At 36.8% G+C, this 70,335-nt stretch overlaps 8 protein-coding genes and 1 long non-coding RNA gene across 10 annotated transcripts in view; 4 read left to right on the top strand and 5 right to left on the bottom strand.

Annotated features, from left to right (window-relative positions):
- Nucleotides 1-846, bottom strand: part of LOC143617102 (eukaryotic translation initiation factor 5A) — a 2,069-nt gene extending 1,223 nt beyond the window's left edge. Inside the window, exon 1 of the mRNA XM_077089757.1 lies at nt 662-846. Within this exon, the coding sequence (XP_076945872.1) occupies nt 662-784 (123 nt within the window). The 5' untranslated portion in view covers nt 785-846. The remainder of the gene's footprint in view (nt 1-661) is intronic.
- Nucleotides 847-11,737: 10,891 nt separating this feature from the next.
- On the bottom strand, nt 11,738-14,138 carry LOC143617101 (flavin-containing monooxygenase FMO GS-OX-like 9). Its single transcript, XM_077089756.1, has 7 exons — nt 13,472-14,138; nt 13,303-13,373; nt 13,066-13,224; nt 12,894-12,976; nt 12,604-12,739; nt 12,321-12,494; nt 11,738-12,242 (listed from the first exon to the last, which is right to left on the bottom strand). The coding sequence occupies exons 1-7, from the start codon at nt 14,016-14,018 to the stop codon at nt 12,039-12,041; spliced, it is 1,374 nt and encodes a 457-aa protein (XP_076945871.1). The 5' UTR covers nt 14,019-14,138; the 3' UTR covers nt 11,738-12,038.
- A 4,312-nt stretch (nt 14,139-18,450) lies between these two features.
- On the top strand, nt 18,451-20,603 carry LOC143617097 (uncharacterized). 2 transcript variants are annotated; one of them, XM_077089753.1, is made up of 2 exons: nt 18,451-18,571; nt 19,583-20,603. In XM_077089753.1, the coding sequence occupies exon 2, from the start codon at nt 19,657-19,659 to the stop codon at nt 20,431-20,433; it is 777 nt and encodes a 258-aa protein (XP_076945868.1). In that variant the 5' UTR covers nt 18,451-18,571; nt 19,583-19,656; the 3' UTR covers nt 20,434-20,603. The 2 variants fall into 2 exon arrangements, with proteins under 2 accessions (XP_076945868.1, XP_076945867.1); XM_077089752.1 differs by having other exon boundaries at nt 18,462-18,571; nt 19,574-20,603.
- Nucleotides 20,604-23,822: 3,219 nt separating this feature from the next.
- On the bottom strand, nt 23,823-25,114 carry LOC143617105 (transcription factor PIF7-like). Its single transcript, XM_077089759.1, has 4 exons — nt 24,990-25,114; nt 24,243-24,666; nt 24,052-24,150; nt 23,823-23,950 (listed from the first exon to the last, which is right to left on the bottom strand). The coding sequence occupies exons 1-4, from the start codon at nt 25,034-25,036 to the stop codon at nt 23,873-23,875; spliced, it is 648 nt and encodes a 215-aa protein (XP_076945874.1). The 5' UTR covers nt 25,037-25,114; the 3' UTR covers nt 23,823-23,872.
- A 6,014-nt stretch (nt 25,115-31,128) lies between these two features.
- On the bottom strand, nt 31,129-33,012 carry LOC143617107 (uncharacterized). The gene is made up of 4 exons (XM_077089761.1): nt 32,768-33,012; nt 32,259-32,427; nt 32,077-32,158; nt 31,129-31,396 (listed from the first exon to the last, which is right to left on the bottom strand). The coding sequence occupies exons 1-4, from the start codon at nt 32,910-32,912 to the stop codon at nt 31,202-31,204; spliced, it is 591 nt and encodes a 196-aa protein (XP_076945876.1). The 5' UTR covers nt 32,913-33,012; the 3' UTR covers nt 31,129-31,201.
- Nucleotides 33,013-36,754: 3,742 nt separating this feature from the next.
- On the top strand, nt 36,755-39,896 carry LOC143617099 (heparanase-like protein 1). The gene is made up of 10 exons (XM_077089754.1): nt 36,755-36,801; nt 37,306-37,527; nt 37,698-37,734; nt 37,813-37,996; nt 38,083-38,231; nt 38,299-38,532; nt 38,757-38,946; nt 39,039-39,157; nt 39,249-39,352; nt 39,427-39,896. The coding sequence occupies exons 2-10, from the start codon at nt 37,315-37,317 to the stop codon at nt 39,814-39,816; spliced, it is 1,620 nt and encodes a 539-aa protein (XP_076945869.1). The 5' UTR covers nt 36,755-36,801; nt 37,306-37,314; the 3' UTR covers nt 39,817-39,896.
- A 213-nt stretch (nt 39,897-40,109) lies between these two features.
- LOC143617106 (uncharacterized) lies at nt 40,110-44,367 on the bottom strand. The gene is made up of 6 exons (XM_077089760.1): nt 44,348-44,367; nt 43,409-43,484; nt 43,070-43,312; nt 41,544-41,689; nt 41,376-41,465; nt 40,110-40,318 (listed from the first exon to the last, which is right to left on the bottom strand). Exons 2-4 carry the CDS (start codon nt 43,473-43,475, stop codon nt 41,601-41,603), a joined length of 399 nt encoding a protein of 132 aa, XP_076945875.1. The 5' UTR covers nt 43,476-43,484; nt 44,348-44,367; the 3' UTR covers nt 40,110-40,318; nt 41,376-41,465; nt 41,544-41,600.
- An 18,545-nt stretch (nt 44,368-62,912) lies between these two features.
- On the top strand, nt 62,913-65,783 carry LOC143617100 (plant intracellular Ras-group-related LRR protein 7-like). The gene is made up of 9 exons (XM_077089755.1): nt 62,913-63,123; nt 63,832-63,901; nt 63,986-64,032; nt 64,148-64,256; nt 64,843-64,928; nt 65,053-65,143; nt 65,222-65,307; nt 65,387-65,473; nt 65,548-65,783. The coding sequence occupies exons 1-9, from the start codon at nt 62,998-63,000 to the stop codon at nt 65,656-65,658; spliced, it is 813 nt and encodes a 270-aa protein (XP_076945870.1). The 5' UTR covers nt 62,913-62,997; the 3' UTR covers nt 65,659-65,783.
- Nucleotides 65,784-67,679: 1,896 nt separating this feature from the next.
- The window catches only part of LOC143617103 (uncharacterized), a 2,811-nt gene continuing 155 nt past the window's right edge, over nt 67,680-70,335 (top strand). The window contains exons 1-3 of the long non-coding RNA XR_013150774.1: nt 67,680-68,391; nt 68,872-69,005; nt 69,140-70,335. The exon at nt 69,140-70,335 is cut by the window's right edge and continues 155 nt beyond it. This is a non-coding gene — a long non-coding RNA (uncharacterized LOC143617103). The remainder of the gene's footprint in view (nt 68,392-68,871; nt 69,006-69,139) is intronic.

Here is a 70,335-nt window from a genome sequence, read left to right as displayed (position 1 = left end):
GCATGTTTGGGATTGAGTTTGAAAACTGCTTACTGGCTTATTGCGTTTTCGAAAAGCCAATAAGTTAAAATGTGTTTGACAAATCATAAAAATCTTTTTTATTTTAGCTTTTTGAAAGAGAAAAAGCAGTTTTTCAAAAGCCCCAAATCCTGGCTTTTTAAAATGGCTTTTTGAAAAAGCCAATAAGCATTTTTCAAACTCAATCCCCAACATGCTCTAAGAATCAGAGTAAAACTATAATAGTACAAACAAGGTTTATTAATTAAGATCTTTGAATCAATCAACTCTACACAAAAACCAACTACGAATTAGATAGGTACCGTATCAATACCGAACCAGCACTACCCTACCGGTACCAAATTTATTAAAAAGGGTGTAGCGAATACCGTACCGAATTTACCAGTAATCGAGTAATCGGTACGGTACCATATACTGATCCCTAAAACCAACTAGATGTTAACAGATCTAGAGTAAACTCTATGCAACAGTTTAATACTATTTAACTCATAAACAGCATCCAGTAATTACAAACCCTAATCTAAACAAAAACCCCCAAAATCCAGTACCAAAAAATAACCTAACCTAATCAATTACACACATACAAAGTTTTACAACCCGATGAAATGAACAAATAGACAATCAATTAGAGATTCAAACAAACCTTGCAAGCACGGTTCTTGATAACAATGTGACCGCCTTTGCGGATAGTACCGGCTTGCTGAGGATAAGTCTTGGAGGCTCCGGCATCGGCCTTGGATTCGAACTGGTGCTCTTCGTCCGACATGATGATTGAAACAAAAACAAATGTGTTGAATGGATCGGAAGAGTAGTGGTGAAGGTGGATGGTAGTGGTTATAAGTAGGGTTTTGGTCTGTGATGGGTAGGCTCAGCCGTTGATCTCGTTAGATGTTAGCGTTGAAACCACGCCCAGAATGTGCCTTTCCCTCTTTGACTTTTCTATCTTATCTTGATCTAGTATCTTTGATCTCGGGTTTGGATCAAATAAAAATAAAATTAACGTGTTAAGTGAGAATTTCAAGTGGTCATTCTTATGATTAACACGTTAATTTCATTTATATGTTAACTTTCTCATTATCATCTAAATCTTAGTTGTAGTATAGTGGTAGCAGGTTTAGGTTGTGTTACTTTGAATGTATACCGGTAATTTATTATACAAAGGTTGTTAGTTCGAACCCCGAGTCTGCTGGGTTTTCGTCTCATCGACTATCAAGTGGCCGCTGGCGGTATAATTTTCCAGGGGAAGACCTAAGGCAAACTCTGAAATACAGCGTGTGTCCGGTTAAGGAAACATAGTCTGGCTAGAGTATGGCAATGAGTTCTCCAATTTAAAAAGTGTGATGGCCTAACAAACAATAAAATTTATGTTTAAAAAAAAAGTTATATCGTCTATCTTATTATGTTGTTATCTCATTACTTTGCTACCCTTCATTAGATTATTAACATTTCTGTATGTATACTAAGTCAATCGCTAAGGGCGTAAACGAGCTGAGCTGTTCGCAAGGCACTTGAACTCGATCGATAAAAGCTCAAAACGAGTTGAGTTTTTCAAGCTCGAGCCGTACTTGAGTCTTAAATAAAGCTTGTTTAATTATCAAGCTTGAGGTTAAGCCTTGAGTATTAATAAGTTTTATCTATTTTAGATATCTATATATGAATTTAGCACTCTACATCCGAGCTCGAGCCGAGGTTAGGCTCGTTTATGGTTTTATCAAGTTATATAAAAATAATTTAAAGCGTATATAAGTTAACTAATTAATGTTAACCGAGTCGAGCCGACATCAAGCCTAAAAAGACAATTTACTAGCCGAGCTCGAGCATTAAAAAAAAGCTCAAAATATTCCGAGTTCAAGCTATTGTAAGTCAAAATGATCAAGCTCAAGCTAGTGGAGTTTAGACTCAGCTCAGCTCGTTTACACCCTTGGTTATCACTTACATAAAGACCATATTTATGGTCTTGTTTCAATCCTTTGTCTTTTCGGTTCTATCAAATATTAGTTTTAACATTTAAATGAAATGTAATTAAAACAAGTGAAAGTCAATTTTATGTTATTCTATGTTTAGTTTATAACTTATGTTTGCTTTATAATATGTATTTCTTGTAACGTTGTATTTATTGATACGTTTGTTGTCATAAATTCATGATGTTTCTCTATGTTATGGATAGAGATGTGATTTGTTTTATCTATGGTTTGGATAGATGTGATTTGTAAATTGTAATACTTATGTACACGTATGTCTTTTGATGTTGATTTTTACCATCTTCTTATCGAAATTGAACATCTCAAATCAACAAACGTGTTAGTGATGTTGGCTTATAGTCTGAACATTATTCTCTTTTGACTTAATTTTAGTGTTAGAATTTTATTTTAATGTCACCTTGAAGGAATAACTTTATTTTTTAGATTCTAAATTCAAACATTAAATATGAAAATAACAATAATATATAGCTAGAATATAATCAGTGATGCAAGAATTGACAACTGCTAAACAAAACCTCATGATTTAAGTTGTTTATTTGTTAAATTTAACAATGACCTATATTAGAAAAAAGCAAAAATCATAAATATGCTTGTGTTATGGGTGTATATATAATTATATATAAGTTAAGCGTCAAACCCATCTTTCTCAGTTTATACTTAAAAATTAAAAAAAAATGTAATAAAAAAATTAAAAAGGTGCTTCAACTTCACAGATTCTTAGAACTAACGTAAAAATCTCAAACAATTGTGTAACAAGTTACAGGATAGAATTGTTGCCATGGATGGAAAAATTGATTTTTCATCATCATGAACTTGGGTATGAAAAAAAAATAGTCGGGTCCGTTCTACAGGGGCTATGTTTATGGATTCCAGAGAGATACTCTAACGAATTATAAAAATAGAGTATCTCCATAGTCCGTAGTATTCAATTTTATTTTTCGCCATTGTTAAGTCACGTTTGTTCAATACATTCAAAGAAATTATGTTGATTATTTAGCATTTTTGTTTATTATTTAGCTACATATGTACCAGTTTTGCCAAAAATAATATGAAAACAAGAATATACTCAAGTAGATTCGTGTGACTTCTTGTTTAGTCTACTACTTCTAGACTTCTTGTTTGGGCCTTTTGTTCTCTCAGGCTTAAGTAATCAACAAATAACTGGGCCTTGTTACCGTGACAAGTTGAGGTGAAGTGAAAAAAAACCTGAACCCGGAACCGGACCCGAAATAAAAATCCGGAACCGGTTTTTTTAATACCCGGGTTTTTAATACCCGAACCCGTACCCGACCATACCCGTAGGGTACAGATAAGGTATGCATTTTGGCACTAAAACCCGAACCGGACCCGATTCGTACCCGGTAATACCTGAAAACCCGAACCGGTTCCATACCCGGAACCGGGTTTTTCCAATACCCGAAACCGGGTACTTCAAATACCCGATGTATACCCGAAAAATACTTTAAAAATACCCGAAAAATACCCCTAACAAGTGCAAACTTTCAAAAAAATCCAATCTATACCCGAAAAATACCCGTAAATAGGGTTTTTTCAATACCCGATAATAGGGTATTCAAATACCCGGTTTAGAACACCCGGTTCTATACCCGAACCAAACCCGATGCATAGGGTATGGTTTTTAGAGGCAATACCCGACCCGAACCTGACCCGATTATTACCAATACCCGGTCATACCCTGAAGAAACACCAGTCGAACCCCGACAGATTACGAGTAACCTGAGGGTCCAAGAGACGTTTCCCACGAGGGGTTAATTCCGGCAAGATGGTTCTTCCGATAACCTGCAAAACAGACACCGTGAGCTCGTCACTAAGAAGGGGGGGGGGTTCCTCCTTGTGACCACCCTCCGGCGTGAGAATCAGTCTATATTACTCTTTGAATATAAAAGTATATTAATAATACTAGAGCAGTTATCAGGTAAATTATACAAGATATTAGATGATGAAATGATATTACCATTTGATGTCTTTTATAGCCGAAGGTGGGTTTCCAAGGAGGTTTAGCCGGCCTAGTACTCTGCCAACTGTGGCCTACGCACGTGCTCTGCTGGTAATTGGTGGATAGGTAGCGGCTGATAGTGACCAGGCGTGCTGTTCACTTTTCCTTTTCCACCAACTACAGGCTAGGCACGTGGTATGGCAGGAGTTGGTGAGCAGGCGGCGGATATAGGTCACAGTGCTGTGGCGTGTTGTCTGCCATGCTGCTGTCAGTGAGCTGTCGTATCGTTGGTCAGATCTTTTGTCCATACCTCGTCAGGTATCACACAAAAGATCCTCCATTATTATACGGACTGGCTCATTTAGGCGGGAGTTTTCCCCCTCCCGCCTTTATGCGGGAATGTTCCCGGCTTTGCTCATTCCTTCTTCAGGTGACTACTGAATTATTACGAGTCTGAGCCTTATGCGTGTAGCCATGCTGCGCGGGTGGCCAGTCCCTAATGGCGGGTATCCGCACCTGCGGGAACAGGCGGATACTTGGAAACCATAGGGAGGCATTTCCTGCGGGACCAGCTTGCGTACCGCATGTGAGGTCGTCACAACTCTGAGCGTGGTGGGTCCTGCGGGTTTGGTAGGTCGCGGCGCAGACGTCCCTATGGTGAAGTCTGCGTGTTCAACTGCGCAGACGTCCGTTTAAGGAGTCTTGCGTGTTCAACTGCGCAGACGTCTCCTTTTAAGGAGTCTTGCGGGTCCTAACCACCTCTGCTAGGACCTACCTCTTCAAGTCCCCCCAGTCCAATGTTCTTCTCATGAATGTTTAATAAAGTGAGGTGAACTTTTGGACTTAAGCAAGGGGTTTTTGAAAAGGGTTTAGTTTTATGGGTTTTCCGCGGGAAGTCTTACCCACGGGTTTCCCAATGTCACGCAGAATTTCCCAATGTTCTGCTTGATCTCTGGGATGATGCGGATAGGTCTGTAACCTCCCCACAAGTCAGGAGCGTTTAGAACCTTTTGTGTAGATTCTCCATGAGGTCTTGGTGGTTTTGAACATAGTGATCAATCATGTTATAACCACCAATTCCATCCTGAAGTTTCAAACAATCTAGTTCTTGACGTTCCCGCTATGCGAGGATGTTAATCCCGTTTCTGCAAGCATGGCCCAGAAGATCCTTCTTGGTTTCAATTCCCATGGAGTGCTCGGTATGCGAAGGGTTTTGCCTTGACGCTGTACCCGCACTTCGTCTTATTAGTTACTTTACTCCCAAGGTATCCCTGGCGTTAAATCCCTGCAGGGCTAGGTGCGTGAAGGGTTTTGCCTTAACACCGTACCCGCACCTGACTTATGGTTGCCGAGGTGTTCCTGGCGTTTAATCCCCTGCGGGCGCTAGGTATGTGAAGGGTTTTGCCTTAACACTGTACCCGCGCCCGACTTACAATTGGATGCCGAGGTATGACTTTTTACGGGTGTTAGATATGTGGAGGGTTTTGCCTTAACACTGTACCTGTGCCCGTTTTGTAGTTGGGTGGAATGCCAAGATTTTCTCGGCTTCACTTCCCTGCGGGTGCTAGGTATGTGAAGGGTTTTGCCTTAACACTGTACCCGCACCCGGCTTTATAATTGGGTTTTTCCGGTTTCCGTTCCCTGCGGGTGCTAGGTATGTGAAGGGTTTTGCCTTAACACTGTACCCGCACCCGACTTCATAGTTGGGTTTTTCCGGTTTCCGTTCCCTGCGGGTGCTAGGTATGTGAAGGGTTTTGCCTTAACACTGTACCCGCACCCGGCTTTATAGTTGGGTATTCTTGGCTTCTGTTCCCTGCGGGTGCTAGGTATGTGAAGGGTTTTGCCTTAACACTGTACCCGCAGCCGACTTACGGTCAACTGGATAGCCGGGGTAAAGGGTTTTTCCCGCTTACTTTTCGAATCTTTTTGAATTTTTGAAATTTGAAGAGTTGGTGAAAGGATAAGAACAGTCGTCGTGCGACGGTTTCTTCTGACTGTGTCAGGACGTGTCAGGATGTGCTGGAAGTTATGGCGACGTGACATTATATGGTCATTCCAGACGCTTTTTACGGCGCGTCGGCGCGATTTTTCGGGCGCGTGGCCGCGAAATTAATGGCACTCGTCCTGTCAACAGCTGTTGCCAGCTTGCCCGGTGCCACATGTCACGGTTTCATTGCACCTTCAATTTCTCTCTCCTTCGCATTAAATTCACCGCATTAATTGCGATCACTATATATAAAGGGGAAGAGGGTCCTGAAGCTTGATTCTGAAGATCCCTTCCCGCCGCTAGGATAGACTATAGTTTTTTTTTTGTAGGCGGGTAGTTACCCGGCCATTCTTGTAATATATATTGTGAAATACAAATCTTTTTGCGGATAAGACTGTTATTTCCTTTGGGTTCATTGCTTTATAAACCTTATATGACTTGCATACTTAGTTTAAATTAGCGATTTCCCAAGTGTTTAGAATAAGTTAACCTTGAATGTGGTTGACAGTAGTTTGAAGTTTTGCTTCCCCCTTTGTAAGTGTGCGGATAGGACCGGCACTTGCACTTGGTAGGATGGGTAAACTTTACCTATGTCTGACCTGCGCGTAGGTTTTTCCTTATCCTTTCAGAATGACTTTTATCCGTTCGACGCGCGGTTGTTAATGATCTAGTGTTCAGCTTCCGCTACCAGGATTCATGCGGGTATACCGGCACTTTCACATAGTGGGATGGCTGAACTCTTCCCCTTTAACTGTCCTGCGTGAAGGTCTTGTCATTTTCTGGGTTTGTGCGGGTTTTGCCGCCTTCCCGACGCAACGATTCTTCACTTGATGCGGTGAACACTGGCATTAGTGTTCGAAACGACCGTTCAACGCATGGTTGTTAATAGGTTAGTGTTCAGCTTCCTCTACCAGGATTCATGCGGATATACCGGCACTTTCACATAGTGGGATGGCTGAACCTTTCCCCTTTAACTGACCTGCGTGAAGGTTTGATGCTTTTGGGTTTGTGCGATGACTACCGGCATTAGTGTTCGAATCGACCGTTCAACGCGTGGTTGTTAATAGGTTAGTGTTCAGCTTCCTCTACCAGGATTCATGCGGATATACCGGCACTTTCACATAGTGGGATGGCTGAACCTTTCCCCTCTAACTGACCTGCGTGAAGGTTTGATGCTTTTGGGTTTGTGCGGGTTTTGCCGCCTTCCCTGCGCAACGATTCTTCACTTGATGTGGCGGATACTGGCATCTCCATGTGCAAAGTTCATAAAATATAAATGTAAAATCATCAGCTTCAATTTGAAGGAGAATCGTTTCCATTAGAAGTGGCTCTAGGCCTTTTCGTTACAAATTTGGAATTGATCTACATACAAACTGTGTAATTGAGCTCCCATTAGACGTGGCTTGGATGGGAGCACCATCGAGCCGACATGTATCTTGTTCGGGATCTCGTTGTTTACGCAGTATGTAGTCTCCGTTGAAGCTGCGATTTTATTCGTGCGCTTCCCCAGCTGGGGTTCGCGCATCAGCCTTCTCGACGCTCACTTCGCCACAAGGTGCGCGAGTGTCCCATCCTTGACAAATGCTTCGACCAAGTCCTTTACGTCTAAGCATTCTTCAGTGTTGTGACCTTTGGTTTTGTGAAAATCACAATACTTTCTCCGGTCAGCATTGTGGCGATGTCGGATGTATGGAGCCTTCGGCCACGGGAGCTCCTCCGTGGCGAATATCTCGGACACACTCTTTGTGAGTGGCGTCCACCTGGAGTTCTTCTCCGGTTTCATGTTATCTCTTCCGCCTAACCGATGTTGGAAGCCGGACGGGGTGTCAAAGTTTACCCTTGACTGCCAAATGCCCAGCTTCCGTTTTTTGTTCAATCGGGCGGTAAGGACGTTGTTTTCCCTCGTCTTCTGGGTGTAGAGGTTCGTGCTCTGCGGAAGATCTCTGCCCAGTTGCCTCTCAGTTTCCGCAAAGCGTTTAGCTGCGGTCATGATGGCATCCCATGTGGATGGCATGCCATCTTTGCCCGTTAGGGTGCGGATGAGCTCCGGATCGTTTGCGCCCTGGATGAAAGCGGCGCGAACGAGATCTTCGCTAACGTTGCCCAGGCTTAGCTTCTTCGAGTTGAAGCGAGTGATGAAGTCAGGCAAAGATTCTTCCTCCTCTCGGACACACTTGAGGATTGTCCACTGCTCCTCAGTGTACTTTCTTTGCTGACTAAAGTGTTGGCTGAACTTCTGTTGGAAGTCTGCCCAATCGTAGATGTGGTGGACCGGCAGACGGTCGAACCACGCTCTAGCTGCCCCGACCAACGTCATTTGGAACATATAACACCACGTGGGTTCCGTCCAGTTACTGACGGTCGCCCCCGCGATGAATCTGTTCAAGTGATCGTCAGGGTCAGAAATACCATCATACGTGCCTATGTTGGACATTTGTTTGGCACTTCTTGGGGCGATTGCTTCAGCAATGTCCCTTGCGAATTTGGACGTTCCCGCCCTTGCCGCAGTAGGCGTGAATGTTCTGGAGAAGTCCCGTGGGCTGTTGCCCACGTTTATTGGACTGAATGCTTCTCCAAAACGCCTTCTCGGTTGGGAATCCGTTTCTTTACGCTTCCCTTTCGCCCTATGGCGAGGGTTCGCGTCTTCCTCGGATTCCTCCGAATCATCGTCGTATTCGAATTCTTCCACTTGTTGGAGTGAACGTAAACGTTCATCCAACTCAGCTTGGAACTCTCCTTGACGTGCTTCGGCCCACGCTTTAACCTCATCGAGTGTTTGGCAGGGGAGCTTCGTCTGTTGATTTTCTAACTGGGTATCGGTGAATCCCAGTGTCTGATTATTTACTTCACTTGCCCCGGCTTGGGTAGCTGGGGTAGTGTTCGTAAAGTTTGTGTACTCGGTATTCCCCCTTATAGCTGGGGTCGTACTTACCGGAGTCTCTTGGTTACTCGGTTTTGGGACCGGAGTATCCTTAACCATCTTTCCAGAAGTTTTGAAAAAACTGGAGAAAAATAAAGTTCTAGCTTTATGCACGGATGGCGCCAATGAAGAAACACCAGTCGAACCCCGACAGATTACGAGTAACCTGAGGGTCCAAGAGACGTTTCCCACGAGGGGTTAATTCCGGCAAGATGGTTCTTCCGATAACCTGCAAAACAGACACCGTGAGCTCGTCACTAAGAAAGGGGGGGGGTTCCTCCTTGTGACCACCCTCCGGCGTGAGAATCAGTCTATATTACTCTTTGAATATAAAAGTATATTAATAATACTAGAGCAGTTATCAGGTAAATTATACAAGATATTAGATGATGAAATGATATTACCATTTGATGTCTTTTATAGCCGAAGGTGGGTTTCCAAGGAGGTTTAGCCGGCCTAGTACTCTGCCAACTGTGGCCTACGCACGTGCTCTGCTGGTAATTGGTGGATAGGTAGCGGCTGATAGTGACCAGGCGTGCTGTTCACTTTTCCTTTTCCACCAACTACAGGCTAGGCACGTGGTATGGCAGGAGTTGGTGAGCAGGCGGCGGATATAGGTCACAGTGCTGTGGCGTGTTGTCTGCCATGCTGCTGTCAGTGAGCTGTCGTATCGTTGGTCAGATCTTTTGTCCATACCTCGTCAGGTATCACACAAAAGATCCTCCATTATTATACGGACTGGCTCATTTAGGCGGGAGTTTTCCCCCTCCCGCCTTTATGCGGGAATGTTCCCGGCTTTGCTCATTCCTTCTTCAGGTGACTACTGAATTATTACGAGTCTGAGCCTTATGCGTGTAGCCATGCTGCGCGGGTGGCCAGTCCCTAATGGCGGGTATCCGCACCTGCGGGAACAGGCGGATACTTGGAAACCATAGGGAGGCATTTCCTGCGGGACCAGCTTGCGTACCGCATGTGAGGTCGTCACAACTCTGAGCGTGGTGGGTCCTGCGGGTTTGGTAGGTCGCGGCGCAGACGTCCCTATGGTGAAGTCTGCGTGTTCAACTGCGCAGACGTCCGTTTAAGGAGTCTTGCGTGTTCAACTGCGCAAACGTCTCCTTTTAAGGAGTCTTGCGGGTCCTAACCACCTCTGCTGGGACCTACCTCTTCATACCCGTACCCGGTTCCATACCCAAACCCGGGTATTAAAAAAACCCGATTTGTGCACCTCTAGTGACAAGTGGCAACAAAAGCAAGGCAAGAAGTAAAATGATTGCATTAAATACCAATAATGAAGTATGAAGTTTGAACTCTCACCACTTGATTAAAGAAAATTCACAAATTCCATTGTGCCGATTGGCCGAAAGCCTCTAAGCACTTTCTCAATGAACTAGAGTGCATCCTAGTCAACCCATTCAATTTGACCTTATCTGCGTCTGGGGTTGGAAAAAAAACATGAATCCGACTGAGAAGCTTAAAAAACATTTGTGCCTGTATTGGGACGAGTATTCGGTAAGAAGATTGTGTTTTGGGGTGTTTATAAAATAGTTAACGGGTTTGGCACGTTATATCTGTAATAATCTAAAAGAGAATTTTTTTAAATATTGAAAGTTTTGTTAGTCAGTTAAAAAATCATGTTTAATACCAGCGTTAAGTGCTTTCAGTCTGATAATAATACTTTAGTTTATGAACAATAGAGTACAAGAGATTTTTTTAAGATTACTAGAATTATTCAATAAACATTTTGTGGTTATACACCTAGTGGAATGGTGGTGTTAAATGAAAAACAGGCGTTTACTTGATGTGGCTAGATCCTTAATGTTCAACGAGGTACTGTTCCTTTGTTTTTGTGGTCTGATTATGTTTTAAGTATTTGATTAACACAACAACATAGTCTATTTTAACCGGAAGATCTCCATATGAAATGGTGTTAGGATCTAAACCTTATCTGTTACATTTAAGATCATTTGGTTGTTTGTGTGTTTTTCAACCTTGCTTAATCCTAATATTTCATCTAGAGCTCGAAAAAGTGTGCTAATTGGATATTCTTTAATAAAGATAGGTTACAAGTGTAGGTCCCAAAACGACCACCGAACGGTTTTGCTCTCGATAAACAATCAAACGACCGAACAAAAATATAAAGATAATATGGATAGTGAACGATCTCGTTATCGATAAAAGATTAATATATTAATAAAGAACCGACCCACCCAAGGTGAGCTCCCATTGGGTGGCGATTTACATATTTCAAACACACACTAAAATGAAATACATAATGCATATATATAGCTAAATACAAACATTCTAGAAGCCTAATCCCGTTGAAGCTAAACGCGCGTCCCGAAGCTCTCGTTTCGTGTCTGGTTTCCTCGTCGGTTTTAATTATTCACTTGACCATAAAATATATAAGTAGTTTTGTAATTTAATATCGCAAGTCACAAATATTGGCCTTACAACAAGCTCTGGATAAAAAACGGAGTATTTTCTGAGAGATGTTAAGTTTTATGAGATTTTGAATGTTGGATGTTACCACTTTGAATATTTTGAATGTCACTTTAAATGCTTATTTGTTTTAAAGATGTTTAAAAAGTTTAACTTTATAGTTCTTTTAGTAATAGAATTAAAAAGAATTATCACTGAATTTGAATCAAATCGATTCGAACTCGGATTGAATTCAAATCGAATTTATTTGAATCGATTTTCTTGAACCTATTTCTAGATTGACATTGAATCCAACTTTAAAATTTTAAAGTTCGACTCATTCAATTTGATTAATTCGAGTATTCTAAAATTGATTTTTTTGAACGCCCCTAGTCCCTAGTATCTTGTACGTACGTACGTGCGCGTGTGTAGATTATATAAAAACTATAATTGCCATCCCCAATTTATGACCATTTTAGGCAGGAAAGGCACCAAAAAATCTGAAAACAAAAGTACTGACATTGCAATCATGTAAAGAAGCTGGACAACATTAAAAATTCAACAAGGTACACTTGCAAGTCCAAACTATGCCCTTGTTGGGTTGTTGTCTAAGTAAAACTATTTTTTTGGCCGTGCTATCTTGCTTTTGAAAGCAAAAGAATGCCATTGATCTTTGCTTTCAAAAACAACAAAAGCCCTTTTGTGGAAAACTAATCATAATATATAATTTTATATGATTTCAAACCCATAATTTATTTAAAGCGAATTCGAAAACGCTTCAGCTTCAAGTTGAGTAAAATGAGGACTTCGATGAGCAACTTGAAGCAATTCTTCGTCGTCATATGCATCGCGATATGTCTCCAAATTCACATCCGAATTTATCAAAGCCGAAAGACAAAGATCTTTCCTCCATTCTTCTAAGTGAGGGAATCCAACATAATCTCCATACTTATCACAATACTACATCACACTGCTCCCTATTAGTATGTACATTATATATATTATTGAGCCATTAGTTAATTAAACGAATTTGGTTACCTCAAAATCGGCTATATCGTGAGTATTATGCTTAGGAATACCCGCGGCTTCTCTAGATTTATAAAACTCTTGAATAGATTTCATCATTTCATCTCTAGATGGCAAACTTCTCTTGCCAGAAAGCAACTGAGCTATCCATTTTGCTTGTGATTCAAAGAAAGGAAACCCTATAAGCTACATCAATTAATGGCCACCAAAATAAGTTAAAGAAACAAGCTTTTAAAATATAAATTAGTTGTATTTTGTAACAAGTAAAGAAAAGCAAAATGGCTTTTAAGTTTACCTTTCTAGGAATGCCTATAAAGGAGAGAGATGGGGCAAGGTTTGGAGGAAAGGTGTGTTCATATAACGGTCCCACTCGGTCGTCGTCAATAGCTACCGCTCCTTTAGTGTCAAGAAATGGGAACGAGTATGAATACCTGCGTGTTACAATACGTGTCAATACGTTTCATAGAGATATCTTAAGTTCTAAGCCTTACAAGTTTTAAAATTTATACATGTATTTATATATTTAAAGCATGAAGCTTGTGTAAGACTAAAGTTAATATTCTTATTTGTTTAACTGTAATTTACCCTGTACAGTATATGATTGTGTCTGCATTGAGCCATGAACCGTCGACAAAAACAACTCGTCCATCCTCTTGTAGACATTCTATCTATTACACGAAAACCTCGTTAAAATGGCTGGTTGGTACACTTTTTTTTTAATAAACAAATGGTCATGAAATGAATATATCAATCTTACAATGGGATGAAGATGTAGATTATCATGTTTAGAGATCACTTTTGATAAACCCTCCGAAACATCAAGTGATTTGGAACTAAGATGGATCTCCTTAGCTACATTCACAAGCTCCATTGATATATCCTGCCCACTCAATGAGTTTCCCACTACCACCACCACCTGCGAGTATTGCAAGTATTCGACTTATTATAAACGTGTGCACGTGAACACACACATTAAAAACAATCGTTTGGTTACCTGGTCACGAAACGGCTCAGGAACCCTGTAAAGGTGGCTATGCATTTGCTTCCTTCTCCATGTATCCATTCCTTTATAGTTTAAAAGTAAAAACATATATCAATATATATATATATAATGTACATAGTACATACATTAATGTATGTGTGTGAAGGAAGATAATTATGACCTTTGATAGAAGGCAATCTAGGATGGGAATAATGTCCGGTGGCGACAACAACTGCATCAAACACCTCTGAGACCGCCTCATCGGAATCTTTAACTTTGCTTTTAACAATCCATTTCAAATCTTCTCCAAATGCACCATAATCAAGTATCCCAACATATTCAACTTTTGTATTAAACCGAATCATCTCCCTTAAACCGAACCAATCACAAAAATCTTTAAGGTACAAAAAGAGTTCTTTATGACCAGGAAACCTTCTTGTATCCCTACCTTTCTTGATCAAGAATGGGAAATCAGTAAACCCCATAATCTCTCTAGGCGATGTAAGCCTTAACGAATCATAGATACTACTATGAACGGTTAAACCCGCGCCTAACGGATCTTGACCTTCAACTTTGGGATCATATAACCATTGCCCTCCAACTTCATGTTTTTGCTCCAAAACCACCACTTTTTGTCCTTCTTTCTTGAGCTCCCGAGCGGCAACCAAACCCGAGGGGCCAGCACCAATGACACACACGCACCGAGGCGGATTCCTAACCGAAACCATAGTGTGTGCAAATGGGATTGAAGTAGTTTAAAGATGAGTGAGTTGGGTGCATATTGTGTGAAGGTTGTGTGGTGTTTTATACTAAAGTTATTATGTGAAAAAGATTGCTTCTAAAGAGGTAAACAAAGAGGAAGATTGATTCTTCCAACATTGTCTATCTAAAAGTAGGTTGTAACTTGTATTATTAGTTTATTTTAATTCTTTTTTAAGATATGATTATTGTACATGAACTGTTAACATATTATTAATAGTGTGACATGCAATCATAGGCTATAAGGGTACCAACGTAGGGGTCGTAATCATAATGTAGGAGTAGATTTTGTTAAGTAAAGTGTATATGGCTATTAGCTACCGACACAACTTGATCATAAGTTAGATTTGGGGCCAAGAATCATCAATGTAGTTTGTCTTGCAAGCCTTCTTACGTGGTTGGTTCTAAATCTAGTTTTTGCCTCTACTAGGTTATAAATATTTTCATTTTTAATGTTAGAATGGTAATTATTTAAACTCTTAATTTTATGGAAAATCATTTATACGGAGCATGAAGTTGCGCAGGGTAGTTTTCTTTAATTATATTATCCTATTATTTTTCTTTTTGGCAAAAACCTCGATTTTTTCATGTGCTAGGCCGCTAGGTGACGCAAGAACAGAAAACAAGATATGTCTTTGTATTATAGAATAAAACGTTGACGTTTCGTTTCTTGAATGGTTCGGGTCCAATGGTCATGTTTTTCTCATTCCTTTTAACTATCTTTTGTTATAAATCAAACAAGCATTTTTATTAATTTTTAAATTGAAATTAAAACAAAGGGAAATTGTGTGTATATATTAACTATTTCTTGTTATGTATTATAATAGTTATGCATAATTGGTAATTGGTTAAGGGAAATAATGAAAAAACATATAAGTGAACATTGTGTTGTTGAAAAGGGGGTTGGTGAGTCCAAGTATGTTCCCTTGGCTTCAAGTAGGGGCAATCTCTGTGGGGTCTAGTCCATCTTTAACTAACAATGTGTTTTTTTCACTTATTTGTTACTTATCTTTACATTTTCAGAATGCTTATATTATCATAGTTTTAATGTATTAAAGGATTAATGTGTAAAATATACACTTTCTAGTTTTTGTGATGACTACGCTTCTTAATGTATGACTCTCAGGCCAAACGTATTGGGCGAATAAACAGCGCGATTTCGGGCGAGTTGGGGGCGCAAACACCGCCCCCACCCGGTGATTTGTGAGGCGATAGGGGAGGAGAGGGAGGGGGGTATTTCTCGTCTGATTGTGTTTGGGATATATTATAATTATAATATGGTGTGTGTGTGTGAGAGAAAGAGAGACATATATATATATATATATATGTGTGTGTGTATATGAGACAACACCATTACACTCCAAAAACAAAAATCTACCATTTACTAACCGGGACTCATATGATACAAATCACCCTCTTTTGTAGTCCTTCCACTACACAAAAGATTTTATTCAAATTCTTGTAAAATTTATTATAATTTAATTTCTGGGAACATGTTAAGATTCAATCTAGAGGGCTGCGAGAATCGGATCAGGAAGTTAGTCGATTTGTAAATGAATTTTTTAACTATATACATCAGAGGTGTAGGTGATGTACAAGTTGGATTGGTAAAGAATCCTAATAAATGGAATAGAAGTTACAATTTATGGGTTTTCATTATTTGATCATGACTCCGGTCATACAACCTTCTAACCCATCTTGGTATGTACGACCTAGATCATGATCTAATATTCATATTTTTCAAAAATAAAGGTTAAATATTGTTAGGATAAGTTATGGTTTGATTCAGAATTTGCAAATGCATAGGGTCGTCTTATGGGATACAACCGTCGATCTTCAAAATAAAAACCAGTTATCAAAATCAAACTATTGTTGGTAATAAGGCTGCAGGTCTCTAATATGATCTTGTGATAGTTAACGTATATTCACAAACTTGTATTAACTTTTATGGACTAAGCTTCATTTGTTGATTAATTACAATTACAAACATTACTAGCCCTACCTAAGGAGGTTTTTGAATCAATGCCCTCTTTCTTGTGCTATCTTTCATGACCGTTGATTTTGGATCATCGCCATTTAGGTTCTTTAATTCTTAATAGGGGTGTGTGTGGTGCGGTTTTTGGTTAAAACCAAAACTTGATTTTTGGAGTTTTTGAAACCGTTCGGTTTCAGTTTTGTTGGTTTCGGTTTTTCGGATTTCGTTTTGGTTTCAGTTTTTTCGGTTTTTGTCATTTGAGCTTAAGAATTTTAGGACGAAAAAAAATTGATTAAAAATAATGAATTTAGGTATACATAATTTTGTTAATTGTAAAATAATAGAATATTATACATTTGATCAAAAATATTGAAGTTACATATTTATTAAATTCTTATAAATTACTTAATATAAAATATAAAAAAACAAAAAATTTAGCAATTCGGTTCGGTTCTTTTTTTTCGGTTTTTTTACATGCAAAACTAAAACCGAACCGTTAGTGCGGTTTTTACAAAAATATAAAACCAAACCATCAAATTTTGTTTTGGTTTGATTTTTTTGATTTTTTCAGTTTCGAATTGGTCTTTTCAGTTTCTTGCTCATCCCTAATTCTTAGCCTAAGAAAGAAGATTAGATTCTCAGATACACTCAATCAGGCAATGGAGGAAACTTAGGTCAGAAGTGTGATAATCCACAAAACTCATTATAAATATACTGAAACATTAAGATTTTAGATCGTAAATCTTACACGACTCGATCAACTGATATCTATAAGAAAATGGTGAGTTAAAGAACTTCCATCACACCTCAGCTATGCCTTTAATTAGCAATAATTTAATGTTGGTAATGAGGTTGGTTGTGGAAGGTGATAAACTAATAAACATATTGAGTGAAAAAAAAATGAGTTGCAAAAATAGAGCATCGGTCAAATATATGAATGGTTATGACCAGAAAAAGATAAAAAAAAAAAGGTGAAAACTGAAAATGATATGAGAATAAAGAAACTTTAATATTGGAAAAGTGTAGGGGTGCTTTTGAAAAGGATGTTCACCCAAAACATGTTCTAGTCTGTCCACGCATGCACGTTAAAACCAATAAAAAATGATTATTTAACTATTTAAGGATTAAGGTTTGATTTGGTATATGTTTAGAATCTAATATAGCAACACAACTCGTATCAAAGGATTATTTGTTTGTATATGTTCAAGAACTAGACTCCATAAAATATTTAAAAAATATAAACAAAAAAAGAAAAATAAATCTTGAGTATAAAAATAACTAGTTTGGCTTTAACTAGTTTTATAACGCTTACAAACCGAACCGAATACCCTCAATTCACTTTGATACTTCTTTATATTGGTGATGTATCCACACTGACGTTTTATCATCTATATGCTTTACGATATATACAACATCATGTGCGAGTGTCTTCTTATTTTTCTTTTCGCAATCACATACTTCCTATCCAACTTTTGTGTGTGACACAACCACTCGAATCTTGCTTTTAGAAAAGAATAGGGGGTTCAAAATGGGACCGTTATGAAACTTTTTTTTTTTTAGTGATAATTGAATTTTAATAATGAAAATTAGCATAGAAGCAAAAATGATTGAACATTGTTGGGTATGGCAAAATTATGTCTTTCGTTCTTACACTAGTTAAGTTGACTACTAATACATAGAAGTTGGCAAAAAACCATGTTCCGGATCCGACCTGGTGTGCCTAATCCGGAATTGGACCTAGTATTACCCGACCTGCGAGTACAAATAAAGTTTTGGTTCCTCTGGAAAATCGTACCTAGATCCCGTGGAACCAGTTCCACCCCTACCCTGTCAAAACCCGAACCTGACTCGGCCAAAACCTGATAAAAACCCAGCAAACCCAATCAAAACTCTGACCATACCCATAAAGGGTTCTTACCCGACCCGATTCTTGACTTTTGTTGATCATTTCAGGAGCTGGTTCATAAAAAAAAACCATTATGACCACCTCTACTTAAAAGGTGCACAAGCCGGGTACCACCCGGTTATGGGTATGATCAACAAAAGTGAAAACCGGGTCGGGTAGAAACCAGTTCCGAGTATAGTCGGGTATTTAACTAGGTTTTCCGGGTTTCAGGTAGGGTCGGGTTTTTACCGAGTAAATGTGGAACCGGTTTTGGCATACAGGTCTGAGGAGAAACCCAATACCAGGTCGTACTCGCGATTCAGGTACGGTAAGAACCGGTACCGGGTATTTTATGCACCTATGTCTCTACTAATAAAATAAAGTATAGTTGACCTTTTTGGTCTTTATAATTGGACTGTTATACTTAGGCTCATCAGGCCCATGGATTATAACTCAGCCCAAATTACTGACACACACAGTAACTAGCGTACGGCCGCGACGTAGCAGATCCATTTCATGATCCTTGAGAGTTCACACTTAAGTGGTGTTGAAGTGGTCGTTGTCTGTCATATCTCTTTGCCGACGTCCTCTGTTCATATACACATATATATCTAATTCATCGTTTAATCATTACAGCCATTGCGTATATCCAACGGATTTAGGTAAACGATTTTATATTTTTTAAGTCTAATTAGATTGCTTTTAGCTTTTAATTGTTTATTATGTGATAGGAATTGGTTAGGTTTTTAATTTTTATTAGTAACGCTGAATATTATTTCAATTTTGTTTCGATGCACGTTTATATGATTTGGATTAGATAGATTGCTTGCTGAATATGTTCTGATTCTCTGGATATGATTTGTTTTTTTCTTTTATTATATTTAGGGTTTTTTTTTTGCCTATTGAAAACATTATTATTACACGGTTTCAGTTTCGTGCTCTACTGAAGTTACATTTCATTGTTTTAACTGATAATTGGTTCGGTTTTGGACTTCACATGTAAATAGTGTTAATATCTCTTTATTAGGGATGTAAATGAACTGAATGTTCAATGAACTGTTTGGCGGGAAGTTTGTTTGTTTAATAACTGAACGAACATGAACAGAGCCCATGTTCGTTCAATTGTGTTTGTGAATGCTTGATAATGTGTTTGTCTACGTCGAATAATGTTTGTCAATGTTTGGTTGTTTATGTTTGTTAAATTAACGGTTTTTAATACCTTTAATGACTTTTGTATTCTTATCATATAGATTTAAGCAAATTTATTATCTATAAAACAAAGATATATATGAGTATTATGTGATTAGTTTATATGTAAATTTAGCATATAAATATGAATGTTAAGAAAACACCACCACAAAGTTGGTTGTTTGACCGAATCGTTGACACTGACCATTCTCGGTTAGCCAAATCAAATAAAACATAGTTTGTGTTTATTTGTGTTCGTGAACTGTTCACCAACAAGTTCGTTTTCTTAATGAACGAACACAAACACGAACACAAAGTTTCATTCGTTTAGCTGTTTTTGAACTGTTCATTGGTTCGATAAAGCTTAACCGACGAACATGAACAAGGTCTTGTTTGGTTCGTTTACAGCCCTACTTTTAATTTGTTTGATAACAGCATATGAATCTGAAACAAAATGGAATTGTTAACATTTCTAGATGTTGCAGGCGTGGATATGAACAACTATTGCTAATAATTCTGTAGAAGGTGAAGAAGATATAGTGTTTATACTTTATATAATATGTGGGGTTTTGGGTCGAAAGCTATAACGGGGGCATCTGGACCGAGAATTGACTCCGCAAGGGTTGGGCAAACTTCTTCAGACTGCTCTGATGATGAGATCTCTGTAAATAACAGCAGGGAAGAAGGTTTAGAGTGTCCAATTTGCTGGGAATCTTTCAATATTGTGGAAAATGTGCCTTATGTTTTATGGTGTGGGCACACACTCTGTAAAAACTGTGTTTTCGGGCTGCAATGGGCTGTTGTCAAGCTACCCACTCTTCCAATCCAACTCCCTTTTTTCATATCTTGCCCATGGTGCAACTTGTTATCGTTTCGTCTCGTTTATAAAGGTAATCTAAAGTTTCCGAGAAAGAATTACTTTCTTCTTTGGATGGTTGAGAGCTTGAATGGTGATCGGGTCAAATCTCATCTGTCTTCTTGTAATGACCATGTACCGGGCCCTGGTTGGTCTTGGACTCGAGGTTTAGTTACCGGTCATGGCCATGGTAATGGTTTGGCGAGGCCACGTGTTGGTGAGTCTAACCGTCAAGGTGGGTCCCATGGTGAGAGGCTGCAGACGACCATTCGTAAGTCGTTAATCTATTTTGTTCACTTAATGGCTAAGCTTCCGCTGGTGTTGATATTTCTACTGATTGTTCTGTATGCAATACCCGCAAGTGCAATCATCTTGGTTGTGTATATACTCATCACAATTTTGTTTGCTCTTCCGTCTTTTCTTGTTCTTTATTTCGCGTACCCGAGTCTTGATTGGCTGGTAAGAGAAATCATCACTTGAGGTGGCTTCTGGTTCTTGATTTTGGACCTCTTTTTAGTATTTGTGCTTAAAGTTTTAAACTTGTTCAAACTTTGGGATGTAAACATAAAGTATCTGGTGTTATGTTACTGCTCAATGCTTGTAAAAAGAAGACTCTACTCTTTATTTACTTTATGATATTGGATTTTTTTATGGTAATGTTTTAGTGAAGGCAATATAGTTGGGGTGTTACCAAATTTGAATAGTAGGTATGCTGGTTGAGAGTTAGACTATGGACCCAAACCCTTTCAAATGAGTCAATTTGAGTTGTTTTAAAAGTTAAATGAGTTGGTTTGGGTAAAAGGTTTTAACTAAATGGGTCAAAATGAGTCATTTGAAATTCTATCCTTTTATTTTCGGGTCGATGTGGGTTAGTGTCCTAAGGAAATGTGACAAGTTTCGGATCGGAATGAGTTTTCGTAAAAGACAGATTTCGGCACGAAACAAGTTTCAGATTGGAACGGGTTCGGTTCAGGTTTCAAGCCAACACGAGTTTTCACCCGTGACGTGTTTGGTTTTGGTTTCTTTTGTTTCTTTCTGGTCTATTCCGGACTCGTTTTTGTTTGTTTTTTCAGTTTTGTTTTAGTTCGGTTTGAATTCTTTTAGTTTCGTCTTGATTGGTTTTTTCGATTTCGATTGATGTGGTCCGGTTTTGGCTTTTTGTTTCTTTGTTTCGTTTTCGTCGATTCTTTCGGTTTCGGTTCGATTCTTTCGGTTTCGGTTCGATTCTAGATGTTTTTTTAATTGAACGAGGACAACGTAGGAAACATTTTTGTGTTTTTATTTTTTTTGTTTATGATTTATATTTTGAGTTATAATTTTTTTATTATTATTTTTGAATATTTTTTTGAGGGTTTTTTACCTTAATAGAAAACCCCTAAAAAAATTCAAAAAAAATAATGAAAAAAATTATAACTTTAAATATAAATAAAAAAAAAAAATCTAAAAAAACTAAAATGTTTCCGCCGTTATTCTCGTTCTGTTTGACCCTAACCAAAACAACCCTTTTTTTAATTGACCCGTTTTGACCCAAACTCATTCTGACTCATACTCGTTTTGACCCATGACTTATTTCAACCCATGACTCGTTCGATCAAACCCAACCCATTTGCCACCTTTAGTTTAGACTAACCGAAACATTATTGAAAATATATATGGCAAAACAGTCGGGTTGGGTTGGTCAACGACTCAAAATGGGTTTGAGTAGGATGTTTCGTTTAAAACAATGGTCGTTTTGGTTCGTGTCAGAACAAAGTTTTGACAAAAATGGATATGGTGAAAACTGGCGGGTTTAAACATGAACCGAAAATCTTAAGTTAGACCTTGTAGTGCGGCCCAGTTTTCGAGGTCGAATGAGACAGGTAGCAGCCAGAAGTCCAGAACTTCTACAATGAACAAATGCATTTAATGATTTATATCATTTTACTCCAAACAAAATTGAAAAAATAAAAACCAACAATACCAGTAGGAAAACTGACATTATGGTGTCTCTCTTTGGTGGGCACCCAACCCTTAAGGATTGCAACATCCACTCCCAATAATAGATTCTGAAATATCAAGATACATAGAATTTAGACACCGACCCTTGAAATTGAGTTCATCGTATTAATGTGTGCTAGTCCAACTTTGGTTTGATCTATGAGAGCAACATATGCTTCCGCGCATTAGTGTTGTAATGAGGTTACTGTAAAATCTGCTGTTGTCTTATATCAAAATGTGTACAAGAGTAGCCTACATATAAGGATGATGAAAGGGTATCTATACATAATATCTCTATAAATTAATTATAATAAATGGTATATGATTACAGTATTGTCTCAAATCTTAAACATTAAAAAAAACTTAATTAAGGTCAAGATATATAGTATTATATTGAGCATAAAAACATGTAGCTTTTTGGTTATTAGGTTCATATAATAATATTAAGCTAGGAAAGAGTATGTTTTGTTGTGTGAAGTAACACAGACAGATAGTGGAAATGATTTGACACAAAGTTGGAGTCCATTCATGGAGTAGATGTCAGCATCAGGCAACTCAATAGTACAACATTTATCCAATCATTTCACATGAATCCAGCCTGTGTGATTTAATGCTGGGAACGACCTCATAACTCCATAGAAACTAAACTCTTTCTCCATTATTCAGCACACTTACATTGAGTTTTTCATTTATTAATATTATCCTATTACTACTTTTCACCTTTTTTTTTTAATTCAGTTCAATATCTTTCTTGAGGCCATGAAAACCAAGATCAAATCTTTTGGGATAATTTATTGATCCAGTTTTATGGGAACATCAAAGTTTGTGGCTTAGAATCACTGAAATCTATGTTCTGACCCCACTTTTTGTCAAACCTATCCACTGTCTTTTGTGTTTTACTTATCAGTATTAATATCATCAATGGGTTGTACTGTGTGCAATAAAGATAAATAACACCTTGAGTCATGTAACATGTTTTTTGGAACAAACCTGTACAATGGATAGATACTAATACTATGAATAAATACAACAAAAAAACTTTTACATGATCAACATATAATGCATACTTAAGTTGTAATAATAGACATATTAATAATAACTACAAGACAGTTTTCTTAATCATCACTCGCCCGGAACGTGGTCCGGCTGAGACGAGCTCGGGCCCATTGACTTTCTTTGGTTGACCTGTTGCCTAAAGAACTCTGCCATGCTTTTGTACATATCCATATTTATATGCTGCAATAATAAATAAAACTTAATATGGTTAGTTATTATGAAGTTGAATAAAATTTGAATAACGCTTTTTTCGATTCGTGACATACTTGTGCTAGAAGCGCGTTGTGTGGATCGTTGAAAGGAACCGTGGTGTTGGCAGGCAGGTGATTGTGGATTGTTTGTGATGTGGCGCCTATGTGGAGGGGGCTAATCATTGTTTGTGGGACCATGAAAGGGTGCTGAGCTGGCGGGTGCATACCGAGTTGAATGCCTAATCCCATTCCCATTCGGGCTAGCATTGACATCTGAAACTGATGCTGCTGCTGCTGCTGTTGTTGTTGCTGCAATTGTAACGGTACCGGTATCATCATCTGCTGAGGTGGAATGGACATGTTTTTCATTATTTGCACATGTGCTTGAAGCGTCTTTAAGTAATCTATTACTTCATCCAACACTGAAGCTTTATCTGTCTGTATAAACAATTCCCAAATTTAGACACTTTTTCATTTGTCACATGTAAATGACTAAAAAAAGAGGCACATGTTGACTTTTGAAGTCAAAATACTAAATTATAATTTTAATTCTGGATAGCAAGTGATCATGGTTTTAAATGTTTTTTGATAAGACAATTTACTTTATGCTATTTTCTATGTATAAGATCACATATATCGAAAATTTATCAAAAAATGAATAATGAATTTAGATATGGAAATTGGTAGGATTGACTTTAAATTCTAACCTTATTAGCATTAGGCACAAGCTTCTGTAGAGCTTTCATCTTCTGGTTAATTCTTTCTCTTCGTCGCTAGAATATCGATATATCGTATAAGATCACATTTAGCGTTCAACGTATCAAATTTTAGTACTTTTTTATATTATAAACATAAAACATAAAAACAAAATTACCCGTTCAGACTGGTTATGAATAGCAGCGGCTCGGCTTCTCCTACTTGATCGAGATCGAACCGTTTCGTCCTCGGTCCTGCATTCCTCTTCTTTATTTTCCTGTTTAAAATCAAGAAACATTGAGTTTGAAAATATGAACTCAAATGACTTAAAAAGTCAACTTTTTTTCATAAAATTATAAAAAGTCTTACCCATCCATATTGACAATTAGAATCATCATCTGTGTTTTTACTCTTCAGGCTCTGATTAGGTGACTCGGATGAAGGCCATGTCATCATGGTAGTGTCATTATTATCTTCTTGTTGCAAAGCCAAATTTCCTACACTTTGATCATGTACAATAGCAGAAGATCTAGGCCGCTTCTTTAGGTAACTCGGGCCTGCGGTATCGACCCAATTTCCACTCGAACATGCGGCATTCGAGCTTAGATTATAAGTTCTTGGCAAATTTTGACTTGTATGCAAGTCAAAGTCAAATTCTTGACTTTGACTTTGGTTGTAAACTGTTGTAGCATGATGAACTATGGACTCTAGTGTTTCATTAGTCCTTCCAAGCTCATGCATGGCTGGTTGACCATTTTGCCAAGTGATTTCTGCAACTCCATAGTCTCCAAGACTGAAAATTCACACAATAAAATAACAGTAAGTAATTTACTTAAATACCCTTTGCTAAAACTGATATAAAAAGAAATAAAAATCATTTCTTGGGCATTAAAGATCAATCTTTTTGTGCTTCTAGTAACCTTGAAAATGTCATTTTTTTTTGTGTGCAAGTTGATGAAGAACAAGAAAGCTATGTAAAACTGGTTCTTTATAAAGAAAGGCTAGACCTTTATCCAGAGAAGCATTGTACAAACTTTGTTGAACAAGGTACAAGTGAATAACAAAGGTGTTATTAAAAAAAGAAAGTTATTCTATAGTAATATAGTGGGCATGTACATGGGGACAACAGGAGGTGTATGCTGCTGCTGTTGTTGCTTATGCATGTGGGAAGGATCTTTATCTTGCTTCTTGTTTTCTGCTTTCTTTTGATGTTATCAGATTCCAAATTTGGTATTCCCCACTAAGTTTGAGTTCATATATATATATATATATATATATATATATATATATATATATATATATATATATATATATATATATATATATATATATATATATATATGTATATAATAATCCTAACACCACCCCCCCCCCAAAAAAAAAAAACTCTCAATGGCTGAGATTCTCTGCTTTCAATATGGGAGTTTTGTAGGGTCCAACTTTGGATTTCTATAATTTGTGTTGTGATGGATCATACCATATAATGTAGTGGACTGAATTGTCATGTGGGGAGAAGTGGATATTTTTGTATGTGTTTTATTTTCAATCACCATAGTTGTTAAGTTTATTCTTCTTTATATGTGCATGTTCTTTTGATTTGTCACTTTCTTTCTTTCTTTTTGTCAAGTCCTAGTCTTGGTTCGATACGAATTTCCTAACTATTGCAGCGAATATTATTCATTCGTGCGACGACCATAAACAGTTTCATAGTCAAGCAAACGAACATTATTAATCTTTGCTATGCTTGGCAAAATGCGGCTTTACATGTTTTAAATACGTATATTATACTAATTATATACATTTATATATTTAGTATTAAGATTTAACAAAATAGGTGTATAAATATTAAAAAGGGATGAGAATGAATTTAAAGGTACAAAATTTTATGTATAAACCATAAAGAAGAAACATGTGGTTTTAAATAGTTTTGAAAGAAGTTTAATTGAGTCAATGGCTGATAGTAGTTACTAGTTAACTCTGGACCATTCACACTCAGGGCTGCATCCACATCTTTTAAGAGCTTAGATAGGTTACCTTGTATCCAAGGCAATTAAACTTGGTGGCGTAGGCTCCTTATGAGTTATGACAGATGCATTTACAAATATTTGTTTTCATTATTTATTTTTTCTCATGAAATAATGTGACCATTGAAACACTATTAAATTGTTTGCTACATTGTTGCTTCTCCATAAAACATTTTTGCTATGCAAACTATTCAAAATATGTTACCTACACTTGTGTTTCTCCTTCATCATTTTCACAAGCTACATATGTTTTTAATGTTCACAACAACTAAAATTAATCTTATCAAATATATTTAAGTTTTGAGTCGTATGTGGCATGGACACGTTGGTATCGATTCTGTTTGGTTCATTAGGGTAACAATAGAGTACTGGCACTAAAACCATAAAAACGAATGTTGGTACCGATGTCGGTATTCATTCTGTTTGTCACAAAATTTATACTAGAACGTTGAGAAAAAAAGTAGAGTCCAATTTGTCTATTTTTTTTCATCTTCTATATTTAGCGATGTTTTCATAATAGTTACGTGACTTGTTCGATATGGATCGGTAACAAACATGTTATAGTGGAACGGACCAAATATATTAGATGCAGACTTGTTAAAAGCTCGTACTTGTTAAGAGCTTGTCGGATCCATGAGAGGTTGTCTGATATGCATCATTGCATTGATCACATGATGTTGCAAAGAAAGATAACATTGAGTTCTTGATTTATATGAGAATGCTTCAAGTTCATATATACGAACAAGCTTACGTATATATGCATACTAGTTTTTTTCCCCCATATTACGAGGGTTGCTTTACATTTCTAATATTGTGAATATATTTTTTTGGATTATAATTTTATTATTGTAAGAAAGCTAATAATATACTTAGAACATATTTTAATCGATTTATGTTAAGTTATGTTCATTTTTGGATGAAACATTGAATGAATCATCTATTTAATTTATATATTTGTTTGTTTATGTTTATTTGTACAATTTGGATATTATTTTGTGAGACGTTTCATTTAAGTTAAACTTAAAAGAAAAAAGAATTGAATCCCTAATGTAACTAAATTCATACTAAGAAATTAAATTAGGGTTTGATAGTAAAAGAGTTTCACAAATAAATTAAATATTATAACCCGTTTAAAAGTCATCCGGGTTTGGTGAGACCTATGACCCGCTTATTTCTTTTTACTATAATATTGTTTCCTAGTTATGAATAATATCCTTTTTAGAAAATTCGGATATTAATTTTTAGTATATTCAAATCCTATTTTATAAGATTAATTTGCGTATCAAATCTTTGGTGAAATTAATTATTTTAATTTAATAGTATGCTATACCCGTTTATGGATATAGCGTTTGGTGAGACGCATACATTTGAAATTCAGGTCAAACGCATGAGAGATCTTCATATACAAATGAAATAGTCTGGTGGCTTGAGAGATGGTAAAGAGTGACCAGAGAGTTTTTAAATGTTTCGTTTATATATATATTTAAGATGTAAGATAAGATTATGATATATTTATTTTATTTTATGTGCTATATTTAGTTCGGATACGATGGTCCAAAACCGGCCACTATGTACCCCCTTGAGAAAACAATAAATGGTCCAAATAGGGTATTATTTACTTCCACTAGTCTTCTTCCCATTTTTTCCAACTCATCTTTATCTAGGGTTGAAAATATGTATATTTAATTTGCTTAAATCTATAAACTATTTGTATCCTTTATATATGTCATTCTCATTGGTCAATTTGTTGTTTATATGTTTTTATCATGTTTTACGTCAATATTAGAAGAGACAGGTTAATTCATACATGCATAGGCCGGTTAATTTGTCCATATGGTTTGGACTTCTGTTTTCAATAATAAAAAGCCCCATAAATAAAGTAGCTAAAATGTAAATTAGTTAAAATGATTTTCTGTGTAATTTAAACTATTTTATGAATAAGTACATGTTTTTTTTAACGATGAAATACAATGTTATACAAGAATATTTAAATTAGTGTTAACTCAACCATGTTAGTTTTGATAACTTATCCTATGTGCAAGTCACATGACATGAGAGTATTTTTGTTAATCTTTATTTATCTCCTTATGTAATACTATCATAATTTTCCTTCTTATTTAGTTAATCCCAACATTATTTATGGTTTACACGAACTCATTTAAGATTATATGAATCGAAGATATATAGTTATTGATTGAGCATTACACGCGTGTGTTATGTCGGCTAAATAACACGAACATATACTCAAAGCATTGAATGAGATGTGAACGGGAAGAATGAATGCAAAGGTCCAGGGTGACACCAAAGTCATGAACAAGGTTTTTGAACAGTGGACAAGATGTGACAACAATGAAGGTCATTGGTTGGCAATGTTTCGATAAACTACAAATTATGTTAACAAATTATAGGGATATATGGACCGGCCTATGCTCATTGTGTTTGCTTCAATAGTTACGTGCAATATTGCTTTCTACAAAATCATACACTATTCGTCCTAAGGCAAAATGAATACAAAAGTAAAAAATATCTGTTTTGTTTATGAACTTTCATACTGTTTTAATGATTAAACTTTCATATTTTCTAACGATTAATAGTAGTAACGAATTGATTATATTACACCATAACTTTTTAACATTATTTACATGTTGCTCCAATTCCTTAATTAAGACATCATGCACAACATCGTTACGCCACCATTGTCGAACATTTTTCATCATCTCATCGGCTTAATTCTAAAATAACAGGTTGGGCGATTTGGTCTTGGTAGAAGCTGATAAACAGTAAAATTTCATAACATGAATGCATAATTTATAATCGTTAGAAAACGTAAAATTGAGTATAAAATAAATTGTATATAATATTTTAAAAAAATTATCAACTTAGCGCGTTTATACCCCTAAAATAAGTAGCTAATTTGAGTATAAAATAAATACAAAACGTAAATTATACCCATAAAATAATTATTTAATTTGTTTTGTATATAAGTTAAATACAAAACGTATATAACTAAAACAAACAAACCGCAACAAATATACTATAAACATTTGGAACATTTCGTTTCTGAGCAAAAGAGCTGCTTTCAAGTTGCGTTCAATCGATTACGTATTAATCCATATTCGATTGATTGGTATGAGGTTATCGACAAAAAAAATCTGTCTAAGCCACTTCATTTTTATTTGTAAATTTATATCTTATAAAAGTAAATTGATTAACTAATTAATCGGTTTGAATAATCTATAAAATAAAAGTGATGAGTTGCATAAAAGGAAAAAATAATATATAAAGAAAAATAATTATGTAAATTACAAATTTGGTTCTTTAAGTGTAAGGGAAAAGTTGTCATTTTCAAAAAAACTAATTAATGTTTTTAGGGGGTGTTTGGGATTCTTTATTTTGTCTCCTTAAACTTTTCATTAAGTTAATAAGTTAAAAAAGTGTAACTTATGAAACTTTTCCTCTTACAATATAAACAATCTCAAACACCTTATTACTTTTCAATAAGTTTACAAGTTATAAGTTAGTGAAAATAAGCAATCCCAAACACTCCCTTAATGCTAGTTAATGTAAAGGACTTAATCTTTTACAAAAAGTAAAAAATAAAAGATGTTAAGCATGATTTCTAAAGATAGAGGCCAGAACATGCAATTTTATATAAATGTAAATAATAATGTTTTCTTTAATTTTGTTTAAAACATAATTTATTTATTGTTAATCTATTAAATTTTTAGAACCATCATTAACTATTGTTTTAAATAAAAGTATTCTTACTCATAGTATTACTAGTATCAATTATAATCATCATCCTCGTAAATACAAATCATCATCATAATCATTATCATCATCGTTTTCAAAGTCATCATCATGGCCCCTCGTGATCATACATGTCGTGCCCTGCTATGCGGTCGTATTCATCATATGAACACGCCAATAAGCCCTAAATCAAGTTATTCTTAACAAATGTGTAACATATCTTAAAAGATATATTAATCACATATAATATAAAGTGATAGTCACTTAAGTTGTTTTATGAAATCATAAAGATTTATAAATGTTAATTACTTCAAAATAAACATTATCATCAAAAGTTAAGAAATCATAAAGATTTATGATTTATATATGCTAATTACTTCAAAATAAACGTTATCATCAAAAGCTTTTACAAAATCGAAGTTATTCATGTTTTGACTTAACCTTTGTGACAAATAATACATAATACCTTACCAACTTTTGATTATTTTATAAAGTATCTAGGTGATGAAAATCAGAATAGTTTTGGAAATTGTGTTCTCCACACCTTACAACTCGTGTGAATGTTTAGTTGGATTCTTCTTTGGTTATAATTAGGTCTTGATTAACCAAAATGGTTTGATTACACTACAAATACGAACCTTTTGTAAGAATTGTTATGACTTTTACTACCCCATATTGTCAATGAAGAACTTGCGAAACTACGTGATAGGTTATGCAAACTTTACAACGTTACAAATTAAAAACTTCAAAAATATTATAGGGTCGAAGGGTTTACAATCCATGATAGCTGTAGCTTATGATATTAAATACGTACTATGTATATAGTACAAACGAACTAATATATAAAAGATTAACGTATTAAAACAAAATATTTAAAACGACGTGTATTTGGTCGGTAAAACTCTGGTGTTAGTAAAACCCAAGTGTTGTTGGTCCCTGGCGTTGAGGAAGCGAGTCGAAGTGAATTCGATCGGTTTTGGTTACGTTCGTTACCATCCCGGAACTAAAAAAAATTAAAAAAATCGAGGTGAACAGGAGAGGTGGCGTCGGTCGGTAAAACCTGGACATGGGCAAAACCCGAGTCTTGTCACTCTCGACGTTGAGGCGGCAAGTATATACTTTATCGGTCATTTTCGTTATATTCGTTACGGTAACTAAACTAAAACATATAAAAAAAACAAATAGCGTGGTCCAATGACAAAGCGCCATGTGACCCAATCAGATGTACTGCGACACCAACTTTGTGTTTTATTATATATAGATAATACAAACAAGTTTTTCTAAAGCATGTTCCTTGAAAAGGTTCTTTTATTGAACTTTAATACTTAATTTATAGTTTACGTACCTAAAAATTCCTAGCAATTTTATTGTTGCAAAATGTAATATAACTTTAATATGTTTGTAACATTATTTGCAATCAACAACTAACTATAATAACTTAGAAAATTAGATTTCTTGGCTTCATGTGATCAAACTTTTCAACTTTCAATAATATAAAGTTCATGCACATAATTCTTAGAAACCAAGTTAACACATGTAGAATCAAAGCTTAAATTAGCATAGGAAGCAATATTTTGGAGATGAAACTCCAAGTGATCTCATCTCCTTTGCTCGTTCTTTTATCTTTTGTTCTTCTTTCCTTTTATTCTTTTCAGCCTGTGACCTTGCTCCTCCTGCTACATGTTCAATTCTCGCTAGCTTGTTCTGGTAATGTTGCCAACTGATCGATCTTCTTTGATCCAATTCTTTCTGTTACAAATCACCAAAAGATATATACACACCAAATTGTTGACTTTTACCGTGTATAAAATGGGAAATGACCAAAATGTTCATTTTAGTATTGTACCAGTCTAATTAAACAAAATATTCATTTGACAAACTATTCTCAAAATGTCCACCCGGAATTCAGTCAACCTATCTACTTAATAATAATCATCGCTCGACGAGATTTTAAACCAACAAGATTCTGTCACACGTTAAAAAAGTCTTCGTGGATGCCAAAAATAAAAATCTTGGCGGAAGTAAAAAAAATCATGACGAAAGGGAAAAAAATCTCGTCTGAAGATGAGTTAAATCCCATCGGAAGATAGGAAAAATCTTGTCGGAAGATAAATAAAATCTCATCATAACACCTAAAAAATCCTGTTGGGACGCAAAAAAAATTCCATTGGTTCTAGCGTTCTACAATTATATTTAAAAAAATTGGGGCATCTCGACGGGATATTAACATGTGGTGTGACCGCAGAGTAATGATTTTCATGTAGATTTAGATGGATTCACCAGATTTGTGGTAGACATTTGGGAAAACCCCGTTCATATGGACAAAATGTTTATTTTGACCACTGAGATAACTTTCTCGTCATTTCTCAAACAATATCAGATACAATAAAAGAAAGTAAAAAGAGGTAAGAACTAATATAGGGTCAAACCTTTTTTTGTTCCACTCCTCGTTTAGCCCTTATTTTCTTCTCATTCTCCCATTCAAGAATTGTTAGGTTATTCTTATCGTATCTGGAAATTAATTAATTATGTCACTTTTAATATAACATTGATGAAAGATAAATATTCATGTAACATTGCTTAAAATAATGAAACTTTTTTAATTAATTACCGTCTTTGAATCTTTAGTAACTCAGCTTTCTCCCAAGCATCAAGTTTGGGATTTCCACTTCCATGTATGCTTAAGTTTCTATTAGCATATGGCAAATCTCTAGGCTTACTCGGTCTTGCGAACGACGGAGCTTTATCGCCCTGACTCATTCTGGTCCTCGTGGAAGCAACTAATAGAACAAAAGAGGATCTTGGATTAATACAGATTATACTTTGGAGTCTTGAGAAAATATATATTATATTTTTGAATAAATAATAATATCCATGATTTACCGTTAACGTTATGCGATTAACATCATTAACTTTTAACATGAAATGAGATAAATCAGACCTTAAATGCAAATTAAAAATAGACATTTTGTAAAAAAAACACTTCATTTTAATTTTTTATATATTTTTTTCATATAGATTAAGAATATATTTATTCTTGCAAATACAAACTAAAAGAAGCAAGAAACCAAATGCATATATACTCTCTAATTATCTATGAATTGTGATAACTATCATTACCTTCTTCCCTAGCTTTTTCCTTTTTCTGATGTTGAGCGTTCATTTTTTCCTCGAATGAATGAACAGCGAATGCGGCTGCAGCTATGGCAGTAACATGTTCGTTGTTGATGAAATCATTATCGTGTGATTTCTTATCTGAGCGCATGCAAACAATTAAAAATCAACTTCATGTTGAATTGAACTTAATTTAATTTCAACCTCAAATTCTAGTCTTCTTGCTACTTTAATCGCGACACGAATCAAGAAATCCATATATTTAGATCTAAAATCATAAAAAAAAATAAACCTACCTCTGAAGAACTCCTTGTTGCCCCGTGTTCCAGACTCCGGGAATGAACCCCTAAACGAAGAAATTAGTTTTTTAACTATAAAAAACGTACAAAATGAAGATCATTACCTTCTTTGTTTGATCATATGACTCTCCATTCTTATGAGTAGAAAAAGATCTTAATAATATTGGGCACGAAAACGGACAATTATGAGCTAAGACACGACAATATTATTATGGAGGAAGAGGGGGGTTTTGTATGATGAAGAAAGCCTAAAATGGAAGTCATTGTAGATGTGTTTTGAATTAGAATGTAAGAACGTGTCACGTGCATGGATATATAGCAAATAAAGCAAATCAAGCTTTTGTTTGATAAGATTAATATTGAGATCGTGAAATGGTGTATGTAATGTAGGGAGGCAAAGTATCTTATAATAATATAATGTCTGGCCGGAGTACAAAGCCATCGATCTAACTTTTTTTCTAAAGTTTTCCTAGCTTTTACACAATGCTATTTGAGTTTCTTTGAATCTTAAAAGAGTTTTTTTATTTTCTTTTCTTTCAAGGAAATTGGTAATAGGAATTAGGAAATCATTTTTATAACAACCAACAAAAATTAAATTATTAACACCGGGCTAGCAAAATACTAGACAGTAATCTACGTACCCTCACATTTTTCGTTCATGGGCGTTCCTTCGCATGGACAAATCTCGTATATCTTTGCATTTGTCACCACCTAAGAACCGCGAGGGCAACATGCACTTATTGAAGAGACCATTCAACAAGTTATTGTTTTAATTTAGACAGAATTACAAATTTTGTCCTTTAAAATAAGACGAATTACGGTTCGTGTCCTTTTCTAAGTTTCCTTGCAGGCGGTGTACTTTAAACTTTTTTTTTTTGCACGTTATGTCCTTTACGCTAACTGGGTTAGAAAAACTCAGTTAAATGCCCTCACGTGAGGCGCATGTGAGGGCATTTTTGTCTTTTCACCTGTACCTGCAACTCCTTCTTCCTCTTTCCCTATATTTCTTTAATCTCCCTTTTCCATCCACCACCAACAGCCATGAACACCACCACCACCACCACCACCACCACCAAAAAACCACAACCATCCGATCTCCAACCGCCATCTCCGCAAACACCTCCGTATGGTTCCATCATCATCTTCATCTTCCCGTTGAAAACCCTAATTCATCTTCCCGGAGAACCCACAAACCCAGATTCAATAGTTAATCTATTAACAATTATTATTATTATTATTAATAATAATAATAATAAAATCAAAACATCTCCCTCATTCTTCTCCTATTATCCCTGCGCCACTGTACCCACCCATCACCTAACCTCCATCTATAAATAAATCTATCAACATCCACATTTACGTCATTCTAATTCAGCCATGATCGGACCACAGAGGCCACAGTTTGTCCTCTTTGGATCGTCAATTGTTCAGCTCAGTTTCAGCAATGACGGTTGGGGCGCCATGCTCGCTGACATCTACGCTCGTAAGGTATTGACGTCAACCGTTCATTTTATTTATAAACTTCGTTCAAACAAAATGTTGATTTTGGTTTCCTAATTCAACCCAACCCTAATTCAACCCAAGGTATCACCGGAGTGGTTGGTGGCGGCGGTGAAGATGGATCTGGGTTTGTGGGTTCTCCGGCGAGTTGGATCTGGAAGATGGATCTGGGTTTGTGTCTTCTCCGGCGAGTTTGACCGGAATCTGGGTTTATGGGTTCTCCGGCGAGTTGGATCTGGGTTTGTGGGTTCTAAGCAGTTTGGTGTTGCAGGGTGGTCGGATGTAATGGTGGTCACAGAGATGGTGACACTTGTTGGTGGGGATAAGCGGTGGTGATGTTGGGTGTTGCAGACTTGCAGCCTTGCAGGTGGTGGCGGAGCTATGGTGGCGGTGGGGATACCTTGGTGAAACCCTAGATTGTTAATCAAAGTGTGTGTTAATAGATACAGAAACAGAAGAAGAAGAAGTTGCAGGGTAGGCAAAAAGACAAAACTACCCTCACATGCTTCTCACGTGATGGGATTTAACAGAGTTTTTCTAACCCAGTTAGCGTAAAGGACATAACTTGTAGGAAAAAAAAGTTTAAAGTACACCGCCTGCAAGGAAACTTAGAAAATGACACGAACCGTAATTCGTCTTATTTTAAAGGACAAAATTTGTAATTCTGTCTTTAATTTATTATTTTTTAATGAACAAGTAGTACTATGTTCAGTTTTTGCCTTTTTGAACACGGTATTTGAGCTAGACATCAAAAACTATTATTTAACAAACATTTTTAAAAGTTCATTTTTTGAATTTGTCTCCAAAATATACACTAATCATGTGTGAGTAAAGTCCGCATTATGTCAACAGCTCAAGCTTATAGCATTATGTAAATTTTATTAGGAGGGTGTTTTAATGTATGTTTAAACTAGTGGCTGCAACTTAATTGGGTGTACGAAATAGTCTAGTGTGTGTAGGTTAATTTGATTCGTAACTTCTTAGCTATTTATGATGAGATATCCTCTAAATCATAACCAGGCCAGAGCCCAATAAGTTAGGCCCACTGGCCAACATATATGAACATATTATTTCTAAGCCCAAGTCAGGGTTGACATAAGGTTAGGAGTTAGGACCTAAAAGACCTCTATGAATAGGAGAGTTTATTTAGAGGTGGGCCCACTCTTGGCTTTAAGGTTGTTCTCAGTGGGGACATTGAAGCCCCTACACATCGACACGTCATCGTCATGTAATAAACGGGGCTTCGAAGCTCTTCTTCATAATGCACTGTTATGTTTCAAAGTCCCTTGGGTGTCCCATTATATGTGTGTGTGAGAGAGAGAGAGAACGGCGCCGCCGATCGTTCCAACCCCCCCCCCTTCTGCGCCCCACTGCAGTATTTCGCGTCCTCGACGCCCCAAAGATGCCCCCATATGCACCCATAGTGTGGAGTCGGGGGGGGGGGGGGGGGGGGTTGCCCTTCATAAACCTTATTCTTCTTTTTTGTTTAATAGTATTATATACCCAGTAAAATATTGATCACACCCATAAAAATTTACAATTATTCTCCGTGAACTTTTTAAACCAACTCCTTAAATTTATATAAAACACAAATTAAGCCCATTAGCCCGATATTTATATGTATTATATCTTTTAAACCCATTTTTAGTAATATGAGTCAATTTTCTTATATCCACCGGTTCATTTAACCTAAACCCAATGTTAATTTAAACTACAATTAAAAAATAAATAAATAAACGAGTGGTAGATCCCTGAATTGCAATAGACAATTCAACGAGTCAATACCGTTGACATGCTGCAATCAATTTACATATTATAATCAAGTTGTACACGTGTCAGACTTATCGTATACCCGGTTGATAAGTTGTAATAAATGAGTTCGAATACATAGCCATATAGGTATGTATGTAAAATTTATAACACAATAAAAGATTAAAAATCTTAATTCTATTTTAGTAAACATAAAGAATATATATGGTAAAGCATATCACATAATAATACCTGCCTTCAATCTTTACCAAATATAATATTCCCTCTCTATGAACACGCCCAGTGTTAAGCGGTGAAGGTTTAATATGACATGAAAACATGTGTTGTCACTTGTCATGTCATGTATATGTAAACACAGCTCATCCGACACACACATAAAACTGAACATGAACAGAGTCAAATGAAACAACAGAGTATTTAACTACTTCACCTCCTAAGACTTCAATCACTTTCCCAGGTTACTTAATTTATGTCTTTGTCTTTATCCATCTATGTTAATTTGTTTAAACTTTTTTAGGATTTATTTTTTAAGTAGTATGTTTCTTTAAGTCAAGTATTGATGCTCTTCATATCTTTGCTTCTACTTATAGGGTTTATACAGTAACCAAATAAATAAACATTATAAACAAGAAACACCTAAATTATTATTATTAATATATTATTCATTTGGATTGGTTGGATACAAAAGTTTGTTTAGGAACACCTAATATTTTTCACCTAACCAACTTTTTTTTTTAATTTGAATTTTGATTATAAGCTAATCATTTTTCACAGGCTTGATGCAAAACTACTATCGAGCCGGGGGTCTCACCGGAAGCAGCCTCTCTATCCCTATGGGGTAGAGGTAGAGGTAAGGCTGCCTACATCTTACCCTCCTCAGACCCTACCATAGCTTTGCTATTGGTGGGATATACTGAGTACGATGATGATGATGATGATGATGATGATTTTTCACAGCGTAGAAGAAGCTTTTAGTTGATCCAAATGGAGTTTTGCACTTCATTAATTATTATCCTAGCATCAGTTGTTTCTATGGTATTGGCACAAAATGTTGAAGATTCATATGTTGTGATTAATGCGAGTATACCGGTAGCTCACACGGATGCGAATTACATTTGCGCCACTATCGATTGGTGGCCGAATAATAAGTGTGATTATCACCAGTGTCCATGGGGATCTTCTTCTGCTTTGAATCTGGTAACCATGTTTGTGTTTATCAGTTTATGTTTATGTCACAAAAAATATTATATGTTTTCTTAACATAAGTTTTTTCTTTTGCATGACATTAGTGTTTATTGCATGATTTAACTGTCACTAAAACATGTGTAGTAAGTGTTAACAATAGTTTTACAATTTAATATTTTCAGGATTTATCGCACCCGTTCCTAGCCAAAGCGGTTCAAGGTTTGTTGTTGTTTCGGGTTAAAATTTTCAAGTAACTCAAGTTTACTAAAAACAAAATGTTTTATATGGATTCAACAGCTTTTAAACGTTTGAGAATACGAGTTGGTGGCTCGTTACAAGACCAAGTATTGTATAATGTTGGTAGTTATTCGGGACCTTGCCGCCCGTTTACAAAAATGAAAGGGGGGTTGTTCGGCTTCTCTAAAGGATGTCTTCGTATGAGTCGATGGGATGAACTAAATCAGTTCTTTAACGAAACAAGGTAAATTTTAAATCGTGACGACTCTGTTCATAAATTAATTCAAGTTGACACTATAGTGTTAATAAAATAAAATGTTACATTTGTAGAGCACTTGTGACATTTGGCCTTAACGCACTCAACGGGCGACACCAAATTAAAAAGGGTGTTTGGGGTGGAGATTGGAATTCAAGTAATGCTCGTGATTTTATAAATTATACGGTTTCGAAAGGGTATCAGATTGATTCATGGGAGTTCGGTATGTTTTGTTAAAGCTTATTAGTTAACTTATTTTTTTATGAGCGTTAACGAGTTAACGGTTGCAGGTAATGAGTTAAGTGGTAAGAGGATTGGTGCAATGGTAGATGCTGATCAGTATGGGAGTGATTTAATTGAACTCAGGGGTATAATCGACAATTCATATAGGCGATTCCGGCCAAAACCGTTACTCGTGGCACCGGGAGGGTTTTTTGATAAACAGTGGTTTGCTACGCTTCTTCAAATTTCGGGATCGGAAATTGTCAATGTAATGACACACCATATGTATAATCTTGGCCCAGGTTTGTTCCGTTCTGGTCAAAGTCAAACTACTGATGTTGGTTTTTTATGTTTGACTTTTGATTGTCAAATGAGTTCATTTTCCACTTCAAGATTCACAAAAATCATTACTTTTTGAAGGAATATTGATAATAACGTTTCGATAGACTATATGCTAGCTTTGAAACAGAAAAGTACTAGGTTTGACTCTTAAAAGTCAACTGCACATTCTTTTTTGTTTCGACAGGTGTTGATAAAAATTTGGTAAAAAAGATTTTGGATCCTCATTTTTTGAGTCGGGCATCGGTCACGTTTACTGGTCTTCAACAAACGATTAACACGGATGGTCCGTGGGCATCTGCTTGGATCGGGGAGTCTGGTGGGGCCTATAACAGTGGCGGTCTTCATGTTTCAGACACTTTTGTAGATAGCTTCTGGTAATCATCTATTTACACACTTTCAAGGTCCACTTTGATTTTCATGGTTGACCTCTAAGTCAAACAGTTCAGAATATTTCAAATAATTGTAGGTATTTAGATCAGCTTGGAATGGCAGCCAAGTATCACACGAAAGTATATTGCCGACAAACATTAATAGGTGGAAATCTCCTAAACAAAACGACATTCATGCCTAACCCTGATTATTACAGGCAATGATCTTTAAACGCCGACTAGTTTTTCTATTTTTTTGTTTATTATAAAAAACTTGGTTAAAACATGATCATCTTGTTTCATTCAAGGTGCACTTCTGTGGGACCGGCTTATGGGAACCGGAGTTCTTGCAGTTGATAGAGTAAACATTGCGCCACATTTGCGCACTTATGCTCATTGTTCAAAAGGGAAAGTAAGTTCATTTTTTGCTCTAAATAATCACAAGTTCATAATAAGTGTTCTTTATATGTTGTATAATTGTTGCAGCCAGGTATAACTTTGCTTTTGATCAACCTAAGCAACCGAACTCATTTCACACTTGATGTTCACAACATCCTGACCGTTAATCTACGTACAACTCAACACTTAAAAAGTACGCCAGCAATTGTTCATGGTCTCAAGACAGCGGTTTCGTGGGTTGGAACAAAGTCAACGGATGAAAATTTGTCGCGTGAGGAATACCACTTAACGCCTCGCCATGGAAATATTCAAAGCAAAACAATGGTTTTAAATGGAGTTCCGTTAGAGGTAACCGAAAATGGTGATCACCCAAGTTTCAAACCAACAATGGTGAAAGTGGATTCTCCGGTTACCATTGCTCCTTTATCTATCAAGTTTGTGCAGTTTCCGAACTTTGATGCGCCCGGTTGTAAATGAAATCAGGAGTTCCAAGTGTAAAAAAACTGAATGTAACCAGGCAGCTAATGGTATTACTGTTAACTTTCTACATTATTAAACAAATGTGGTTTTATTATACATAGATGCATTTTGGCAAGTCTGAATAATACTAATTCGTCATTGTGCCACGAGGCAATATGTTATTGGTACATTTCCATATCAACAAGTACAAACAATGAAAATCAAAACCAAACACACAAATAGATCAAAAGAAGCCTTTTTTTGAAAAATTTAAATGACCATTGTTGATCGTTTCATTCATGAATGGTCAAAACAGTTATAAGTTGTGTTCAGTCTTCTCCCCACGCATCGTGTTTAAGATTCTGCCTGGAAATGATGCGCTGCCTACGCGCCTCTTCTTGTTCCTTGAGTTCTTTCTGGCCAAAACTTGTGGAAGGCAACTTCATTCCCATCCCATGAGCAATTAGCCTTTGCGCTGTTCTTGCTGATGTTTTTGGCCTTTGTCGTGGTGGTTCCAAATCTGTATGCCAACAAACGTTCCATTTCGTTTTAGAAAAATGGTTATGATGGTTAATTCACATTAACTAGATTCACAATCACCAAACCAAAATGAAAACTGCTACCAACTAATCAATTTTTTTGTTTTTTCATTTCTTTTTATTATAAGGTTAGTATTGTATGCAACTAAAAATTATATATATATATATATAATATGTAGTTTACGTGGTTACACCTCCCCTCCCTCCTTGCCTTCATCTCTCTCTCTCTCTCTCTCTCTCTCTCTATATATATATATATATATATATATAGGGGTGGGATCTAGAGAGAACTCCTTTTAAAGAGAGAACTAGAGAACTACTAAAGAATTATTTTTAACTATTTTTAAAAAAATATTTTGTGATTTTTTTTTCTTTCCTTCTTCTAATAAGATCATATTGATACTAAAAAAAAAACAAAAAAAAAAAAAAACTTGTCGGTGTAGTACTGTAATGCATATGTGCACTAATGCCTATTTCATATATACAATAGTGTTTTATATATGTAATATAACACAACACAATTGCATTATCCAATACACACTATTGAATATATGCAGATACGACGCTAATAATTGTATGCAAAACACATTATCGCATATATGTAATATAACACTAATGCACATATGCACTATATCGATTTTTTTTAATTTTTGTATATAATATAACACTATTGCAAATAAACAATACAAACAACTATATATATGCTATTCAACACTATTTCAAATATCAAAATGCACACTATTGCACATATGCATTATAAAAAAAGTCGATGTATTGCATATATGCATTACTCGTTAATTTTTTTTATTTTTTTTTATTTTTATATTTTTTTGTGGTGAAGAATAACAACATATAAGAAGGATGAAAGAAAAAAAAATTTAAAAATATTTTTTTTAATTAAATTAAAAATACTTCATTATTAGTTCTCTAGTTCTCTCCATAAAATGGAGTTCTCTCATGATCCTCTCCCTATATACACACACACACACACACACACACACAAATTTTTAAATCAAATATATTTACTTGGCATGTTACCTTTTTCTGGAATGGAGTTTAGGAGTACATCACTCTCACCAAGCACACGAACTGTAAACGGACACTTGATCGAGTTACATGCCTCAAGAGCTGCAGTTTACCACATGTCAATCATGTTATTTAGAGTTTAAACAAAATAATAACATAATGTGTTGGATATGAAGTTACCAATTGCTGGTGTTCTAAAGACAGCAAGTGCAGTGGTATCATTGATCCAGCGTATGACTACATCACCAACATGTTCTCCAGCCCACTTGTAGTCATACTTGGTTGAAAAGCTTCCAAAACTAGAGCATGGTGTGTGCCGTATTTCACTAACAAGAACCGAAAAAAATATATATATCAGATTTTGCTACTTCACAACAGAATTGACAGACAACACTTAGCTCCATTACTGATTATTATGCATCCAATTTTTGATAAAACGATCAAAAGTAAACACTTACCTAGTATTTAGATGTTTAACATTTACAAGCCCATCGAATCTAGTTTCCAAGATGTTTTAACGAGGATAAACTAGATCTTAAAGTCTACAAGCCAGTAATTGATGAGTTAACTGTTCATACTTCATAGGTCCAAATCCCATAAAAGCTTCACAGGAAACAGACCAATTGATGTAGGTAATTGAAAAGGAACTTGATTACAGCTATAGACTCAAAAACTAATCAACAATGAACTCTCATATTTTCATTACTTTCATACAAAGCATACAAGTAAACAAGATTATGTATTTCTACATGAACATACAAGATATATGACAGTTAAGTCAATATAGTAAACCTGTGTAACAATGCCACATGCAACAATGTTTTGGTTGTGTGAAGCATGCTGATGAAAGAAAAAAGCTTCTCGAGAACACATAATAGGTACACACAAACACCATACGTATGGGTCTAAAGACTTATCATGTCACTAACTTAACTTTTGATAGTCTGGACAAAACATTAGAAAATTGTTGATTTACCAATAATATAAAAACAGTCACATATTAACAATACCTTCATGTCAACACCTACACACATGTTCAAGATGATTGCTTTCAGTTTTATTATATTTCCAATGTAAATAGCATAATTTCTTTCTTTGATAAAAGTTTTATATGAATACATATTTTTTTTACATTGTCTATTAACATGGATCCAAAAGATCCCTTAAAATTGTCACTACTACAGAGCATTTAAGACAATTGGCTAATGACTAAAACTAAGTGCCTGGCATAGTTGCCTATAGCAGTCAATAGCGACAACCTACCTATACGCTATGTAGCGATGGCGATGAAACAGCGGGCGCAATTTGATGTTTAGAGATAAGATATTAGAATATTCTTATAAATAAATAGGGGTTTCATTCACAAAGTTGAGTTTTTATGGCGGAATTGGTTGAGTTTGGTGCTGTTTAATCGATTTTAATGACTAAAAATCAGGTTTTCGATATTTCAAAAAAGAAAAAAAAACCTAAGCATTGCTATATCACGCTATTAAGGCGCTAAACATCATATATTGGGAAACGACCTGTACGCTATGAAGCACGCTATGGCGAGCACTATTTTCTCTATTGACAACTATGGTGCCTGATTTAACATAATACAATAAAAGTAGAGCCCTAGGACGGAATTACTCCATTTAGCAGCTAATGAGTTAAGGCAGACAATAAGAAATCTAAATTTTAAAGAAATCAAGAACTGAAGAACCTACAATCTCTTGTTTGTTCATCATGTCCTTGAGAAGTAGGAGACACTTGTTGATTTGCAGAATTAGCCTCGGCAGAGTGTCGATCACTATAGAGGGCATGCTTTTGATACGTGAAGTTGCCCCTTCCACGCCGCCTTACAGGAGCTATAACATTGTTATCTTCTTCTTGTTGTTGTTGTTCAAGTGTGAGTGTGGATACATCTACTAGCAACTCATCAGGAGCACGATCTGCAACTGCTTCCCAGTCTGCTCATATTCCCAAGGCATGATTCAACAAGAAGACTAATAGAAAACAAAGTGAATGTGAAATAAAGTTAAGTAAAATCGCAGCAACACACATACCATCTTCAGAATTGTCATTACAAGAAGAAGCTTCATTATTCAAATGGGAATCTTCCTTTGCCTCCATATTAATTTGCTGGAAAAGAAAGAGCCAGCATCAGCGTCAGTAATAAGGATTTATTATTATTATTATTGGTTTTGGGTAATAATACGTAGAAATTTTCTATTAACCCCAAACCAAACAATTACAAGTGACAGGCAGGCAGGCAAACCTATTTTCTTTGCATCAAAATATTCAGTTTTTCATATATATGCTAAGCAGTTAATGCGGAAAAATATCGGATATCAGTCAAGGACCGATATTTGAGAGAATCGATTTTCTCAGTGAGATATCGGTGGGATATCGGTAATTTTAGTATCATGTAAAATTCATAAATATAGCAATTTAACACTAATAACTCAGTATACTCTTCTGCCATTGATTAATTAACCTTTTGCAACTTGCAAAACACTAACAATCGTAGCAAGTAGGAATTGGTTAAGACTTAAATCACTACCATTGAACATTAAAAATTGATAATTAAAAACTTAAAACAAGAATATCAGGAATATCAGTGATATATCGGTCCAATATCACCGATATTATCAGTACCGATATTTTGGCCGATATATTGGTTATATCGTCTGCACAGTATATATGCTACTAACAATCATTAAAGTAGGCTCATTGTTATAATAATGAATATGAAAAAGTGTGAAGTCTTATTTAATATGATGATCAACAACTACAAATACATACGCACAGCAACATGTTCTATAAAAAAAAGCATAGGAGTCCTGTGATTCTTGTATATGTAAAACTTATCTAAGAATCCTGTTTTTTGATACATCTAAGAAGACTGACCGACCGTTAACTACATAGAAATCGAATTATTAAAACCCTTGATTTATTTAGCAATTTATCAAGGTGTGTGAGGAAGAAGATAACTACTTACCTACCTCTGCAATGGACTCCTCTTCTCTTCAAAGCTCAATCCTTTTTGCTTTCTTTTCTTTTCAATCCGAATATCTGTTTCTTCTTCGCTTCGATTCGTTTGAATTTTAACGAGTTTTAATATTGCGGCGATGTATGTAACACTAGAATGAAGGCCAAATAAGAATATAGGTAAGACTCTGAAAGGCTACAAATCACTAAGATAAATACTTGCATAAAAGCAAATTGATTCAAAATGATGTGATGTGGTCAACAGCAGTAAGTAAGTAAGTATAAGACTATATCACATGCAATTGAAACCCTAAAAACATAACTTAATTAACCTTATGCAATATATTGAAGAATCATATAATAATAATAATAATAATAATAATAATAATAATAATAATAATAATAATTGTAACTAAACAAACACAGACCTGCAATCGTATCGTATCGTATGTATGTTTCTGTTGAGCAATAATAATAATAATAATAAAAATAATAATAACAAGGAAATCAACAAATTAAAGAGATAGAAGGAAGGAAGGAATCGTGTACCATGAACCGCAGTGGGAGGAAAGAAAGGAAAGTGGAGGAACAAACAGGGTTTGGGTTTGGGGGATTAAAAGGCAAACAAGTGAGTAAAAATGTTCTCGGTTGTGGCCGAGGATTTCCGTTAAAGTGAGGTTTTTTTAAACAGATTTCGGGTCATCTACGTGAACCGTTCTGTTTCCCAGGGTACAATACTTCATGGATTATCCTAACACTTGAACCATAGTCGAGACGTGAGCCAGGATCGAAAGAGTTGGAATTGAACTGAACCGAATCGAGTTCTGGTCCAGTGTGTGTGGCATTGCGGGAACCATCGGATGTGTGTGTGCGCGCGCGTGGTGACTGATTTGGTTGTTGTGTGTTTGCGTTTTCTCACTTGGCTCTTGATTAGCTCACATGTACATGCTCTATATAGCAGGCTCAAGTGATCGACACTTGTCTATGAGGTGTCGTGCATGCAAGTCTTGTGGGCTTACACATGACATGTCACGACCTAACCATACCACCAGAATTACTAAGGCAGCTCTCGGTGATGTCACGAGCCCGTGCGCACGCGCGTCGGGTGTTTTACACCCTTGCTAATGTCACTGAATGTGTCTAGCGGCTCTAGCCACATAAGAATATATTTTATGAGTTCTTCCAATAATAAGCAACTCATAAGTTTATCATTTCTACCAAATACCAATGTCGGACAAACCCATTTCCTATTTCACCCATGTTCAAGTTCTCAATTACACACTTCAGAGTATCGATATCGCATTTATCTTTACTTTTTGGACACATTAGTAATTAATTTGTTAGTAACAAATACTAGTATATATTATTATTCGTCCAAAATTTCCAACATAATGTAGCTCAAACATTTCAACTACAATTATTTTTGTTAAACATACTTAATGTTGTTAAAAACGACGTCGTTTGCTAAATTTCTTCCTAATCAAGGAAAATCTAACCCTCTATAAATCCCATTCATTGTCCGAAGAAGTAACGAAGCTTCACCGATCGTCTTCACTCATACTCTGGCGATTTTCTAAGTTGTCAATTTTGGTGAGTTTTTCTATGCACTATTTTTTCTTAAATTTTATAAAGCTCAACAATACAACAGATTTTTTAGTGTATGTTTATCTACCATTTTTGCTTCAGAAATTTTACACATTCAAAATTAATAGTTTTTTAAATTCAGATTTATTAATTAGGAGTCGGTAATTTTAAATAACACAGTCGATTATACATAGATTGAAATAACGTCTAATAAAGTAATTGTTGGGGTTAAGTATGATTTTTAGTGCAACTAGGTTTCAAAATTAGGGATATCACAATGCTAGGGTTTATATCAAAATCCAAATTGAGGATTATGAGACTAGTGTTTCAAATTCAATTTAGTTGTCAATTACAAATCATATAAGCTGATACATGTTAAAATTTTTGGGGTAAAAATTGGTATTAAATCTTCCAAAAGAATTATTATAAAAAAATCTAATCATATGATTCTACTTTTAACAATGATAGCAACATTTGTATTTTCTTATAGTTCTTATTGTTGATTTTATGAAGAAAAAAAAGTTATAGCACTAATTATGAATCAAAACTTTATAATTCACTTTTTGTCTTCAAATATAAAAATTTAATTTGTATAAGTACTTTTTTCAGAACTGAAAATAAACTTCCTTTTCTAATTACAACAATTCATTGCATTGCATTGAAAAAAAAAACTATTATTAACTTCTATATTTTATTTGATGTATATAATTATAGGGTTTTATAATTAAAATATCATCCTACATTTTCTTATTGTGGTTGTATGACAACTTTATATTATTTTTACTCCCAACAGAATTTGAAAGTAAGTATATGGTTAGTTGATTTTTTTTCTAACAGTAGTGGATGATAGTTTGTTGATTTAGTTATAAAAATATTAAAATAATCTTTGCAAATAAATAATAGTTTTTTAAAAGTAGAGATTAGCTTTTCAATAAAATATAAATATTTATCTTGATTATATTTATACCAAATTTTAAAAAACATATAATAATGTTTATACCAAACTACTATGAAGCATTACATTGCATATGATTTATCATTTTACTTATCCACACCAACATGATATTATGATTTTTTTTATATGATAAAATAATTATTTTTATAAACAAAAAAGATGGCACACATGTTGGACCTGCCTTCAGAAGTGTTAACAACAATCATAACCTTTATGGTGATGTCAAGTGGTGGCATACGAGACTGGGCTCGTGCGACTGTTGTGTAAGTTGATTCTCTAAGGGGGTGTTTGGTACAGAGAATGGAAAAAGAGAGAAAATAGAAATGGAAATGGAATTGTAGAGAAAGAGAATTGGTATGGAGAATGAGAATCATTTCTCTTGTTTGGTACACGAGAAAATAAACAGAGAACTCTACCATACCCAACCCCATCTCCACCCAACCTGACACCACTCACCACCGCAGCCCCACCACCACAGCCCCACACCACCAGCACCACCACCACAGCCCACCACCACCGGCTGCCGCCACCAAATCCCCTTCTTCAACCACAGTACACAAGAAATTAAAAAGATTCAAATTTTTGGAACATAAGATATAGAAAAAGGAGGCTCAGATCTGTCATCACTGCCTCTTTGGAGATTTTGTGGTGGTGGTTGTGGTGGCGATGATGATGATGATGATAATCAGGAGCCACCTGCGACCACCGCCGATTTCCACCACCACTGTCACCCACCTGCGACCACAATCACCCGACCATCTGAAAACCCTAACCTACCACGAACCACCACTTGAAACCCTAATCTCCGTTCACCCGTACCACCTGCAACCTACAACCCGTTACCATCTCTGTGTTCACCACTGTGAACGGCGGAGACGGGGTGGTGTTTGCAGACTTGGAGACGAGGTGGCGGTTGCAGACTTGGAGACGAGGTGGTGGCCGGAGACGGGGTGGTGGTCGGAGACGAGGTGGTGGCCGGAGACGAGGTGGTGACATGCTATGAGGAGGCTGCTGAGAAATGGATTTCTCTTTGTTTTAAAGAGAAATGGAATTCTCTAGTTTTAGAGAAATAGAAAGAGAAATAGAAATGAAAAGTGGAAAACAAACAAAAGAAATAATTCTAATTTCATTTCTCCCCAATCAAATCCCTCTACAAAACACCCCCTTATATCTTTTTTTAAACGTCATAGCTAGTTTTATAAACTAAATATATATTTTCAAATGTTGTTAATATAAGTATTATATTATGAGTTTTACTACTATGATTTGTTGTATTATGTTCTTGTAATTTTATTTTTTTTAGCTGTTAATTATTGCTTTATTTTCGTTTTGTAATTCAATTAAGTGTTTTTTAATATTATTTTACAATTTGTTCCTAGCACTCTTTTGTCACGCTTTAGTTGGTTAACATGTATACATATGTAGGTGCAAACAAATCTATGCTGCTGCTATCCAACCAAAATGTTTGAAACTTGTAAACTGTGAGCATATACTGACACACACCAATCCTGAACAACACCAACACATTAATGGCTTACTTAGTAGATGTGTTCAAGCTGAAAATCCAACAGCAGATTATGTCATGGCTAAGGTAACCATTCCATTTAACACATATATAATATAGTAGTTGCATCATCCTTAACTCTACAACATAGTACTAAAGTCCTAAGATATATACATAGGTTATATTGTTTGGAGGACCTCCATTATGGACAAAGATACAAGAGATTGAGGACACGATTTTCGTAATGGAAAATATAAGTCCCCTGCCGTTGTGCAACCAACGTTTGCCCGTGCAATCTTATACTATCGACTCTATAGCAGACGCTCCCTATATTGTGTTTTCCAAGGAAGAAGACGAGCCGAGTGTATGCGAGCAATATAAGCGTCTACATCCCTTGAGACTGATGAAATCACTCATTACTCTCGCGGGTCCATTTGATATCGTCCCTGTGTTCCCTCATCTAAAAGAATTTATTATTTTCTATGTTGAATATCGCGAGTTTGTTAAGCCTGGCGGCATAGGACATCTTATTGAGGATATGTATCGGCATGAGCTAAGGGTTTGGCAATATGAAGGGCTTAGAAGAGACGAACGCCTATTGGAAGCAACGCTTAACTTGACATGGGCAGGTTTGCTAGTAGCCGACACCCCAAAGTTCAGAGACCGGGTTGTATTGGCTCTTGATGAAATGATTAAAATGCGAGTGTTTTAACATTAGGACATGTTTGATTGAGTTATAAACCAGAATAAATTTGTATCAATCAAGAGGTACCTTAATTGTTGTGTTGTTTTGAGTTTACCTTACTGCTTACCGACCGGTTTGGTTATCATATATTCGATTAGTTCAAATTCAATTTGGTTCGGTTTGGTTAAAATTCGGAAATACAAAAACATTTTGGTATGGTTAAATTTATGTAATAAACCAGTGAAATTCCTTCATGTGTTATAGCAAGGTTTCAATATTTGTATAAAACATAAATTAATGTTTACAATAGTTACAAATATAATGTTGCGAGTTACAAAGTTACGTAAAAATTCCGAAACTGGCTTGTATTGAATCAAAAACCATAAAATTGAATACCGGTGCTGACTTTTGGACAGTATCAGCTCGTTTAAAAAACTACGTGTATTACAAAACCAAAAAAAAGGTTTATTTACAAAAGTTGTCTCACGTAACCCAGAATATAAAGTCTTGATATGCCCTAAAAGATATCAAACCATGTATAACATTAATCGAAACCATAAAAACAACTTTAATATAACATTCGATTTATATTTTAAGATTACATAATATGTTAACTTGGTTATATGTTAATGAGTTTTTCATCATAGGCGGGTCAGCTACAGATTGTTGGTCAAGTTCAGGTAATCTTAGTCAACTGTAACGTCATGTAATTTTTTTTTTAAAAAATAACATACTTGTAAAGAATTCTTTTGAGTTCTTTGAAGCTTGAGATTTGTACAATTTCAAGACGATTGATTTTGATGTGAGCCCGAGGGTGATTTTATGGTGGGTGATTTTGATGTCTAGGCTACAATGGTTCATCTGATGGATTGTATGGATTTGAACTCGGGTTCCTATATGGCCATATGGGTGAATGAAGGTTTTTGATCCTAACTTTTTTGTTTTATTATAAACAAAATTTTTGATGGGTGGGTTAGTTCGTTGTATGACTGGTAAAGTAGTTTGAAAGTAAAACCGTAAACAATCCATAGCTTGTTAACAAAAAGTAGAATTAAAATACGTAATTGTGTTTAACTCGGATTTTATGATGATCTTAAAAATTTATTGATTTTGGTATTCTAAAGAGAAAAATGTCATTTTCGTCCTTGTGGTTTGGCAAATAATGCGAATTTAGTCTAAAAAGTTTATTTTTTTGCATATAGACCCTCCACGTTTCTCAGTTCTTGCCAATTACATCCAAATTACTAACCCCGTTAAATTTAATCGTTAAGTCAGGGGTAGACATGTCTTTTCACCCTTTCTTTATTATAATGCTTATTTTAGTTAACTGCGATTTTCGTCTCTCTAGTCTTTCCAAATCTGCAAATTTAGTCCAGTAGTTTCAAATTTATAATATTCTTACCTATGGTTTCATTTCACTTGCAATTAAACCTGAATTCCAACTATCATTAAGTCTGGTCGTTAAACCCATCAGTGTGCCCTTCACGTGAGGGACAGTTTTATTCCTTGTTTTTTTCCCTAAATACACCTCAGTCCCTCACGTGAGGGGGCTTGCGAATTATGTGTGACAATCGTCAATTTCAGGTTAACTCCGTTAACTCAACTCCGTCAATTCAAACTTAAGATCATTGAATCTATAACGCACACTTCATTACATTTAAACTAGGGTTTAAATGACGCTTAACACTTACTACATGTGTAGTCTTTCGGGATTTGCACCGAAACGCAAACAAGTTGACGCAAACGATTGAGGAATAAACGAAAAACGTCAACATAATAATTATGTGATAATTATGTGTTAACATATGTGTTACTTGATTATATTGTGTGTAATGCTAGACAAGAAACAAGAACTAAGTTAGTTAAGTTAGAAAAACAACACTTGAAAGTAGAGGGACTTGAGTGTAACTTGTATGTCTATAAATATATCATTAACTTAACCCTAACTATTATTATTATTATTAACCCAAGATCCCGATCGGAACCCTTCACCCCATCCCTCACGGCTGCCGTCCACTTTATACACACATGCAATCCTCAAATCAAGTGTTTGATTGAAGAACTAGGTGCTAGGAAGGTATAATTGATCATCCTTTACATTCTTGTTGCTTGATTTTGATGTTTGTTGGGTTAACCACAAACCCTAAGCTGCCAATTTTGTTTATGTATATAGCTAATATGATTGTGGTTGATTGAATGATGAGTTGATAACTAGATTGAATCTTGTTGCATGTTGATTGTTGTGTCTTTGATTGGAGTTCAAACACAAACCCTAATCAAGTATGTAATATGTAATTGATGTGCATGGATGGTGTTTATGGAGTCTAGAGGGTCATATGAATGCATGATAGTTCATAGATTGTTAATATGTTGAGTTTGGATGCAAACAGTTTCTGGACAGAATGTGTATTTGATGTTTAAGTGACTGTAACGAAGTGTAAATATGAAAATTGGTTGAGATTGTTGGTACTGCAGTAAACTAGGTTGAGTCTAGTTTCTATAAAGTATAAATTTGTAATTTTTGGATAAGTAGAAGTTAACTTTTATGATTTTACAAAAACGTTGTGCAAAGCTGAGCTGTTAGACCTGCTGTTAGGTTGTTTTGTAAATATTATATCTCATGAACTACGAGACCAATTGGGTTGGTTCCACTTCTGGAAGTTGACTCATTGAGTTAGGAACCTAACCCAAGTGGTCTTGCATTTATTGGATTTTTCGTTTAACGGGAATTTCAAATAACATTCTGTTGTGCATGAATTTGACTGTTATGAGTTTGCTGTAATGATTTGATGATTGTGAGAAAACTATGAGAAATAAAAATGTAATAAAATATGTTCTGGAAACCTGAGATGTATGTGCTTCTGTGATGATTTTTGGTAAATTAATTGAGATGCTATGATCGGTGAAATAGTACAATCTTTCTAGTAGGATTTATGTCTCGGTGAAACTAGCTGCTGAGTTTTGTGAAAATGCATGAAATATGATACTTGCTAATTTATTATCGTGTTTTGACCAAATTGCCCTTGAGGGGAATGATTGCAAGATAATTGTCGTGTTTTGACCAAAATGCCCTTGCGGGGAATAACTGCTAATTGATTGTCATAATTTGACCAAAATGCCCTTATGGGGAATAATGGCTAGTTAATTGTTATTTGTTGACCAAAATGCCCTTACGGGGAATAATTGCTAGCAATGTACGTTATGAATACATGACACGTATATGATTGCTTACACATGTGATGTGTCACAAAAACACTTGTTAAAGTCACACACGATTCACAAACGAAACACGAAACATGTTATGTGCATAGGTATTATGTGCCGGGTCTAGAGACTCGATAATATTCCGACACTTAGAAAAATCTCTTTGTTGTTTTAGAACGTTAGAGAGAGTTTTTCGGTGACGCGCATCTTGGTGATTTATTTTGGGAAATTCTTCGCAAACAGTGAGTTTCACTTTCCCCTCTTTAAACTGTTTTCAAACGTTTTTCACTTGGGGGAGATAACATACTCCACAACGCATTTAAGATTTTTTTATAAATTATATATCACTTGTAAAGGCTAAGTGGCAAACGAAATATTTGAAGTCCTACACATCGAACCGGTTAATATTTAGAATAGCGAGTCACTGTTGAGTAGTACTACTGGGTTTGACAAACCCCACCAAACGCTAAACTCGACTGGAGGTCGAGCGGGTGTAATTTTGGCTAACACGTACCATGGTCTGGAGGACCTGGTGACAAGGCACTTACTAAATGAGTCAGCTTCGGTGTCGAACACTTAGTAATACTTGTTGTATAGACTAGCTACCTATCGATATATAATTTGACATAACACTATCTGGTAACGCAAAACGCCGTAACGTTGTTACGCAAAACGCTTAACGCAAAATGCTGTAACGCTGAACGCAAACGCTAAACGATTTATTTTTATATAACTTGTGAACTCACCAACCTTGTGTTGACACTTTTAGTATGTTATTCTCAGGTAGCCGAGGCGGGCGCGCGGTTTAGGAACATGCATTGATTGAAAACGCTTTTGTCCTGCAAACTTATTTTTAACAATTATCTTTGGTTTTAAGTCGTCCTGCATGACGCAACTTTTGATTAAAGGTTTTTACGCTTCCGCATTTAATTACTCGTAAACGTTTTCATGGTTTTGAAACTTTATTTTATGGTTTGATTATAACTGATGATTCCGATCCTGCCAGTTCACACCCTCTGACGGTAAAACTCCGTTAGTGGATTTTGAGGGTGTGACAGATTGGTATCAGAGCCATTGGTTATAGCGAACTAGAAGCTGCATGCATACTAGACTATAACCGCGACGACCCATTAGTTATAATGATACGCACTGCATAGGTTTGTGTAGTCTTGTAATCTTATCTCTTTACCTCTTTCACTCATACGCGCGCGCATACACGGCTTACCTGTAGGAATGTCGACGCCACCCTCATCATCATCCGATTCGATGACGCATGCTCACGGGAAGGAACCGCAGTTACCTACCGCCTCACCACCCCGAGTAGTCCCGGAACTCGAAGCTCCCGCACCGAAGAGGTACCGCCTATCCGGAGGCATTTACGAAAACGACGTTAGCTGGGATTGGTACCCTAACATGATCAGACGTATGGTCTATCGCGAACAAGTTCCCCCGTTGCCTCACCCGAACCACCCTGCTTATCCCAACACCCTACCACCCATAACCGAACCTGTAGAGAGAGTTCTCGCAGCTGTTGTTTCATGCTTGGAGCGTGACGTGGGTTACATGCACTATACGAGGGAGAACGTTTCCAGAATGTTAAAAGACGGAACCGAGACTAAGGAGGAGATTGCCCGCATGGCAGCGGCAATGAAGGAAATGCGAGAGGCTAGTGATAAGCAAATGAAGGTTATGATGAAGATGCAAGCCGAGATGATAGACTTACAAGAGCAGCTCCAAGAAGCAAGGACCCGAACTGAGATAGCGTTGGAGCGTTGCGATGTCTTGCAAATGCAACTTGCTCAGAACGCAGCCGAACCTGAGGCAGAGCCTGAGGCCGAGCCTGAGGCGGGGCCTGAGGCCGAACCTGAAGAAGATCCCGAAGAGGAGCCTGAGGAAGATCCCGAGGAAGATCCCGAGGAGGAACCCGAAGAAGAACCGGAGGAAGAACCGGCTGAGGAAGAGGCACACTCAGAGGTGTCCTCGGATGACGACATCTAGTGATGATGACACTTAGATGGAGGGGTTGTCTCCATCCGAACTATTATTTTTCTATGATTTTAAGGATTGATTGGAAATACTTTGTAGCGAATACAATGGTTTTAATCATGAATTTTTATTTAGATTAATATGTGGTTGTGACGTGATGTTGTTTCTTATTTCTTTCTTACCTATCTTTTTATTACGTGTATGGTGTGTTGTATATGAAAGAAAAATTCATGTTTAACATTTTATACTGTGATTCTAGGAAATGGCTGGAAGAAACGCTGACGAGGACGTGGTAACATCAGCTTGACTGCAGCTGAACTCCAAACTCTGCTGAACGACCATGTTGCGGCCGCTTTAGCCGCGCACGTTCAGAATCAAGCTGGAGGTCCGAGTGGAACGTGTAACTTCAAGAACTACCTTGACTGCAAGCCCAGTACGTTTAAGGGCACTGAGGGAGCTATAGGCTTCCTGCGTTGGGCTGAGAAGTCCGAGTCGGCCTTTGAGATGTGTAATTGTCCCCCTGCCAGTAGGGTCAAATTCGCTGCTGGAACACTTGAGGATTCTGCCCTCACTTGGTGGAATTCGAACGTCCAGATCCTTGGATTGGAACTGGCTAATGCGATGAACTGGGAGGAGTTCAAAAACATGATGCTAGAGGAGTATTGTCCGAGAGAAGAGATTTCAAAGTTGGAGTCGGAATTTTGGTCACTGAAGATGGTGGGTTCGAAAATCGAAGCCTACACTACTCGTTCTCACGAGTTGGCTGTGATGTGTCCACGGATGGTGGATCCGCCGAGCAAGAGGATCGAAATGTACATTGATGGGTTAGCGCCGCAGATTCAGGGCATGGTAACGTCTTCCAGACCAGCCACGATCCAACAAGCGATCCGTTTAGCTCACAAACTGACGGATCAGGCTGTGACCCAAGGTGCGTTACCACCTAGGGGTTCGACCGTTAAAGCCCGTGACAACCAGAGTAACGACAATAACAGCAACAGCAACCCGAACAGCGGGAAGAGGAAGTTTGACAACACCAGATCTTCATCCTCGAACCTCCCATCGCAACAACACTACCGTAAGCCCGAATTCACTCGGAGCTTTAACACTCAGAATCACAACAACAACAACAACAACGGTAGCGGGCAGGTTTCGAGCGGATATGCTGGGAAATATCCAAAGTGCAACAGGTGCAACTATCATCATGTTGGCCAGTGTGACCGTGCCAAGTGTCAGAGATGCGGAAAGATGGGTCACCAAGCGAAAGAATGTAGAGGAGACCTTGCGGCAAAGGGTGCTCCTAAGCCACCTATGACGACGAAGGGATGCTTTGAATGTGGGCAGGAAGGTCATTTCAGAAAAGATTGCCCCAAGCTGAAACAGAATGACAACAATGGAGGTAATGGAAGTGGCAGTAGTGGTGGAAGCAATGGCAAGGGAAGAGCGTTTGTGATTGGGTCGGGTCAAGCCCGCAATGATCCGCACGTGGTGACTGGTAAGTTCCCTGTAAACGATTGTTTTGCTTCTGTATTGTTTGACACTGGAGCTGATAGGAGTTTTGTGTCGAAAGCCTTTAGTCAACTCTTAGACGTAACTCCAATTCCGTTAGATGCTAAGTTTCCTGTTGAATTAGCTGACGGTAAGACAATAGTAACGACTCATGTACTTGCGGGATGTAAGTTAAAACTGTCAGTTCATGTCTTTGATATCGACCTTATTCCTTTTACGCTTAGTAGTTTCGATGTCGTTGTCGGCATGGACTGGTTATCCGAGAACCGAGCGGAGATTATATGCCACGATAAGATAGTCCATATTATCACCCATTCCGGCGAGATCATTTCGGTCCGAGGCGAGAGAAGCGGCATGACCACCAGCGTCATTACCCTTATGAAGGCGCAGAAGTATCTACGAAAGGGTCTTCCGGCAATTTTGGCGCAGATTGTTAAGAAACCCGCGGAGGAGAAACGAATTGAAGATATACCTGTTGTGCGAGACTTCCCGGAAGTTTCCCGGAGGATTTGCCCGGACTTCCTCTTATTCGTCAAGTCGAATTCCAAATCGAGTTGACACCCGGTGCAGCACCCATAGCACGGGCTCCGTATCGGCTCGCACCGGCGGAACTTCAGGAGTTGTCCACTCAGTTGCAAGATTTGTTGGATAAGGGTTTTATCCGACCTAGCTCATCGCCGTGGGGAGCCCCTGTCTTGTTTGTCCGAAAGAAAGACGGGACTTTCCGAATGTGCATCGACTACCGGGAATTGAACAAGGTGACGGTCAAGAACCGTTATCCTTTACCCCGAATTGATGATTTGTTTGACCAACATCAAGGATCGAGTTACTACTCGAAGATCGATCTGCGATCTGGTTACCATCATCTTAGAGTGCGCGAAGAAGATATCTCAAAGACGGCTTTCAGAACACGGTATGGTCACTACGAGTTTTCGGTTATGCCTTTTGGCCTAACCAACGCACCAGCCGTATTTATGGATCTCATGAATCGAGTATGCAAGGCGTACCTCGACAATTTTGTGATTGTTTTCATCGATGATATTCTCGTCTACTCCAAGAACGAGACTGACCACGGAGAGGACTTAAGGGTAATTCTGGAACTATTGAAGAAGGAACAACTGTATGCTAAACTCTCGAAATGTGAATTTTGGCTTCGCGAGGTTCACTTTTTAGGACATGTGATCAACGAGAATGGTATCCATGTCGATCCCGATAAGGTAGAGGCCATCAAAAACTGGGAAGCACCTAAGACTCCGACTGAGGTGCGGCAATTCCTGGGACTGGCCGGCTACTACCGGCGTTTCATCGAGGGATTTTCAAAGATTGCTCAACCCCTCACCGCTTTGACTCACAAAGGCACTAAGTACGATTGGGGTGACGCGCAAGAATCCGCCTTTCAACTATTGAAAACCAAACTCTGCAGCGCCCCTATTCTAGCCCTCCCCGAGGGAACGGAAAATTTTGAGGTACACTGTGACGCATCAATACAAGGTCTCGGTTGTGTGCTGATGCAACTCGAGAAGGTCATAGCCTACGCCTCTCGACAACTACGGGTTCACGAGAAGAACTACACGACCCACGATTTGGAACTCGGAGCTGTGGTGTTTGCTCTTAAGATATGGAGGCATTACTTGTACGGTACCAAGTTTACCATTTACACCGACCACAAGAGTCTCTAACATATCTACGATCAAAAGGAGCTGAACATGCGACAACGTCGTTGGGTCGAGCTGCTCAAAGATTATGATTGTGCCATCAAGTACCACCCTGGCAAGGCCAATGTGGTGGCCGACGCCCTCAGCAGAAAAGAAACAGATAAACCCAGACGAGTGCGAGCATTGCAACTCACGATTTATGCCAGCTTACCCGATCAGATTCGCGATGCGCAACTTGAAGCTTTGAAAGATGACAATCTTCCATCGGAACTCATGCGGGGCATGAACAAGCAACTTGAAACCAGATCGGACGGGGTCCGATATTTTGAGAACCGGATTTAGGTTCCACGATACGGAGAGTTGAGAACTCTAGTGATGGACGAAGCTCACAAGTCCCGATATTCTATCCACCCTGTCTCAGATAAAATGTATCATGATTTAAAGGCACTTTACTGGTGGCCGAACATGAAAGCCGACATTGCCACCTACGTGAGCAAATGCTTGACTTGTGCCAGAGTCAAGATAGAATACCAGAAGCCATCTGGTCTACTACAACAACCGGAACTCCCAATGTGGAAATGGGAACACATCTCAATGGATTTTATCACGGGTTTACCTAAGACACCGACGGGATGCGATACCATCTGGGTGATCGTTGACCGGTTGACTAAGTCTGCCCACTTCTTAGCGATTAAGGAATCGGAAAAAATGGAAAGACTAACTCGTGTTTACATGAAAGAAGTGGTGTCTAGACACGGAGTGCCTGTCTCGATCATTTCCGATCGAGATTCTCGTTTCACTTCGCACTTTTGGAAGTCGCTGCAAAGCGCACTAGGCCCCGTCTTGATATGAGCACAGCATACCATCCTCAGACGGATGGGCAAAGTGAACGAACTATTCAGACCCTGGAGGATATGTTGCGTGCATGCGTTTTGGATTTCGGAAAAAGTTGGGAACCCCACTTACCTTTGGTAGAGTTTTCGTATAATAACAGCTACCACGCAAGTATTAAGGCAGCGCCGTTTGAAGCGCTATACGGACAGAAGTGTCGATCACCACTCTGCTGGGCAGAGGTGGGTGACAGCCAAATCACTGGTCCAGAACTGGTACTCGAAACTTCGGAAAAGATTGTTCAAATCCGAAATCGCATGGCAGCAGCACGAGATCGCCAAAAGAGTTACGCCGACAAGCGCCGAAAACCTCTCGAATTTCAAGTGAACGATCAAGTGTTACTCAAAGTCTCACCTTGGAAAGGTGTGGCTCGCTTTGGGAAGCGAAACAAACTCAACCCACGGTATGTTGGTCCTTACCGGATAACTGAGCGCATTGGTCCGGTGGCATACCGACTGGACCTACCAACAGAACTCAGTGGCGTACACGATGTATTCCACGTATCGAATTTGAAGAAATGGCTGTCCGATGAAACCCAAGTAGTTCCTTTGGAGGAACTGCAAGTTGATGAACAGTTACGTTTCATTGAGGAACCAGTCGAGGTTTTGGATTGGGAAACCAAAACGCTCAAGCACAGCAAAATTCCAATCGTTAAAGTTCGTTGGAACTGGAGACGTGGACCGGAGTTCACGTGGGAACGCGAGGATCAAATGATGAAAAAGTATCCTCACCTTTTTGAAGGGCTAACCAAACACAGAAAACCGCGAAACTCGGCAAACCGTCAGACATCACCGGAGGTATGAATTAAATTTCGGGACGAAATTTCTTTCTACTAGGGGATGATATGACAAACTGAAATTTTTTTTTCTTACTCTTTCAGACACTCATCACAACTTGACTCAAATTTTCGGGACGAAAATTCTTTAACATGGGAATGATGTGACAATCGTCAATTTTAGGTTAACTCCGTTAACTCAACTCCGTCAATTCAAACTTAAGATCATTGAATCTATAACGCACACTTCATTACATTTAAACTAGGGTTTAAATGACGCTTAACACTTACTACATGTGTAGTCTTTCGGGATTTGCACCGAAACGCAAACAAGTTGACGCAAACGATTGAGGAATAAACGAAAAACGTCAACATAATAATTATGTGATAATTATGTGTTAACATATGTGTTACTTGATTATATTGTGTGTAATGCTAGACAAGAAACAAGAACTAAGTTAGTTAAGTTAGAAAAACAACACTTGAAAGTAGAGGGACTTGAGTGTAACTTGTATGTCTATAAATATATCATTAACTTAACCCTAACTATTATTATTATTAACCCAAGATCCCGATCGGAACCCTTCACCCCATCCCTCACGGCTGCCGTCCACTTTATACACACATACAATCCTCAAATCAAGTGTTTGATTGAAGAACTAGGTGCTAGGAAGGTATAATTGATCATCCTTTACATTCTTGTTGCTTGATTTTGATGTTTGTTGGGTTAACCACAAACCCTAAGCTGCCGATTTTGTTTATGTATATAGCTAATATGATTGTGGTTGATTGAATGATGAGTTGATAACTAGATTGAATCTTGTTGCATGTTGATTGTTGTGTCTTTGATTGGAGTTCAAACACAAACCCTAATCAAGTATGTAATATGTAATTGATGTGCATGGATGGTGTTTATGGAGTCTAGAGGGTCATATGAATGCATGATAGTTCATAGATTGTTAATATGTTGAGTTTGGATGCAAACAGTTTCTGGACAGAATGTGTATTTGATGTTTAAGTGACTGTAACGAAGTGTAAATATGAAAATTGGTTGAGATTGTTGGTACTGCAGTAAACTAGGTTGAGTCTAGTTTCTATAAAGTATAAATTTGTAATTTTTGGATAAGTAGAAGTTAACTTTTATGATTTTACAAAAACGTTGTGCAAAGCTGAGCTGTTAGACCTGCTGTTAGGTTGTTTTGTAAATATTATATCTCATGAACTACGAGACCAATTGGGTTGGTTCCACTTCTGGAAGTTGACTCATTGAGTTAGGAACCTAACCCAAGTGGTCTTGCATTTATTGGATTTTTCGTTTAACGGGAATTTCAAATAACATTCTGTTGTGCATGAATTTGACTGTTATGAGTTTGCTGTAATGATTTGATGATTGTGAGAAAACTATGAGAAATAAAAATGTAATAAAATATGTTCTGGAAACCTGAGATGTATGTGCTTCTGTGATGATTTTTGGTAAATTAATTGAGATGCTATGATCGGTGAAATAGTACAATCTTTCTAGTAGGATTTATGTCTCGGTGAAACTAGCTGCTGAGTTTTGTGAAAATGCATGAAATATGATACTTGCTAATTTATTATCGTGTTTTGACCAAATTGCCCTTGAGGGGAATGATTGCAAGATAATTGTCGTGTTTTGACCAAAATGCCCTTGCGGGGAATAACTGCTAATTGATTGTCATAATTTGACCAAAATGCCCTTATGGGGAATAATGGCTAGTTAATTGTTATTTGTTGACCAAAATGCCCTTACGGGGAATAATTGCTAGCAATGTACGTTATGAATACATGACACGTATATGATTGCTTACACATGTGATGTGTCACAAAAACACTTGTTAAAGTCACACACGATTCACAAACGAAACACGAAACATATTATGTGCATAGGTATTATGTGTCGGGTCTAGAGACTCGATAATATTCCGACACTTAGAAAAATCTCTTTGTTGTTTTAGAACGTTAGAGAGAGTTTTTCGGTGACGCGCATCTTGGTGATTTATTTTGGGAAATTCTTCGCAAACAGTGAGTTTCACTTTCCCCTCTTTAAACTGTTTTCAAACGTTTTTCACTTGGGGGAGATAACATACTCCACAACGCATTTAAGATTTTTTTATAAATTATATATCACTTGTAAAGGCTAAGTGGCAAACGAAATATTTGAAGTCCTGCACATCGAACCGGTTAATATTTAGAATAGCGAGTCACTGTTGAGTAGTACTACTGGGTTTGACAAACCCCACCCAACGCTAAACTCGACTGGAGGTCGAGCGGGTGTAATTTTGGCTAACACGTACCATGGTCTGGAGGACCTGGTGACAAGGCACTTACTAAACGAGTCAGCTTCGGTGTCGAACACTTAGTAATACTTGTTGTATAGACTAGCTACCTATCGATATATAATTTGACATAACACTATCTGGTAACGCAAAACGCCGTAACGTTGTTACGCAAAACGCTTAACGCAAAACGCTGTAACGCTGAACGCAAACGCTAAACGATTTATTTTTATATAACTTGTGAACTCACCAACCTTGTGTTGACACTTTTAGTATGTTATTCTCAGGTAGCCGAGGCGGGCGCGCGGTTTAGGAACATGCATTGATTGAAAACGCTTTTGTCCTGCAAACTTATTTTTAACGATTATCTTTGGTTTTAAGTCGTCCTGCGTGACGCAACTTTTGATTAAAGGTTTTTACGCTTCCGCATTTAATTACTCGTAAACGTTTTCATGGTTTTGAAACTTTATTTTATGGTTTGATTATAACTGATGATTCCGATCCTGCCAGTTCACACCCTCTGACGGTAAAACTCCGTTAGTGGATTTTGAGGGTGTGACATTATGACTGTAAGTTTATTTAGGGAGATAAACGACAAAACTGGTCGTCACGTGAGGGGCACGCAAATGGATTAACGACCAGAATTAACGAGGTTAATAAATTCGGGTTTGATTACAAGTGAAATGGAACTACAAGTACGAAAATTGCAAACTTGAAACTATTGGACTAAAACTACAGATGTGGACAAACCAAAAGGACGAAAACCGCAGTTCACTAAATTAAGTATCATAATAAAGAAATTGTGAAAAGACATATCTACCCCTGACTTAACGATTAAATTTAACGGAGTTAGTGATTTGGATGTAATTGGCAACAACTGGGAAACGTGAAGGGTCCATATGCAAAAAGTAAACTTTTTGGACTAAATTCGCATTATTTGTCAAACTACAAGGACGAAAATGACATTTACTCTATTCTAAATTATACTAACTAAAAATTTGACTATGCCAAATGTTGGTACGTTACCGACTACAGATTCAATATTCAATTCACCGAATCCCCCTTGTGTTCTCCTCGCAAGGTCGAACTCTGCTGCTAGATATAGGTTGAAACCAGTTCGGGTTGGTCAACAAAAGTCAAAACTTGTTTATGATCGGTTTTGGTTCGGGTTGAAACCGGTTTTTTGACCATATACGATCGGTTTCGGTTCGGGTTTTGACCGGTTTTTGTTCGGTTTCGGTTCGGTTAACCGGTTTGGTGGAGAAAATTACAAGCCGGTTCTGAACCTACGTTTCAATCGGTTCCAAACCAGTTTCTATATAATCGGTTTTGGTTCGATTTTCGAGTCAGTTCAGTTAACCGGTTTTTTTACCCACCGCTAACCGGTAATACACAACAAAACGTGTACAATTTTAGCAACAACTAAAATTGAATTTAACATAAGTCGTAACACCTGCCGCAACGCACTGGCTATCCAACTAGTATCCGGGCTATATATTGCGTTACGTTGGCGCGCCATGTGGGCCACACATCACCGATCTAAAAGTCAAACAAGTCCACCTTGTTTATTTTATTTTATTAAGCCGATTAAAGTCTAGCCGGAAGCCATCAGACGCCGGAGAATGGGATGTTTTGCCAGCAAGGGAGCCGGCTCCAAAGCCAGCCGATTGTCCAGATGGCAAGCCACTGGCATTGTAGCCTTACAAGACGGTAAATTAAAGGCATGTATACTCTTTTTAGTTTTTACTGTAGATATAAATTATTAATATTTAATAATTAACTATGTTTATTTTTATCTTCCAATTGGTTAATAGAACAGAATAGGTAGTTTATATGCTCTTCAATTATATATTGATTAGGTTGGATTAAACCATTAGGTTTACTGATGTTTCAAACCGAACAAGGCTTTGTTCATGTTTGTTTGTTTGTTTAGTTTTAATCAGACAAGCGAACGGTTTACGAACAGTGCGTCTAACTGAATGGGATTTTTTGTTTGAGTTTGTTCGTTTATTTATTTATTTGGCTAACCGAGAATGGTCAGAGTCAACGGTTCGGTCAAGTTTGTGTTGGTGTTTTTTTAACATTCATATTCATATATTAATTACTTATAAATTAATCACGTAATACTCATATATGTTTTTGTTTAATGGTTAATAATTTTATATATATCTATATTATAAAGTTAGAGAAGTCATTAAAAAAGTAATAATGAACAAATATAAATAAACAAGAATTAATGAATATAAACGGACGTAAGCGAACACCTTATCGAACGTTGACGAACACAAGTGAATGAACATGGCCTCTGTTCGTGTTTGTTCATTCGGTTAATCGTACGGAATTTTTTGTTCATGTTTGTTTATATAAACGAACTTCCCACGGAATAGTTCGCCGGATGTTTGGTTCATTTAAAGCCCTATGCTTAATATATTGATTTGGTGTGATTGGTGTAACAGTCATTTCCTGATGAAGTGCTGGACCTGGGAAAATCTGTACGGACGCTTGATCTAACACACAATAAATTAGGTAATGATTTGTTTTTGGAACATCATTTACTCTTAATTAATCATGCTCTGCAGTCCAATTATTTCTTTCTTGTGGCTATTGCAGTTGATGTCCCAGAGGAGATCAACAAGCTAATGAATATTCAGAGGCTGGTAAAACCTGAATATTTTCATCATTATGTCTGTGTTTTCTTACAACATATCAGTTCTGTAAGTATTTCTGTCATTTAAGATTTAGATGCTTGACATTGTGGCATCTTATGTTCAGATTTTGGCAAATAATGTAATCGAGCGTCTTCCGATGAATATCGGGAAGCTTCAGTCTATAAAGTTCATCATGCTTGATGGGAATCGACTCACCACTTTTCCTGATGAAGGTATCTTTATCTGTGTCACTAATCAAAACTTAAACTTGTAAAATGTTGTAAAAAACTGTCTTGGCGGCTGAGTACTCAGCATGTACTTGCAACTCGGTAGGGTGCCGAGGCAATTTGATTCAACTCTGAGTAGGGAACTAGACGGTTAAACTCGGATAACTTGATCAAGTTGTATTTTCGCTGTTTTTACCGGTTTTCGTTATTTTTCACCGGTACTTGTTGGATTTTTGCTGTTTTTCATGGAGATCCTGTGAAAGACGAGAATTAAATTATTACTATGCTTATAGTATTAAAGAATGAACATTTAATTTTTAAATACTTTAGTATTTAAATATGTAGCCTTTTGATTTATGTCGATATTCAAGTATTTTGTTATAAATATTAGTAACTTATGATAGTTAACATATATATAATTCCCAAATGTAATTTCTTTATAATTTACCATGTCCGAGTACTCTCCTGCTAGGCCGAATACTCGCAACTCCCCAGTCGACGAACCTGGCTGCGCCTAGAGACTTATGCAACTTTTACTAACTAATAATACAAACGTATGCAAATTGTAATTTCTTAATGCTCTGTGGTTCAGTTGGTCAGTTGGTGAGACTTGAGCGGTTATCCATATCTGGGAACCTTTTAACCAGCCTGCCTGAAACCCTAGGAAGCTTGCGCAATGTAAGTAACTCACTATAACATTCTTTATTTGAATATTAACTACATATACTTCAAATGTCATTGTTATTCACTTGTATTGCATATCTTTGTTGTAACATTCATTTTAAGTTCTTTTAAAATGCAGTTGTTGCTACTAAACGTGTCAAATAATAAACTGAAGGCTCTTCCAGATTCTATAGGGAGCTGCTTTTCTTTAGAAGAACTACAAGCAAATGGTATTTCTCATTTTGCTTTATATTTTATTTCTTTACGTTAGCTTTACTTTCAAAGTTTCAAAATGTGTTCTCGTTCAGAAAATTCCATAGAAGAACTTCCTACTTCGGTTTGCAGTCTCGTTCATCTGAAATCACTGTGCTTAGACCATAACAATCTGAAACAGGTAGCTTTCTTGCAAAGTATTATCTTTGATAAAAAAAGAATTTGTTTTGATGAATCTTTTTGCATCGTTTTCGTTGCAGATTCCTCCAAGTTTATTGAAAGAATGCAAGACTCTACAGAATATTTCTCTGCATGGCAATCCCATATCAATGGATCAATTCCAACAGGTAATCTTTGATTCCCATACATTCAGTTTAAGCCAAAAAATTATATGGTCTAAATAAATGGCATTCACTGTCAGATGGAAGGATTTAACGAGTTTGAAGATCGAAGAAGAAAGAAATTTGACAAACAAATAGATTCAAATGTGATGATCGGTTCTAAAGGCCTTGATGAGGGTGTTGATCTATAATCTGTTACAGTTATATTTTCTGAAGTGTGCAGTAAATATGAATAATTGGTGACTAAGTTAATAAAATTTGTTGTAAATGACTCTGATGTATAAAGATATTCAAGGATCAGTTGTAGCAGGTAAAGTTTGTCTTGCTAGTTTTCTGATTGGCCTTAATAGAGTAAGATCAAAATGGTGCTCTGGTTTCTTAACGTTGTCATGCTCTGCGCTTTATAAGACAAAGTAGCAATGTATTTTGGAAATAATAATCCTGGCAATGAAGTGGCATTTGCAGGGAGACATGTTTAGTTGCATCCTTCATGTTCTTTACTAATGTTCGGTGAGATACCAAGTTGGGTAGTTTTCGGGGGGATTACTGTAACACTGAATCAATACTTGATGTGTGTTGCTTATGTTGACTCCAACTCCTTGTAGACTCTTCCTTTGATTTTTCACAGACCGCGCGTGCGAGACTGCAAGGTGTCAACGGGTCTAGGAACCACACATTACTGAGAAGATCTGAAACATCTTGTTTCATGGGTCAAGGATGCTGTTGATAATGACCGGGCCTAGGTTGAAGTTTTGGTTGAGCACAGCGAAGTCTACTTAATTTGCGTCTTCTGAACACCAAGCGTATGAGATTGTAAATTTAGAACTGGAATGTATGTCCCTGTATTCTATGGAGTTTGAAAACTCGTTAATAAGTAGAGGGGCTAAATTTTAATCATTCTTGAGTATAAAGTCAAAGGACTAAAACTGAATAAGCAAAAAATGGCCGTATAGTGTGTGGGCACACGTCACACGGTCTGTGTATTATCCATAATGAGTATGGCGGTTTTGAAGGCCACACGTCCCATGTAGCGGCTGAGTCAGGCCTGCCGTTTTTTTGACAAAGATGCTTAACCAAATTTCATCATTTTGTTAAGTAAAAATCAAGTTTGTGATTATGGGTCATATTTGAAAATGTAACAAGTATGCATATGTGATGGATGCAGCCTTGCACCACTTCTCATGCCACTTGGTGCACATCCATATGGATTGTGCACCTAGGCTCTTTTTCATAGTGTTTTGTTGTTTGCTTTTGGAGTTAACGTTGACATGGCTTATGGCTTAATGTCTTATTAGTATGTCTATACCTTTAGGAGGTCAACCTGATATGTCTGGTGTTGGGTTTGTAATATTAACATACCAAATAGTGTTTTGTTGTTTGCTTGTGGAGTTAACGTTGACATGGCTTATGGTTTAATGTCTTATTAGCATGTCTATACCTTTCAGAAGTCAACCTGGTATGTCTGGTGTTGGGTTTGTAATATTAACATACCAATTGAATTCAAGGAGATCTAGCTTATAATTTTATGCTCAATAATAGTGAATACATATGTCATTCATTATTAATGATACATAACTTCCTATGGAACTAATTTAAAATAAATGATGAATTATAATGTTGACGGGTTTTTAAAACTTGTCTAACTAGTAAAGCAAAATCCGGGTTTTAAAACATTAATGATTAACGAGTACATGCACTGATGCACATAAGATTAATATATTGTGTACTATATGCGTGAAAAGACTTCTCTTCTACACATTAGTAAAACACCTTTTTAAGTTATGATATCATTTTCCTACTTGATGGACTGATTGTCGAATTTGATAATTCAAGTATTCAACTAGTCAGGTACATAACTCAGTTAACCACTAGAGGAACAGGACATAGATTGAATTGACAATTTCATGTCATTTTCGTCTAGTTAATATATAATCGGCCAACCCATTTTTATATTGTCTATTAGCTAATAACTAAACTTACAATTACTACAATATCAATTTAACTAATAAATCATACGACAGCATCTAGTTTTCAAAGAATTTTATACAGAGTCATAATTTATTAGAATCGTGGATTACATCATTAAATCCAAACATGACTAAAATATGTATTCGTGTCAAATATACCAGTTCTAACTATAATCGTATAATCCGAATATGAACACAAAGCAAGTAATCCAAATCTCAGTATTTTCATTATTTAAATATTTTTTATAATAATCACTTTCGTTTGTGAACTATTGAGTCGCCATATTAGACTATTGAACCCCATGTTCAACGTGTATTAATCGTGTTTGGGACAAAATACCCAAAACACCCTCCAGACGAAGTGTAATAACAAACCACCGTGTCACATAAATACAATTCGCCGCATACCCTTTCCCGTAATTTCACATTTTATTTTCAAACAACTGGTTACATAATTCGCTGACCACAACTTTACCTTTCTCGTGCGATCCCCAATTATTTTAAATCTCTCTTTTCAAACCCTAATTCCCAAATTCGATTTCGATTCACTCTCAACGCCCGAATTGACTCCGGATCCTTCCGATTCACTTCCTCTTCTATCGATCGAGCTGTTTTTCGTAACCTGCCGTTGAGTTAATCGATTTCTAGGTCAGGGTTTTGTTTTTCGTTGATTTGTCATCAGATCTATCATCTCTTCGTATCAAATCGTTGGTTTTCTGTTCCGGGTTGTTTTGTTTTTGCCTTGATTTTACAGATCTGGAATCAATTTGGGGTTTTTGTTGTCGATCTAGGGTTTGTGAATTGAGTCTTGAATCTTTGTTCAATTGATTGATTTTATTTTTGATTTGTATGTACGATTCTTGAATTCTTTGAAATTGGGGATTAGGGTTTCAGGATTTTGCCCTAAAAATTTGATTTATTTTGACCGGGTCAAATTAGGGTTCTGCTGACTCGAAGGTATAAAATTTTTAAATCAAAGAATTTGTTTCTATTATTTATTTACATGATTCTTTACTGATCAAATTAGAATCTTGGAAGTAATTTTTTTTTTTTTTAAATTTAAGTTATTTTATTTTTCAGAAATTTAAGTGATTTTATTTTATTTATTTTATGGTTTGACTTCACACATGTGGTTCAAGATTCTTTTTTGCCAGGTTATTAATTATGTTTTACACCTTATACCATTTTAAAGCAATAAACTTTCTTGAGTTACTGATGAGTCCCACACTCACACTTTACCTAGAATGTGCTATTTATAATTATTCTTGAAAATAATTTATTCATTTTTGTCATATTTGATTGTTTAAGGTAATGTGTGGAAACTTTTAAGTCAAGCTATAATGTTAGTGGTATTTTTGTCAGCTGGAATGGAATTCGGTTGACCGTTTCGGGTTCCATAGTTTTTTAAAATAACGTTTTTGAATGTCGTCTTCGCAGAGAAATAATGGTGCAGAAACGACAATTGTATGAAGAGGAATACAATGTTTCTCCCAAACACTTGAAGTTGGAACATGGTTTTGATTTGGTTCCTTGTTTGCAATTTACTAAGGACAGTGCGCAGATACAGTCAGGTGTGTGGTGGAAAGCTTCAGTTTTTAATTTTTTATGTTTAGAACGCGGTTGTAAATATTTATGTTTTGCTGCATATTTATCTTTAATCTTTAAAGTTGTGGCATTTTACTGAGAGTGTTTGTTACTATGATAGATAAAGACGCGGGCTACACCTTTAGACCAAATATCGAAGTTGAAAATGGATTTTTAAGTGGGAAGTTTACTGATCATCCCGTGTGTTCCACAAAGGATGTTGATTGTACTCATCCGGGCCGCCTTTCCACATCTTCATGGGCCAGCAGCACGGTTACTGAAGAAGACACCTTGTCAGAAGCGGTACCTCCTCCGACATCCCATGCCTATTCTTACCTTTTATAGCATCCTCCGATGAAACAAGTCTTGGTTGGACCCGAATATCAAGCCGACATACCTGAATGGCATGGATTTGATGGATATGAGGTTAAATTTTTAGAGTCTTCTGTCATCCCAGTGCCTGATAATGAAATCATACATGACAATGAAACCATTGCAGAAGGAAGAATCGATTGAGACTGTCTAAATATGGGGTCTACTGAATGTGTTGAACGACATATTAAAGAAGCAAGGGAGAATCTAGTGGCAAGAATTGGACTTAAATCGTTTGTCGATTTAGGGTTTGATGATATGGGCGAAGCGGTTGCTGAGAAATGGACCGAAGACGATGAGCAGTTGTTCCAAGAAGTTGTGTTTTCGAACCCTGTGACATCAGGTAGAACTTTGGGAACTGTCTTGCAGCCGAGTTTCCTTCCCGCAACAGTCAAGAGATTGTTAGTTACTATTTTAACGTCTTCATGCTGCGTAGAAGACGAGAGCAGAACAGAGTTGATCCAATGAACGCCGACAGTGATGACGATGAGCCGCATGGTTATGATATTGATAACGATACTGAAAACGATCACAATGATTCACAGTCTAGTAAGTTACATAAAAGTTGTAGTTTTGACTCGACGTCGGAGAAAACCAATGCTGATGAAAGCGGAGATGGAGGACATGATTTCCTGTACGATTCATGCACGTCATCTGATACCGCAGGCACACCGTGTAATATTAAAGCCAACAAATCATGGGTAAACCACGAATTTACGTTTGAACCTTTGGACGCACGAGTGTGGGATGTCGGATACTTCTCGTCTGCAGGAACTAAAACCGAGTTCTTGCCCACAGGATCAATGATTGAGGAGGTATTTGGTGTTGAATCTTGGGATTTTGAAACCACAGATGATAACAAAAGCTCAGATTAGCATAATGGTTAGTAGCTTATGTTCAATTTTTGATTGTACAATTACGGAATTACCCCTGGTTAGTATTAGA

Source organism: Bidens hawaiensis, unplaced genomic scaffold, assembly GCF_021521415.1.
Source record: "Bidens hawaiensis isolate Kalapana, Puna unplaced genomic scaffold, B.hawaiensis_p1.1 tig00052210_1, whole genome shotgun sequence".
Classification (NCBI taxonomy): domain Eukaryota; kingdom Viridiplantae; phylum Streptophyta; class Magnoliopsida; order Asterales; family Asteraceae; genus Bidens; species Bidens hawaiensis.
Note: the sequence above shows the minus strand (reverse complement) of the source record. Positions and strands in the feature narration are given on the sequence as shown.

Coding starts and splice junctions, on each gene's coding strand:
- LOC143617101 (XM_077089756.1), bottom strand. CDS start 14,018: ATGGTTTCGGTTAGGAATCCGCCTCGGTGCGTGTGTGTCATTGGTGCT. Junction 13,374..13,471: donor TAGATTGCCTTCTATCAAAG/GTCATAATTATC, acceptor TAAACTATAAAG/GAATGGATACATGGAGAAGG. Junction 12,243..12,320: donor ACGATATAGCCGATTTTGAG/GTAACCAAATTC, acceptor AGTGTGATGTAG/TATTGTGATAAGTATGGAGA.
- LOC143617097 (XM_077089753.1), top strand. CDS start 19,657: ATGTGGGGTTTTGGGTCGAAAGCTATAACGGGGGCATCTGGACCGAGA.
- LOC143617105 (XM_077089759.1), bottom strand. CDS start 25,036: ATGCATAAGCAACAACAGCAGCAGCATACACCTCCTGTTGTCCCCAT. Junction 24,667..24,989: donor ACACCTCCTGTTGTCCCCAT/GTACATGCCCAC, acceptor GTGAATTTTCAG/TCTTGGAGACTATGGAGTTG. Junction 24,151..24,242: donor CTAATTGTCAATATGGATGG/GTAAGACTTTTT, acceptor GATTTTAAACAG/GAAAATAAAGAAGAGGAATG.
- LOC143617107 (XM_077089761.1), bottom strand. CDS start 32,912: ATGCGCTCAGATAAGAAATCACACGATAATGATTTCATCAACAACGAA. Junction 32,428..32,767: donor GGAAAAAGCTAGGGAAGAAG/GTAATGATAGTT, acceptor TTGTTCTATTAG/TTGCTTCCACGAGGACCAGA. Junction 32,159..32,258: donor TTACTAAAGATTCAAAGACG/GTAATTAATTAA, acceptor ATTAATTTCCAG/ATACGATAAGAATAACCTAA.
- LOC143617099 (XM_077089754.1), top strand. CDS start 37,315: ATGGAGTTTTGCACTTCATTAATTATTATCCTAGCATCAGTTGTTTCT. Junction 38,533..38,756: donor TATGTATAATCTTGGCCCAG/GTTTGTTCCGTT, acceptor TTGTTTCGACAG/GTGTTGATAAAAATTTGGTA. Junction 39,158..39,248: donor GCCTAACCCTGATTATTACA/GGCAATGATCTT, acceptor GTTTCATTCAAG/GTGCACTTCTGTGGGACCGG.
- LOC143617106 (XM_077089760.1), bottom strand. CDS start 43,475: ATGGAGGCAAAGGAAGATTCCCATTTGAATAATGAAGCTTCTTCTTGT. Junction 43,313..43,408: donor TAATGACAATTCTGAAGATG/GTATGTGTGTTG, acceptor GAATATGAGCAG/ACTGGGAAGCAGTTGCAGAT. Junction 41,690..43,069: donor TGATGAACAAACAAGAGATT/GTAGGTTCTTCA, acceptor GGTTCTTGTTAG/TGAAATACGGCACACACCAT.
- LOC143617100 (XM_077089755.1), top strand. CDS start 62,998: ATGGGATGTTTTGCCAGCAAGGGAGCCGGCTCCAAAGCCAGCCGATTG. Junction 63,902..63,985: donor TCTAACACACAATAAATTAG/GTAATGATTTGT, acceptor TGGCTATTGCAG/TTGATGTCCCAGAGGAGATC. Junction 64,033..64,147: donor TAATGAATATTCAGAGGCTG/GTAAAACCTGAA, acceptor TCTTATGTTCAG/ATTTTGGCAAATAATGTAAT.